The 72089-nt window shown below is 44.3% G+C and overlaps 3 protein-coding genes across 4 annotated transcripts; 2 read left to right on the top strand and 1 right to left on the bottom strand.

Moving 5' to 3' along the window:
* The first annotated feature begins 7746 nt into the window (after window positions 1-7746).
* Window positions 7747-12074, top strand: LOC124697733 (protein CHAPERONE-LIKE PROTEIN OF POR1, chloroplastic-like). Its single transcript, XM_047230280.1, has 5 exons — window positions 7747-7852; window positions 8200-8398; window positions 8505-8602; window positions 9012-9456; window positions 11639-12074. Exons 2-5 carry the CDS (start codon window positions 8247-8249, stop codon window positions 11787-11789), a joined length of 846 nt encoding a protein of 281 aa, XP_047086236.1. The 5' UTR covers window positions 7747-7852; window positions 8200-8246; the 3' UTR covers window positions 11790-12074.
* A 24566-nt stretch (window positions 12075-36640) lies between these two features.
* Window positions 36641-42328, top strand: LOC124701975 (beta-galactosidase 6-like). Of its 2 annotated transcripts, XM_047234076.1 has the most exons (17): window positions 36643-37102; window positions 37231-37326; window positions 37640-37752; window positions 37859-37925; window positions 38012-38248; window positions 38347-38541; window positions 38634-38721; window positions 38953-39071; window positions 39249-39410; window positions 39495-39712; window positions 39804-39910; window positions 40024-40133; window positions 40269-40376; window positions 40516-40623; window positions 40793-41004; window positions 41447-41783; window positions 41875-42328. In XM_047234076.1, the coding sequence occupies exons 1-17, from the start codon at window positions 36920-36922 to the stop codon at window positions 41980-41982; spliced, it is 2568 nt and encodes an 855-aa protein (XP_047090032.1). In that variant the 5' UTR covers window positions 36643-36919; the 3' UTR covers window positions 41983-42328. The 2 variants fall into 2 exon arrangements, 1 of the variants encoding a protein (XP_047090032.1); XR_007002289.1 differs by lacking the exons at window positions 41447-41783; window positions 41875-42328 and adding an exon at window positions 41127-41405 and having other exon boundaries at window positions 36641-37102; window positions 40793-41091.
* A 930-nt stretch (window positions 42329-43258) lies between these two features.
* LOC124701976 (protein FAR1-RELATED SEQUENCE 6-like) lies at window positions 43259-46004 on the bottom strand. Its single transcript, XM_047234077.1, has one exon. The coding sequence runs from the start codon at window positions 45928-45930 to the stop codon at window positions 43498-43500; it is 2433 nt and encodes an 810-aa protein (XP_047090033.1). The 5' UTR covers window positions 45931-46004; the 3' UTR covers window positions 43259-43497.
* Window positions 46005-72089: the final 26085 nt, after the last annotated feature.

Here is a 72089-nt window from a genome sequence, read left to right as displayed (position 1 = left end):
TCAACTCTTATGCTTGCTAATTAACCTTGCTAGCCAAAGACCTGTACTGAGAGGGAATACTTCTCGTGCATCCAAACCTTAACCCAAACCTATGCCATTTGTGTCCACCATATCTACCTACTACATGGTATTTTCTGCCATTCCAAGTAAATACTTCGTGTGCTACCTTTAAACAATTCAAAATTTACTATCTCTTATTTGTGTCAATGTTTTATGGCTCATGAGGAAGTATGTGGTGTTTTATCTTTCAATCTTGTTGGGCAACTTTCACCAATGGACTAGTGGCTTCATCCGCTTATCCAATAATTTTGCAAAAAGAGCTGGCAATGGGATTCCCAGTCCCGAATTAATTAAACTAAATAGACACTCCTCCATGGTATGTGATTGATGGACGGCACCCGAAGGATTCGGTTAGCCATGGCTTTTGTAAGCAAAGGTTGGGGGGAGTGTCATCATAATAAAACTAAAATAAAAAGGCACTCCTTCATGGTATGAGATTGTTGAGCGGGCACCCGAAGGATTCGGTTAGCCATGGTTTGTGAAAGAAAGGTTGGAAGGAGTGCCACACAAAATAAAAATAAAATGGGAGCCGCTCTTTGAAGGTTTGTCCGGCAAGGGGTTAGAGTACCCGCTACCGATCGTTGACAACAACAAACACCTCTCAAAATGTTACTTTTATTCTCTTTATATGATTTCAAAACTGAAAAAGCTCTAGCACATGATTTAATCCCTGCTTCCCTCAGCGAAGGGCCTGTCTTTTACTTTATGTTGAGTCAGTAAACCTATTTCCCTCCATCTCAAGCAAGCATTTGAGTAGTTGTGATCAAACCATTATATTGTGATTTGCTTCATCATGTCTTTTATTCTTCCTTTTTAGTACAAGTTTTATCTGAATGAATATAGCTTTGCAAGTTATCAATGATCATGAGGAGACTATTATGATTGAGTATGCAAGTTGTGCCATATAAACTTTAACATGAGAGCGCTGCTCGATAGATAAGTATAATCTGTTAATTGTTCTCTGACCAAGAACGAAGTTTGCCATCACCAAATATGATTTCTTATGCACCTTTATTTGTGATTACCTTATACTTGTTTCAAGTTGAGTCATATGAGGAAGTTGTTTACTAGAATGTCTTGTGTGAATGAATATGATGCTTCTTCTCCGTATTTTATTTATCGACTCCTCACTCCATAAACATGTGGTCCTGTTTACTGAGTTCGGTTTCGCTTGGGGACAAGCGAAGTCTAAGCTTGGGGGGAGTTGATACGTCCAATTTGCATCACTATTTTGTATCATAATTTGCTGTTATTCATTGATATATTTCATATTTGGACATAATACTTATGTTATTTCAACTATTTTGCATGTTTCATCATTATTGGAGGATCGAGCGCCGGAGCCAGGATTCTGCTGGAAAAAGCACCGTCAGAACGCAATATTTCGGAAGATCAACTGTGGAAGGAAATTATACCAAAAATCCTATTTTTCCAGATGACGAAGGAAGCCAGAAGGGGGAGCCGAGGGGACCCAAGGTGGGCCCACACCATGGGCCGGCACGGCCCAAGGCCTGGCCGCGCCGCCCAGTGAGGAGGGGGGCCCACAGCCCCTCTCGCCTCCTTTTCTTCGCGAAATCCTTCGTCCCGAAGACCTAAGCCACAGAGGGTACCTCGCGAAGAGTTACAGCCGCCTCTGCGGGGCGGAGAACACCAGAGAGAAAAGTGCTCTCCGGCGGGCTGAGATCCGCCGGGGAAATTCCCTCCCGAAGGGGGAAATCGACGCCATCGTCACCGTCATCGAGCTGGACATCATCTCCATCACCATCATCATCATCTCCACCATCATCACCGCCGTCTCCACCGCTGGACATCGTCACCGCCGTAGCAAGTTGGGTTTGATCTTGATTGTTTGATAGGGGAAACTCTCCCGGTATTGATTTCTACTTGTTATTGATGCTATTGAGTGAAACCGTTGAACCAAGGTTTATGTTCAGATTGTTATTCATCATCATATCACCTCTGATCATGTTCCATATGATGTCTCGTGAGTAGTTCGTTTAGTTCTTGAGGACATGGGTGAAGTCTAAATGTTAGTAGTGAAGTATGGTTGAGTAATATTCAATGTTATGATATTTAAGTTGTGGTGTTATTCTTCTAGTGGTGTCGTGTGAACGTCGACTACACGACACTTCACCTTTATGGGCCTAGGGGAATGCATCTTGTACTCGTTTGCCAATTGCGGGGTTGCCGGAGTGACAGAAACCTAAGCCCCCGTTGGTATATCGATGCAGGAGGGATAGCAGGATCTCAGAGTTTAAGGCTGTGGTTAGATCTATTCTTAATTACTTTCTTGTAGTTGCGGATGCTTGCAAGGGGTATAATCACAAGTATGTATTAGTCCTGGGAAGGGCGGTACATTAGCACAGGTTCACCCACACAACACTTATCAAAACAATGAAGATTAATTAGCCGTATGTAGCGAAAGCACTAGACTAAAATCCCGTGTGTCCTCGAGAACGTTTGGTCATTATAAGTAAACAAACCGGCTTGTCCTTTGTGCTAAAAAGGATTGGGCCACTCGCTGCAATTGTTACTCTCGCACTTTACTTACTCGTACTTTATTCATCTGTTACATCAAAACCCCCTGAATACTTGTCTGTGAGCATTTACAGTGAATCCTTCATCGAAACTGCTTGTCAACACCTTCTGCTCCTCGTTGGGATCGACATTCTTACTTATCGAAGTTACTACGATACACCCCCTATACTTGTGGGTCATCAGACCCCAATTCAAAACTTCCATATGGACGAAACCTAGGGGGACAGGGACTCCTCCCTTTCCCCCTTTGTTGGCCGGCCAAGGAGGTGGAGTCCACCATGGACTCCACCCCTCCCACTTGGTTGGCTGGTTAGGGTTGGTGGAGTCCAACCAGGACTCCACCTTCCATGGTAATTTCTTCCGGAAGGTTCTAGAACATTCTAGAGCCTTCCATAAATGCACCGGATCATTTCCAAACTTGGAAAGTGACTTCCTATATATGAATCTTATTCTCCGGACCATTCCGGACCTCCTCGTGATGTCCTGGATCCCATCCGAGACTCCGAACAAAATTCGAACTCCATTCCATATTCCATATCTACTTAAAACGACATAAAACCTTAAGTGTGTCACCCTACGGTTCGTGAACTATGTAGACATGGTCGAGACTCCTCTCCGACCAATAACCAATAGCGGGATCTGGAGATCCATAATGGCTCCCTGATACGTCTCAAACGTATCTATAATTTCTTATGTTTCATGCTAGTTTTATGACAATACTCACATGTTTTATATACACTTTATATCATTTTGATGCATTTTCCGGCACTAACCTATTAACAAGATGCCGAAGCGCCGGTTCTGTTTTCTGTTGTTTTTGGTTTCAGAAATCTTACACAGGAAATATTCTCGGAATTGGACGAAACAAAAGCCCACGGTCTTATTTTCCACGGAGCCTTCCAGAAGTCCGAAGAGGAGACAAAGAGGGGCGACGAGGCGGCCACACCCTAGGGGGGCGTGGCCCCACCCCTGGCCGCGCCGACCTATGGGGTGGGCCCCTCGAGCGTCCCCCGACTCTGCCCCTTCTCCTATATATTCTCTCCGTCGCGAAAACCCTAGTACCGAGAGCCACGATACGAGAAAAGTTACTGTGATGCCGCCGCCGCCAATCCCATCTCGGAGAGGGGAATCATCACCGGAGGGCTCTACATCACCATGCCCGCCTCCGGACTGATGCGTGAGTAGTTCATCCTTGGACTATGGGTCCATAGCAGTAGCTAGATGGTTGTCTTCTCCTCTTGTGTTATCATGTTTAGATCTTGTGAGCTGCCTATCATGATCAAGATCATCTATTTGTAATGCTACATGTTGCGTTTGTTGGGATCCGATGAATATTGAATACTATGTCAAGTTGATTATCAATCTATCATATATGTGTTGTTTATGTTCTTGCATGCTCTCCATTGCTAGTAGAGGCTCTGGCCAAGTTGATACTTGTAACTCCAAGCGGGAGTATTTATGCTCGATAGTGGGTTCATGCCTCCATTGAATCTGGGACGATGACAGAAAGTTCTAAGGTTGTGGATGTGCTGTTGCCACTAGGGATAAAACATCGATGCTTTGTCTAAGGATATTTGCGTTGATTACATTACGCGTAGTACTTAATGTAATTGTCTGTTGTTTGCAACTTAATACTGGAAGGGGTGCGGATGCTAACCCGAAGGTGGACTTTTTAGGCATAGATGCATGCTGGATAGCGGTCTATGTTCTTTGTCGTAATGCCCTAAGTAAATCCCATATTAGTCATCATGATATGTATGTGCATTGCTATGCTCTCTCTATTTGTCAATTGCCCAACTGTAATTTGTTCACCCAACATGCTATTTATCTTATTGGAGAGACACCACTAGTGAACTGTGGACCCCGGTCCATTCTTCTACATCTGAAATACAACCTACTGCAATCATTGTTCTCTGTTGTTCTTTGCAAACAAACATCATTCTCCACACCATTCGTTTAATTCTTTGTTTACAGCAAGCCGGTGAGATTGACAACCTCACTGTTAAGTTGGGGCAAAGTATTTTGATTGTGTTGTGCAGGTTCCACGTTGGCGCCGGAATCCCTGGTGTTGCGCCGCACTACACTCCTTCACCAACAACCTTCACGTGGCCTTCATCTCCTACTGGTTCGATAACCTTGGTTTCTTACTGAGGGAAAAACGTGCTGCTGTGTGCATCACACCTTCCTCTTGGGGTTCCCAACGGACGTGTGCATCACACGCCATCAAGACCTTTTTCTGGCGCCGTTGCCGGGGAACTGAATAAAAGTTACACCACAAAGATTTCTAACTCCCACGTCAACTGCACGCCAGCACTTCCACATATTCAACGATAACTTAGTGATCGATTGAACCATTTACATACGATACTGATTCCCTTTGTCACGCGATATTTTACTTGTCCGAGGTTTGATCATCGATATCTCCATACCTTGTTCAACCTCGTCACCGACAAGTACTCTTTACTCGTACCGTGGCATATCATCTCTTGTGAACTAGTCACATGCTTGCAAGCTAATCAGATGACATTCCAACGAGAGGGCCCAGAGTATATCTATCCGTCATCGGGATGGACAAATCCCACTCTTGATCCATATGCCTCAACTCATACTTTCCGAATACTTAATCCCATCTTTATAACCACCCATTTACGCAGTGGCGTTTGATGTAATCAAAGTACCCTTCCGGTATAAGTGATTTACATGATCTCATGGTCAAAGGACTAGGTAACTATGTATCGGAAGCTTATAGCAAACTGAACTTAATGACGTGATCTTATGCTACACTTATTTGGGTGTGTGTCCATTATATCATTCATCCCATGATATAACCTTGTTATTAATAACATCCAATGTTCATGATCGCGAAACCATGACCATCTATTAATCAACAAGCTAGTTATACAAGAGTCTTACTAGGGACTCCTTGTTGTTTACATAACACACATGTATCAATGTTCGGGTTAATACAATTATAACATGGTATGCAAACATTTATCATAAACACAAAGATATATAATAATCACTTTATTACTGCCTCTTGGGCATATCTCCAACACATGCATGATCTTGTAGAGCTTATTCCTAGCTTCAAAACAAGCTCAAGATCATCAAAATCGGAGTTCGGATGCTAAAGTTATGCTCATTTCAGTTTGATGTTTCTGCCAGTTTTCGAGGGAGGCGTATTATCCGGCCCAAACAAAATATCCGCCCTGGATGGGGGCCGGATATTTGCAAATATCCGGGCCCGGATAATCCGGCCTAAGCCTACCCAAACGGTCATATTTCGATGGGAGGGGGTATTTAAGCCCCCATCCTTCCTCCTTGGGCTGCTACCTCTTCCCTCATTTGCTCTCCACTATTGTTGACCTTGAGAGCTTGACATATCCCTCTACTCCTCCTATGCTTCTTGAATCTTTTTAAGAGAAAAGGAAGAGGATATCTAGATATACATTTCTACCAATCAAATCCCTCTCTTTGTGAGGGAAATCCACTAGATCTAGATCTTGGAGAAATTTGGTGTTCCTCCTCTTATTTGTTCTTCCTCTCTTATTCCCCCAATAGTTTTTGTAGCTTTGTTGGAATTTGAGAGAGAAGGACTTGAGAATCTTTGTGTTGTTCTTGCCATTGCATTATTTGGTGCATCGGTTTGAGTTCTCCACGGTGATTCGTGGAAGTGAAAGCAATAAGGTTGTTACTCTTAGGTTCTTGGAACCCTAGACGGATTCTAGTCTTTGTGGCGATTTCTTGGGAGCCTCCAATTAAGTTGTGGATGCGTGCCTCAAGCTTTGGGTAAGGCCCGGTGTACGCCTCGAAGGAAATCCCTTAGTGGAACCGTGACCTAGGCCTTTGTGGCGAGGGTCACCGGAGAATAAGGTGAGGCGCCTTCGTGGCGCTCGGTGTGTGGTGTGACTCCCGCATCTTTGGGTGAGGCCTTTGTGGCGTTGGTGTGCATCGAGCAACCACACCTCAAGGTGAGGCCATTTGTGGCGTTCGGGAGAGCTAAGCCACCGCAACTCTCCAACGGAGATTAGCACTTGCAAGAGTGTGAACTTCGGGTATCATCGCCTCCCGCATGCCTCGGTTATCTCTATACCTGAGCTCTTTACTTATGCAGTTTACTTTGTGATAGCCACCATGCTTGATGCTATATATCTTGCTATCACATAGTTTTCTTGTATTGCTTAGCATAAGTTATTGGTGCAGATAGGTGAACCATAGTATATAGGCTTTGGGCTTGACAAAGTAAACGCTAGTTTTATTCTGCATTTGTTAAGCCCATCTCGTAAAATTTTAAAACCGTTATTCACCCCCCTCTAGGCGACATTCGTGTCCTTTCACCCATCCCGACTCTCTATATCCCCCCTCTAAAAGTTTGAAGACTAGCAACTATGCTTTGTCATATGAACGATGGTCCCTTATTTTATACCAGCCTTCACAACATCACCATCAGAATGGTATTATCATGTTTAAGCCGCCACACTTGGTTAGCTGGCATGGCTAGGTTGAAAGAATGGAAATCGTGGAATCCTATTCATTCTAACATTTTTTTTGGTGTACACATCCTCCACCTCCACCTGTCAAATAAGTGCATCCTCTTTTGCTCATCTGGATCTCCTCTTTTGCTCATCTGCCACATGAGGGCTGCTCCGGTGCTCCCCCTAACGAAGTTGAAAGGTCATAGTTAGTTTTTTATTTCTGTGTTAACCCATATCCAGCCCATACATACTCATCTATATTGATACTGTATGTGTATGTCATGTAAGAAGAAAAAAAATCAAGTGAGCAAGATTTTTATAGGACCTTTCTATTTCGACACACGCACGTGACCGTAGATACGTACAAAATGAGGTACAACATAACGCGGATCATACGAGTCTATACATAGCTGTACAGACGGTAGACCTGTACTAAAATTACGATCGTATCCTGCTTATGAGAAGATCTCCACCGTTATCATGTTGACAGGTGTAAAAAAATTCTAGAGAGAAGCACCGGAGCAGAAGTGCTGCCACGGGCCGGGCCGGAGCGGAACCATGCCTGCACTGCTTGGACGACGGAAGCAAATCAATAGGTAGTCAGGTTTTGGCCCATCATCTCTCATCGCCTTCGTTTTCGGGCCTGCTGATCCGCCGAGGTCGACACCCGAGACTCGTCGTACCCTGGCTGCGCTCCCCCACCCTCACCGACCCCTCCGCCACCTTATCCAAGGCGAAGACGCCGCCCGCCCTCGCCGGACGCACGGATCGCCTCCTCGGTAAGCCATCCACCTCGCCTCCTTCCCCCCGCCCTCTGTTCCCCGTGCGGCGCCGCGCCCTGCCGCCCAATCATATCCTGCGCCGATGCTTAGGTTAGCCGCGCTCAAGTCGCCGTCCGCCGCCGCGCCCGCAAGTCGCCGTCCGGCGTCCGCCGCACAGGACTAACTGGGTTGCGGATTTCAACCCAACCACGCAGCATTTATGTCCCACCCCTAAAAAAAACCCATAGCGTAGCGTCTCTTCACTGCTCCTGGCATTGATGTGACTACTGAGGCATACTGTCATTCTACTTTTCCTGTATACCCTGCATTTTTTTTTTACCTATGGCCATTGTTGTTCTGCACAGGAGGGTGAAACATCCTCGGCTTAGGCTGTTCAGCTATTTTCCCTGAGATGTTGGCGCATGGTCTAGCAACCAACCCCCTGAGGGCCACCAGATGTCCAGTCACTTCGAGGGCGTCAAGTGCGCCGCTGGGGCTCGTCTCTTCGCTGGGCTTCGACAGGGGATGCAAGGACAAGGTTAAACTTTTCGTCAGTGCGGATAGGTACATAACTCCTTATGCTTCTTACATGACCTTAACCGTCATCAAAACATTTATCTAATTTACACTGCGAGATGAGAAGAAACCTTACCGTGATTTTGTAATGCAGGTACACGAAACATGGCGCTCTTCTCAGTACGCACAGGTGTTCCAGAATAACACCGTTCGCATCTGCGGCATTTGGTGACAGAGCCGACTCTTCGACTCGTAAGTAATCGACCTGCCTACTTCTGTGACAATAAAAGCATTACATAGTAGATTCTTCAGATGCATTGGCCTGGAATTATAGAAACTCTGAACTGGAATTAGCAAGGGACAACCAACTCGTATCCATATCAGACTCTGATAATCAATTTCTTTTCCGCACATGATTGATTTTAGATGGTATCGTGGTAAAATGTAAACACCCGATGGTACTTTTGCCAAGTATTACCTGTTACATGTATTATGCATGTTCAGAGAGCTACCTAGTTCTAAAATAAGTCATACCAGCCACTTACTCATTTTCTATTCTAATATGTGCATGTGCTTGCTATATTGTTTTGTTAGTTGCTTGGAGATTTTTTTTTAATAATTATAAGCTCTAGAATTATTTTTAACCTCTTTATTTCTTCAGCCATTTTTCCCAGAATCAATGTGAAGGATCCATATCAGCGACTTGGGGTCAGCAAGGAAGCTTCTGAAGAAGAAATTCGAGCTGCCAGGAACTATCTCATAAGCAATTATGCAGGCCATAAACCAAGCGTGGATGCAATTGAGTCTGCCCATGACAAAATCATCATGCAGAGTTTCTTTGATAGAAGAAAACCCAAAGTGGATATGAAGAAAAAGTTCAGGGAACTTACTCAGTCACGTCCGGTCAAGGCTGTTCAGGCCAGATTTCAGACACCAAATAGCAAAGTTATCTGGAAGACAGCGGTGACTTTCGTCTTGCTTGGAGTGCTTACCCTTCTTTTCCCTACTGAAGAAGGGCCAACTCTCCAGGTGCTGATCTCTTGTGCAGCAAATATCTATTTCCTTCACCAGAGGCTCAAAAGTGGATGGAAGTCATTCTTTTATGGGTAATACTTTCTTCCCTTCCGTCGTTTCTACCTTTGAGTTGTTAAGGATATGCTGAATTGGTCTTTAATTAGCTCTGTGCAGCGTTGCTTTGGACTGTTTCGCTTCAGTAGCTGTTCTGGTGCACATTTTGAACCCTAACATGCCAGACAACCAAAATCTCAAAGCCTAGCGGCCTTTCCACCACTAGTCAATTGCCATTGTCATCTCCAGCTGAATATCTCTCTCCTCGTAGTGGTAGCAACAAAGATCTGCTCTGACAGCACTGATTCCCTCCACTTCTGAGACATGCCTTTCCTTTGTGAGCCATTGCCACCACCATCTTCAAACCCTACAAGTCAGATCTGCATAGTTTCTCGCAGTGGGTACAACACACACAATCATTTTTATTTGTTCATCCTCATATCCAGAGAAGTGAAAACCAAGCACATCTGATGTCTTGCCACCATGCCTTGTGTTAGTTGTGACAGTCTAGCATCACAGTTGTCTTCGTGTATGCATCTTCCAAAATATTTTGCAGCTGTTATGTCCTGTGAAGTAAGTATTATAGTGGGTAATGGTTGACTAATGAGGTGTAGTAGTTGGATTGTGGTTCAATATGGGTTGCCTGGTAATCTGTAAACATGCACAAATGTAGTTTAACATCTGTGTCCTGTGGATCTGTTTTAATTTGATATTTGTAAGTAAAAAAGCTTGCCTATCAGCCTGTGAAATCCACTTCTTGCGTACTTGGGTGAAATCACGCCTCTCCGATTATGTTCTTTACTCACATGCTTCTCCCGCTATCTCTTTTATTCAATGTCTGTTCTGATGCTAAATGTACATGCAGTACATAACATTAGGGGGGCTTGTCTGTTTGCAAAGTCTTATGATCCCAGGCAGATACTTTGCTTGTTTACATTTTGGTATCCATTCATCAACCATCAAAACAACAAAACAACAAAAAATGTGTGTCTATGGGCTGGCTAGTGTTAGTTGTTCATCAAATGTTCTTGGAATGGGAGCATTTGAACTAAGTACCACATAACAGCACATATAAACACAAAATTGCGCTCCAGCGATTCTGGCATGTCAAGCTTATTTATTCTTGCAGGTTTTGGTTTTTATTTGAAGTAGGGATTTCGCTTCCATATATTCTTCTTTCTGTTTCGGGTTTTTTTCTGGGGACATGCTTGCAAAAGCAAGTCTGTGTACCTATGTGTATCTACCGAGATGGGGTCGAGGATGGCCATTCATGATTGCATGCTACTATGTTGTTTGAACCCAGTATTTGACTATTTTCCCAGCTCGCGTTTAGCATTCATTTGATTAGTACTGGATCACTTAAAGCTTATTAGTTATCATTACCGTTTTGCAGTACAACAGTGTTGATTCATAACTTGTTCTTAGCTTGTCAAATAAATGGAGTTTTGAATCTGTTGTTAGATTATCATTTTTGCTGTTCTCAGTACTATATGTGATCATTAACCTTGTATGTACATTCTGTTTTAAGATTTCTTACACAAGAATGTAGGCTCTGGGTTCCTGGAAACATCCTATCAATTAGCTCGTGTAAATATGAGTTTTGTCGAAAGCTTATTGTTGTTTTGTGATAATAAAGATTAAGAAGCAGAAATGCAGAATTCAACGACGTTGCTTGATGCATAGCATGTTCTAAGTAGACTGCACATTTTATTTCAAGTAGAATTGCGTGGTCCATGTTAGATTTTCATTGTTCTGTTATTGGTGCTTTATGTGATTATTAACATTTTAGATAGTAGATACATTATGTTGATTGTTTTATGAGCTTTAAAGTTGAGTCCTCTGCGGATTCAAAGACTAGTCGCTAGTTGTTAAATACGCATGCTGCATATACTACATTACTGCTCTAGAAACATGTTTGCAAATCAGATATGAGCTAGGAGTAGAACTGAACAATGTTTCCACATTCAAAATCAATTGACTAGGAGTAGGAATCCAGAATTCAGAACACGTTTTCCATCCATAATTACTGCTGCTAGCCCAACAAGTGGGTACAAGGTGCCAGTCAGGAGCCATGTATCAACTAGTATTTATAGACGCGGCTAGTTAAGTGATGCTTTTATCATTGATTCCGTTTTGAGATTTTAGGAAGTAGCCTCTGGCTTCCAGGAAATGCATCCCATAAGATCAATTTCTGATGCTGAATTTGCTCTGATCTTTCAGGTTCGGATCCTTCTTTGCTTCCTGGTTTCTTGCCACATTCTTGATGGTATCAGTAATTCCGCCTATACTGCCTGGTCCGAGAAACTTGGAAGTGAGCACTGCGTGCGTCGCTTATGTGTTCCTTTTTGTATCGTCAACCTTCCTGAAGTAGGAAATTTTGATATTGGAAATCCTGGTGTTCCCATTTTAGCCCTTAGTCTATATCAGGCTGTATAACGCAATGGCGTCTTTTATTTTTCAGAGGTGGGAAGTGGTAGTTCTTTGCAGATTTTCTAGTATATATCAGGTTGTAACGTGTGACATAGAGCTTTCTTGCCTTGCCCCTTGAAACAGGATGGAACCTCATGTAGGCACTTTCGATTGCTGTATTAAGTACAGTTCGTTTTTGGATAGATCATCATATAATAATTCCATAATGTTTCTTTTTGGATTGAAACTCTTATTTTGTGGTACATCAATTCCTTCCCATTCCATGGACAATTGCTTCTCAACAGTCCTGATAGCGTCTGCTGGATGGCAACCCGAGGAATATCTCAAGTTGTTATGCCTGCTCTGATCCGATGTGATCTGATCCTTTTTTTTTTTTTTTGAAACGGAGGCAAAAGCTTTACCTCATCTATTAATTAAGCAGAAGGTGCCCGATTTTTAGGAGAAAATTGGGCAAAAACCTACAAACAACAGGGCCAAGTCCAAACCCATGACTATCCCGAAGGGGCACACCCAGCCACCCTGGCTACCCACAAAAGCTACATAACAGCGAAGCTCAAGTTGGCCTATGCTAAACAGATGGCAGCTCTTGAGTTGCTGTGCCTGCACTGTCGTTTCGTAACGCTACAACAGCGAACGGATTTTGCATCTTTCTGATTTGATTGGCTGTCACGAGCTTTGAAACCCGTGACAGGCAGCCAGCACGATTTCAGTCAGAGGTTGGTCGATGCTATAGTGCTGGTGGGGCTTTTAGCTATTTTCCAGACTATTCAATTCACTTGATCTGTTCTGTATAAACAGGACGTGTCTCTGGCACACAGTTGCTAATGGACGATTACACATGGTCCGTGAAGAGAATAATAATGTGCTGTGTCAGACAAGCCTGTAACCCTGCTGCATGTGTAGAATGTCGTGGCGTATCATACTTAGAGGTGCTGATGTCCTCTTATCGTAGCCTTTTGTAGTAGATTGAAACAGGTGCTGTTCACAGATGAAGATATCCTTTTGTAGTAGATTGAACAGATGTTGGTCACAGAGAAGGATATCCATATCCTAATTGATAAAATCTTTTGGGCTCTCTACATGATAGGGGGTAGCTGGGTGCTCCATGATTATTTTGTCAGCTACTTTTATCGCCCACAAAACATCAAACTGAGGTATCTTGAAGGCTACATATTATTCTGATCCTTGTGAACCAGGGCAAACCACCTCACTATATTAATCGTCCGGGCACCAAAAAAAAAAAGGAGTGGTTGCTTTTCTCCCTTGATCCTGCTTTCCCGGTTGACTGCTAAACTGTTGCCACCGCGGTCCTCCCTGCTACAAATCATCCTGATCCTGTCGATGTAATGGTGCACTGATCAGCAGGTCACTGTTGGTCCCTTGTCGCAGAAAACAAGCATCATTTTCCTTGTTCAGATGAGCATCATCCGCATCCCATTTTACACACGCCAGAAACTGTAGCGGTACATCCCAAAAGTGTTTTGTACACTCCAGTATCTATGGCACTTGCACGTGGATGATTGATTGACGCCAGACCAAGGTAGCAAGTACGTGCACGTGCAGAAGACACGACGTCAGGGCATCTTCAACCGCGCGACCCAAACCCCGCCCGCGCGTCCGCTTGGATCGAGCCGGACAAAAACGCGGCCCAGCGCGGGGACGCACCGCAAAAGCGGACGGCCGCGGCGTCCGGAACGACGCAAACCCGGTCCAAATCTGGGCTAGGTTTGCGTGGCCGCGGATGGCACGCGCCGTCCGCTCGCGTCCGCCCGCTGGTCGCCTCGTCTCCCTTGGGCCCACTGTCGGTGACCGGGGAGACTATTAAATGGGGGCCCGGAGGGGATCCGTCCCTCCAGCTCCGGTCCCCGCTCCGCTCCCCGAGCAAAAACCGCCGCCATGGCCCCGAAGCGACGGTTCGCTCCCGGAGCGAACGACGACGAGGCCGGCAGCGATCGGCGTCGGCCGCCGGCGGCCGCGGGCCGGAGGGACCGCGGCGGCCTCCCACATCGGAGAGGCCGCCCGAGGCGGTGCGGCATTGCCGCAACCGCCACCTCTCCTCATCGAGCCCAAGCCGGAGTCCTCGGAGGAGGACCCGGACCTCCGCGCCGCCACGATCATCTCGGCGGCGGAGGAGAGGCGAAATGGCCGCAGCTCCATGCGGTCATTCGCACCTCCGAAATGGAGGAGGCGGCGCGGCGGGAGGTGGAGGAGGCGGAGGACTGGGAGCTCTACGCCCAGGCCCTCCAGGCGCGACGGGAGGAGGAGGAGGAGGCCACGCGCCGCGCCGACGAGGCCCGCCGCCGGGCAGGCGGCGGCGGGAGAGGACGAGCGGCGGCGCCGGGAGGCCGAGCGCCGCGCCGCGGGGAGAGACAGCGAGCGCCTCGGGGAGGAGGCGCTGCTCCGTGCGCGGTGATACGTCTCCGACGTATCGATAATTTCTTATGTTCTATGCCATATTATTGATGATACCTACATGTTTTATGCACACTTTATGTCATATTCGTGCATTTTCCGGAACTAACCTATTAACAAGATGCCGAAGTGCCGGTTCCTGTTTTCTGCTTGTTTTTGGTTTCGAAATCCTAGTAACGAAATATTCTCGGAATTGGACGAAACGAAGACCCGGGGGCCTATTTTGCCACGAACCTTCCGGAAGACCGAAGAGCATACGAAGTGGGGCCACGAGGTGGCGACACCACAAGGCGGCGCGGCCAAGGAGGGGCCCGCGCCGCCCTATGGTGTGGGCCCCTCGTTAGGCCCCGACTCTGCCCTTCCGCCTACTTAAAGCCTCCGTCGCGAAACCCACGAGGCGAAAAACCACGATACGGAAAACCTTACGAGACGCCGCCGCCGCCGATCCCATCTCGGGGGATTCTGGAGATCTCCTCCGGCACCCTGCGGGAGAGGGGATTCATCTCCCGGAGGACTCTACACCGCCATGGTCGCCTCGGAGTGATGAGTGAGTAGTTCACCCCTGGACTATGGGTCCATAGCGATAGCTAGATGGTTGTCTTCTCCTCATTGTGCTTCATTGTTGGATCTTGTGAGCTGCCTAACATGATCAAGATCATCTATCCGTAATACTCTATGTTGTGTTTGTCGGGATCCGATGGATAGAGAATACCATGTCATGTTAATTATCAAGTTATTACATATGTGTTGTTTATGATCTTGCATGCTCTCCGTTACTAGTAGAGGCTCGGCCAAGTTTTTGCTTTTAACTCCAAGAGGGAGTATTTATGCTCGATAGTGGGTTCATGCTCGCATTGACACCGGGACGAGTGACGGAAAGTTCTAAGGTTGTGTTGTCTTGTTGCCACTAGGGATAAAACATTGGCGCTATGTCCGAGGATGTAGTTGTTGATTACATTACGCACCATACTTAATGCAATTGTCTGTTGCTTTGCAACTTAATACTGGAAGGGGTTCGGACGATAACCTGAAGCTGGACTTTTTAGGCATAGATGCAGTTGGATGGCGGTCTATGTACTTTGTCGTAATGCCCAATTAAATCTCACTATACTTATCATGTCATGTATGTGCATTGTTATGCCCTCTCTATTTGTCAATTGCCCTACTGTAATTTGTTCACCCAACATGCTTTTATCTTATGGGAGAGACACCTCTAGTGAACTGTGGACCCCGGTCCATTCTTTAATACTGAAATACAAATCTGCTGCAATACTTGTTTTTACTTGTTTTCTCTGCAAACAATCATCTTCCACACAATACAGTTAATCCTTTGTTACAGCAAGCCGGTGAGATTGACAACCTCACTGTTTCGTTGGGGCAAAGTACTTTGGTTGTGTTGTGCAGGTTCCACGTTGGCGCCGGAATCTCTGGTGTTGCGCCGCACTACATCCCGCCGCCATCAACCTTCAATGTGCTTCTTGACTCCTACTGGTTCGATTAAACCTTGGTTTCTTACTGAGGGAAACTTGCCGCTGTGCGCATCACACCTTCCTCTTGGGGTTCCCAACGGACGTGTCAACTACACGCATCAAGCAAATTTACGGCGCCGTTGCCGGGGAGATCAAGACACGCTGCAAGGACTAAATTTTTCTTCGCGGAATTTATTGGATTCAGCTGCTGGAGGTACCTTTATGTCCATCACTCTTGGTGAAGCAACAAAGCTCCTTGATAATATGATGGTTAATTACTCTGAATGGCACACGGAAAGAGCTCCACAAGGTAAGAAGGTAAATTACGTTGAAGAAACCTCTTCCTTGAGTGATAAGATTGATGCTATTATGTCTATGCTTGTTAATGGTAGGACTAATGTTGATCCTAATAATGTTCCGTTAGCTTCATTGGTTGCTCAAAATTCTAGGCCGAATCCTAATAATAACTCTTATGGTAGATATGTTTCACCTAATGAGGAAAAGATGTTAGAAATTGAAAGATCCACCAAGAGCTTTATGCAATCACAATATGAGCAAAATAAATTGTTTACTAAAACTATGAATGAGCAATCTGCCTTGTTGAAGAATATAGGAAATCAACTTAAAAATTTGAATATGGAGATTTCTGGGTTGCAAACTAAACTTGCAAATGCTGAAACCCGAATCTCATACATGTCTGCGTCACAATCTTCTTTAATTAATAAAATGGCTGCTAAACCTGATGATATTGAAAATAAAATTGTTACTACAGCAAATGCCATCCAAGTTAGAATTAATGAGAATATAAGATTAATGGCTGAACTGCGTGCTAGGTGGGATAGAGAAGAAAATGAAAAACTAGCTAAAACGGAAAATGTAGCTAAAGTTTGGACTATTACCACCACTAGCAATGCTAATTCTTCACATATTGCTGCACCTCCTACTATCAATGGTAAAATAATTGGTGTTGGCAATGCTTCTACTCCTAGTGCAAAGCGCGCAAAATTACCTGAAACTGCTAAAACTGCTCAAACTGCTTGTGATAAAACTGCTGAAATTTTTTCCAACCTTGGGGATGATAATCCCATTGCTTTAGATTGTAATGATTTAGATTTTGATGATTGCCACATCTCTGAAGTTATAAAGTTCTTGCAAAAACTTGCTAAGAGTCCCAATGCTAGCTCTGTAAACTTGGCTTTCACAAAACATATTACAAATGCTCTCATAAAAGCTAGAGAAGAGAAACTAAAACTTGAAACTTCTATTCCTAGAAAGCTAGAGGATGGTTGGGAGCCCATCATTAAAATGAGAGTCAAAGATTTTGATTGTAATGCTTTATGTGATCTTGGTGCAAGTATTTCCGTTCCGCCTAAAAAGTCTATGATATGCTTGACTTGCCACCATTGAAAAATTGTTATCCGGATGTTAACCTCGCTGATAATGCTAAAAAGAAACCTTTGGGGAGAGTTGACAATGTTCATATTATGGTTAACAATAACCTTGTCCCCGTTGATTTTGTTGTCTTGGATATTGAATGCAATGCATCCTGCCCCATTATATTGGGAAGACCTTTTCTTCGAACCGTTGGTGCTACTATTGATATGAAGGAAGGTAATATTAAATATCAATTTCCTCTCAAGAAAGGTATGGAACACTTCCCTAGAAAGAGAATGAAGGTACCTTATGATTCTATTATTAGAACAAATTATGATGTTGATGCTTCATCTCTCGATGTCACTTGAGTTACACTTTCTGCGCCTAGGCTGAAAGGCGTTAAAGAAAAGCGCTTATGGGAGACAACCCATGTTTTTACTCCAGTATTTTTGTTTTATATTTGTGTCTTGGAAGTTGTTTACTACTGTAGCAACCTCTCCTTATCTTAGTTTTGAGTTTTGTTGTGCCAAGTAAAGTCTTTGATAGTAAAGTAAGTACTAGATTTGGATTACTGCGCAGTTACAGATTTCTTTGCTGTCACGAATCTGGGTCTACCTCCCTGTAGGAAGCTCAGAAAATTAAGCCAATTTACGTGCATGATCCTCAGATATGTACGCAACTTTCATTCAATTTGAGCATTTTCGTTTGAGCAAGTCTGGTGGCCTAATAAAATCCATCTTTACGGACTGTTCTGTTTTGACAGATTCTGTCTTTTATTTCGCATTGCCTCTTTTGCTATGTTGGATGAATTTCTTTGATCCATTAATGTCCAGTAGCTTTATGCAATGTCCAGAAGTGTTAAGAATGATTGTGTCACCTCTGAACATGTGAATTTTTATTATGCACTAACCCTCTAATGAGTTGTTTCGAGTTTGGTGTGGAGGAAGTTTTCAAGGATCAAGAGAGGAGTATGATGCAATATGATCAAGGAGAGTGAAAGCTCTAAGCTTGGGGATGCCCCGGTGGTTCACCCCTGCATATATTAAGAAGACTCAAGCGTCTAAGCTTGGGGATGCCCAAGGCATCCCCTTCTTCATCGACAACATTATCGAGTTCCTCCCCGAAACTATATTTTTATTCCGTCACATCTTATGTACTTTCCTTGGAGCGTCGGTTTGTTTTTGTTTTTGTTTTGTTTGAATAAAATGGATCCTAGCATTCACTTTATGGGAGAGAGACACGCTCCGCTGTAGCATATGGACAAATATGTCCTTAGGCTCTACTCATAGTATTCATGGCGAAGTTTCTTCTTCGTTAAATTGTTATATGGTTGGAATTGGAAAATGCTACATGTAGTAATTCTAAAATATCTTGAATAATTTGATACTTGGCAATTGTTGTGCTCATGTTTAAGCTCTTGCATCATATACTTTGCACCCATTAATGAAGAAATACTTAGAGCTTGCTAATTTGGTTTGCATATTTGGTTTCTCTAGAGTCTAGATAACATCTAGTATTGAGTTTTGAACAACAAGGAAGACGGTATGGAGTCTTATAATGTTTACAATATGTCTTTTATGTGAGTTTTGCTGTACCGTTCATCCTTGTGTTTGTTTCAAATAACCTTGCTAGCCTAAACCTTGTATCGAGAGGGAATACTTCTCATGCATCCAAAATCCTTGAGCCAACCACTATGCCATTCGTGTCCACCATACCTACCTACTACATGGTATTTATCCGCCATTCCAAAGTAAATTGCTTGAGTGCTACCTTTAAAATTCCATCATTCACCTTTGCAATATATAGCTCATGGGACAAATAGCTTAAAAACTATTGTGGTATTGAATATGTACTTATGTACTTTATCTCTTATTAAGTTGCTTGTTGTGCGATAACCATGCTTCGGGGACGCCATCAACTATTCTTTGTTGAATATCATGTGAGTTGCTATGCATGTCCGTCTTGTCTGAAGTAAGAGAGATCTACCACCTTTATGGTTGGAGCATGCATATTGTTAGAGAAGAGCATTGGGCCGCTAACTAAAGCCATGAATCATGGTGGAAGTTTCAGTTTGGACATATATCCTCAATCTCATATGAGAATAATAATTGTTGCCACATGCTTATGCATTAAAGAGGAGTCCATTATCTGTTGTCCATGTTGTCCCGGTATGGATGTCTAAGTCGAGAATAATCAAAAGCGAGAAATCCAAAATGCGAGCTTTCTCCTTAGACCTTTGTACAGGCGGCATGGAGGTACCCCATTGTGACACTTGGTCAAAACATGTGCATTGCAAAGATCCGGTAGTCCAAGTTAATTAGGACAAGGTGCGGGCACTATTAGTATACTATGCATGAGACTTGCAACTTGTAAGATATAATGTACATAACTCATATGCTTTATTACTACCGTTGACAAAATTGTTTCATGTTTTCAAAATAAAAGCTCTAGCACAAATATAGCAATCGATGCTTTCCTCTTTGAAGGACCATTCTCTTTACTTTTATGTTGAGTCAGTTCACCTATCTCTCTCCACCTCAAGAAGCAAACACTTGTGTGAACCGTGCATTGATTCCTACATACTAGCATATTGTACTTGTTATATTACTCTATGTTGACAATATCCATGAGATATACATGTTACAAGTTGAAAGCAACCGCTGAAACTTAATCTTCCTTTGTGTTGCTTCAATACCTTTACTTTGATTTATTGCTTTATGAGTTAACTCTTATGCAAGACTTATTAATACTTGTCTTGAAGTACTATTCATGAAAAGTCTTTGCTTTATGATTCACTTGTTTACTCATGTCATTACCATTGTTTTGATCGCTGCATCCACTACATATGTTTACAAATAGTATGATCAAGGTTATGATGGCATGTCACTTCAGAAATTATCTTTGTTATCGTTTTACCCGCTCGGGACGAGCGAGAACTAAGCTTGGGGATGCTTGATACGTCTCCGACGTATCGATAATTTCTTATGTTCTATGCCATATTATTGATGATACCTACATGTTTTATGCATACTTTATGTCATATTCGTGCATTTTCTGGAACTAACCTATTAACAAGATTCCGAAGTGCCAGTTCCTGTTTTCTGCTGTTTTTGGTTTCAGAAATCCTAGTAACGAAATATTCTCGGAATTGGACGAAACGAAGACCCAGGGGCCTATTTTGCCACGAACCTTCCAGAAGACCGAAGAGCATACGAAGTGGGGCCACGAGGTGGCGACACCACAAGGCGGCGCGGCCTAGGAGGGGGCCGCGCCGCCCTATGGTGTGGGTCCCTCGTCAGGCCCCCGACTCTGCCCTTCCGCCTACTTAAAGCCTCCGTCACGAAACCCCTGAGGCGAAAAACCACGATACGGAAAACCTTGCGAGACGCCGCCGCCGCCGATCCCATCTCGGGGGATTCGGAGATCTCCTCCGGCACCCTGCGGGAGAGGGGATTCATCTCCTGGAGGACTCTACACCGCCATGGTCGCCTCCGGAGTGATGAGTGAGTAGTTCACCCCTGGACTATGGGTCCATAGCAGTAGCTAGATGGTTGTCTTCTCCTCATTGTGCTTCATTGTTGGATCTTGTGAGCTGCCTAACATGATCAAGATCATCTATCTGTAATACTCTATGTTGTGTTTGTCGGGATCCGATGGATAGAGAATACCATGTCATGTTAATTATCAAGTTATTACATATGTGTTGTTTATGATCTTGCATGCTCTCCGTTACTAGTAGAGGCTCTGGCCAAGTTTTTGCTTTTAACTCCAAGAGGGAGTATTTATGCTCGATAGTGGGTTCATGCACGCATTGACACCGGGACGATGACGGAAAGTTCTAAGGTTGTGTTGTGCTTGTTGCCACTAGGGATAAAACATTGGCGCTATGTCCGAGGATGTAGTTGTTGATTACATTACGCACCATACTTAATGCAATTGTCTCGTTGCTTTGCAACTTAATACTGGAAGGGGTTCGGACGATAACTCCGAAGGTGGACTTTTTAGGCATAGATGCAGTTGGATGGCGGTCTATGTACTTTGTCGTAATGCCCAATTAAATCTCACTATACTTATCATGTTATGTATGTGCATTGTTATGCCCTCTCTATTTGTCAATTGCCCGACTGTAATTTGTTCACCCAACATGCTTTTATCTTATGGGAGAGACACCTCTAGTGAACTGTGGACCCCGGTCCATTCTTTAATACTGAAATACAAATCTGCTGCAATACTTGTTTTTTTACTGTTTTCTCTGCAAACAATCATCTTCCACACAATACGGTTAATCCTTTGTTACAGCAAGCCGGTGAGATTGACAACCTCACCTGTTTCGTTGGGGCAAAGTACTTTGGTTGTGTTGTGCAGGTTCCACGTTGGCGCCGGAATCTCCGGTGTTGCGCCGCACTACATCCCGCCGCCATCAACCTTCAACGTGCTTCTTGACTCCTACTGGTTCGATTAAACCTTGGTTTCTTACTGAGAGAAACTTGCCGCTATGCGCATCACACCTTCCTCTTGGGTTTCCCAACGGACGTGTCAACTACACGCATCAGCCGGCACAGCGCCGGGTGGCTCCGGACCCCCACTCGCCGTGGGAGGAGGCCCTGTGGTCTCCGTGGCCGGAGTCCCCGGCGCGCTCCAGCCACGACAGCGCGTCGCCGCCCTGGGTGGACGACGACGACGTCACCGACGACGCCCACGGGGGCTAGGCGGCGCACCGGCGGCCACCGCGCCGCCGACCAAACCCTAATAGAGGGTTTTTAGTATAGGTTTAAATTTAAAAGCCCATATAGGGGCTTCTTTTGTTAGTTATTTGCCCAAAATAGGGCTATGTACTAAATTTGCCCAAAATAGGGCATATGTTTTAATCAAATTTCGTTTAAATTTGCCTCTTTTTTTGTTTTCGTTTTTCTCCGATTTATGCGATGCGTCCGCGCGTTGAGCGCAGCGCGCGACCCAAACGGACACGCGGACGCGGATCGCTGTCCGCGTGTCACGGACGGCGACTCAAACGGCCCAAAACGGACGGCCCAGCGCGTCCGTTTGGGTCGCCCGGTTGGAGATGCCCTCAGATCCCATCTTTTGCTTCAGATGCCGCCGTTCCGATCTGACTACGTGGGTGGCGGTAGAGTAGGGCATGGCCGTGACTGACAGGTGACAAGACAAGGCTGCTGTCTCCTTGAACTAGATTTACATGTGCGCCTTGGCGCACGACCCCGTAGAATTCGCACAAATTTATAGTTCGTATGAAAATTATAAAAATCGGGCGGGTAATGATAATACATTTTTTAGGTTTCATAGAAGAAGGTCAATCGGATGAAATTAGGATAAAACACATGAATTCACGAATGAAGGGAAGGTAGTTAGCATATATTTTAAAACCTGGTTGCTGCATGATTGTTCTCTTTTCCTGGAACATGTATACTTCTTTGTTAGTTTTTTTTTTCTGACAATCCCTTCTTTGTTACAATTGCGCTGATTATTTTATTTAATGTTTGGTCTCTAATTATAAATATGGTGCAACTTAAAATGATGTATTATGTGGATTCTCATTTAACTGATTTGTAAAGTGCTTCGTTTTTTTAGAGTCTGAAGATCAAGGAGGCTATCATTGTGTTTGACATAGTGCAGCTTGCAATTAAGTTCTCATAAATATCTTCTGGATGCAAGCTGCTGATCGAAATATATTCTCCCTGAGAACATGGGAGGCAATGATGGCCTCTATCACCTGGTTGGCTTGGCGCACGCCCCTATCATTCGTACTGAACGGTTTGTAGAACACTTTATAATAAGCAATGGTTAAACGCCATGTTGAGCATTCATACAAATCATTCATTAGGCAACAAATACAATGGGCAAGATGTTATGTGCAACAATGTGCTGGGACATATGTGTGTGAAACAGAGAAACATATTAAGCAACCATGTAGGAAACAGAGAAATTTATTACAGTAGAAATAGCCTTGTTCTAAGACAAAGTAGTTTACACTAATTCACTTGTACGATTGTTTTGTAAAATGATGGGAAAAAATGGTGAACCGGTCTGTTTTAAATGTATAGACTCTCACCGACCGGTGGAAAAAAATTATAATTTCAGCAAGCATGTCATCTACACGAAATAAAAAATTCACCAGGGTCACTTCCCTTAGACCATGCAACAGCCATTTCCTCTATATGTTGTGAAGAGTATGCTCAGATTTTCCCTAGAAACAACATGACACTATAAAAAGAGCCTTCTTGCAGCAATCAGATAAGAAGCCAGTGACATTGCTAATATGGGGTTTCCAAAGAAGCACCATTGAACAGTCACAGAGTGAGTTCCGGTGTTCGTAGTGGCAAGCTAACTTGACAAAATTTGGGAAACTCCCTTGGACTAAGTACCTACATTAAATATGATGATAACAAAACACTACTACATTAAATATGATGATAAGAAAACACTACATTAAGCATACTAATAAGGAAACATCAAATGAAGCACAAACACTTGTCCGTTTCAGTTTACTGGATATACAGAAAAATTATCAGCTCATAAATGGATGGTAAAACACTTAAACATCATTAATATAACATGGAAAATAAGTAGAGTACTCAGAAAATAAGTAGACATATAGAATGTAGAGAAATATATTGCACATAGCATCAGCCGTACAAATTTAGAGCAAAGCACATTGCTCTTCCACGACACACTAATGTGTAGTTCACTGAGACACTAACCTAGAGCAGAAAGATAATTTCACAATCTTTTATCAGTTCATACAAACCGTATATGTTGCCAGTATTATGCAGCAAGGATTCACTAAAAAAATATGTAGGAAGATAGATCAATATACTTACTTAAGAACATAAAGGACCTATGGTTGTTCTTCTTCTGTAAACACATGAGCTGAAGACTGACAGTATATAATTCAAAATGATGGAGCATGACAAACTCTAGAGCTGCCTTACTAATTCCTTACGCTGTAAACCAAGAAGTACATGGTTGAATTGTTACATTGAATCAGAAAGGTCATTGCACAACTACAGACCATGAACAACCGCAGTCACCCAAACAAAATACACGCATCATTTATTAAATAAACATTTGGTTGCAAGGGCATCCCTGGAGTGGTAATTTTGACTCCGGAATAGGAGATCAACAAATGGAAGGTTAAAAAATGACATGGGCCATTGGACTGATGTGCACACTATCCCGTCCAGTGCATTACCCTCTGACTCAACTTATTCTGTAGATGCAAGATACCATCTTAAAAGGACGATGGAGTTTGATATATTGCTTATTTTAGTTACTCATCTGACTGGTATGTCTAACGATGACTTGGAATTGCTTCAGTTGTTATCAAAGGAACTTAATCAATTTAGCAAAGTGCCCACAAAAATCTAACTCTAGTTGGCTTCAAGTCTTGGTATGTGTTAAGTTGTGTAGGTCAAGGTTGCCACAGAAATCCTCTAAATCGTACATGTATAATTAAATCAAATGGAGCTTCCGGTTAGTTTATATGATTAAACTAAATGGAGCTTCTAGATAGTTATATGTCCTCGGCTATGAAAAATGTCAAGATGACACACCTTATGTCGATTGATTGATGAATGCCGGCCACCTGTACTCCAGCAGCAGCGGTTATCCAACGACATCGGAAACCTACGTCAGCATAATCAGCGACCCAGCGGGCAAGGTTGCAGATATGAATAATGGAAACATAGTTGTGTTGGGATTTATTCCAAATAGAAATACCCTTAATTAAGGGTGATACGTGTTCTGCAAGCATTTAACTAAGAAATATTTGTTAAGGCTACTTGTGAAGGGCGGCACACAGGAAATTATATTGGACAACAATCGCACGGCAACACAACAGACGAGGTAACACGCCTAGGGAGATTGAAACCAGCTGCAAAGAAAGTCGAGTATTAGCGGCAAGACAAAAATGCAAGCTCTTAACTTGTATGCACTCCAGGGATCTTAGTTCACACAATAAACTGCTGAAGATTACTATAAGAACATGGAAACATTATGGGCAAGCTGAGATGCCACCCCGAGCAAATGAAGAGCAACAAACTGGAGAAGTGGAATCATTCAACTGCTACATACATATTGTAATAGGGCACTTTGGAATAGGATAAGTAAACCAGAAAATACGTACGGCCAATCCTAGATTGTTCTAAACAAAGACAATCATCCCGAGCAAATGAAGAGCACCAATTGATATGCACACATGCAAAACAGAGCATGGATTCAAAATCCTGGAGGAGATATCAAAGTCACTGAAGCTTCTAACAAACAATATATGTGTCTTTGAACATAAGAGTTTACCCTTTTAACATCAGGAACAATATAAACATAAAGCACCTAGCTCTTTATGGTATTTTTACTTTTGGCTAAATGTTAATAGGTATAGGTACTCATGCAGTATTTCCTGCAGAAGCACCACTTTCAAATAAATTTAAATGGAAGATAGCATGCTTTGAAATGTTTATTACCTAGATATATAACGTCGCAAAGAGAGGAAGAAAGAAGAGGAAACATATAATTACATTCTTCATATTGTTTCTATTTCGTGGTAAAAAGAAATAACATCAAACCAAGTATTCAACACAAGCTACCAGACAAATAAAATGTTAACCATATTTATACTGAACAATAATAACCATGCTTATATGAACTCCATCAAGTGTGATACTGATCCACCTAAATATTGAAACACGCACGACCCAAAGAGAGCAAAGTTTTGAGCTGAAACCATTCGATGCAGTTCTTCAGACCCCACTAAAATGGTGTTGTACTTGCAAAGGGAGAAACAGAGTGTACCTAGAATTGGATAATGAACTCACCTCAGAGATCATTAGTACATCTGACGGTGTCATGCGGCCCATTACAGTGGAAGGAAAAAAACACATAGGCAATGCCTATTTAGTGAAACATATGTCATATAGCTTAAATTTATAATTAGTTAAATGAGTAGTTCTTAAATTACAGCTCAAGAAGATCCGAAAAATAGGCAGTAACACCTGCAGTATAGAAGATAACTAAATCGTGTTTTTTGCATCAACATAAATATTTCTTATTTAGTACCTGAAGAATTTGCAAAATAAAAATAATGAAATGACGGCATATAGCTGCAAGCAAACTTTTGTAGAGGAAAAGACACATCCCAAATTGCTCTATGGTTCAAACCAGAAAGGTCCAACCTTCAAGACAGTGAAGAGCAAGATTCTGGCTAGACCTTCCATTACTTATGCTAATTATATTCCACAAAGAAACTGAAATATTGAATATTTAGTATAATTAGCTACTGTTAAAAGTGCGAAAGTCAGCCGCCATGCTTCGCCGAGTACTGAAACCCAGCTATCTATTACCCTTCCTAGCCGCTTTGTGAAAAAAGGGTTAGCTCCCCAGTCTCCATTATGAGAAACTAAAGAGTATTTGGTAATATATTCCTACGAAGAACAAGGAAAGTAAAAATAGACACACCTAGCGAACTGCAAATGACAGTACATGGTTTTTATTTATACCGAAAACCAAAATAAGCTGCAATACTTGTAAGTTGTTTTGTACCTCTACTCAGACTGAAGATGTTTGCGGGAAACGTACATCTTCCCCTAGAACAAATAGCTACGCAGATAATCGCTGCCACCACAAAGCATCAGCCCCACGCCTGATCTCTACACGATAGGGCAGCTACTGACAATCTCCGACATCGGTGGTTGAACTCTGGGTCAGGCTGTTTTTGCATCTGCAAGTGAACAAATGATCAACACCAGCATAAAATAGAGATTCTGGAGGTGGAACAAAACATCATCTACCTGGATACAAGGTGATCATGTTGGTGAACCAAGAGACAAATTGGTTACAGTCCCTCCATTGTTGGAGAAACCATCTGGCCACAACTCCACTTCCACCGGAAGGTGAGTGGCCGTCGAGGAGATGCCAAGAGTAGAAAGGAGACAACATTCAACCTAGATGAGCACTGATCAGAAGCAAATAAAGCAGGTTGCATAGACAAAAGAAACAAACTCATGTTTAGGTTTAGCACAGACCATAACATGAAAAATTAGAATCAATTTTGACTATTCAAGCAATGGAGAGAGAGAGGGAGAGAGAGGCAATCACACAAACTTGAATTCTTCCTCTTATCATTTTCTCGAATCTGAAATATCATGTTCTGATAAATAATATTAGAAAATTGAAACCAGAGCCACAAAGAGGGTAAAGAGAGAGGAGCACCTAATATGGATTTGTTGTAGACTGCTTCTTGATCCACCTCAGCACTATTTGGCTTGGTCGCTAACTCCATACCTCCCTTCCTCGTTGATGTCACTCAACTTGTACAAAAAGCCGTCAAGTTACCCACTCTTGACATCGTGTGCAACCCATGCCCTTGCACCATGACAATTTTCACTGAATGCCAGAGATACCATGTAAGCTTCTAAAATAAAAACATAACACATGTGATAATGCAAAACTAAACAATAACAAATGACATGGTAGTTTACTACCAAAGCTAAAATTTAATCTATAGTTTGAGAGCTCCAGCAACATGCATGATTAAGCAACTGAATGAATGTAATTGAGTTCGACAGCAGCAACAACAAGCAAGAATAAGCAACGTATTTACATGTCCTAGCTACTACCTAATCAATTTCTCACAAAAAAGCTACTATCTATCATCTATTAATAAATGCAAGTGAGTTTGACATCTTTATACATGATCAAGCAGTATACTTTTAAAGGGTGGCAGCTGTTATTGAGATACAAAACAGAAGAAGCGAAAAAAGTAGGGGAAGCAAAGATGAACAAATAATAAAAATTAAAAGCTCAAAGAAATAAAAAGCAAGACCAACAATTAAGCAAACATAAGCATGCCAAAATCAAACAGAAGAATACCAAAGAGAGGAAGAACAGAATAGTGGCACCACAAAACACCACGGAAGGGTCTGTATCAAGACTGAAGTTTAACGATAGTATGTCTTTTCATGAGGGCACACCTATAACACAGACTTTCTACCAAGACCGTAGTTTAACAGTAGTGCAGACAGAAGAATTACCCATGTGAAACAGTGGCACCACAAAGCACCCCACGCTGAAAAAAAGAAGCATAACCAGTCGTTAAAAGTGGGAAAGATACACGCTGAAATAAGTAGGAAACCTATATGAATTAATATGGAAACCAATAATATACCAGATGTAGCTTATATGGAGATATAGGAACATCAGGACACACCAGAAATTCATATGATTGGTGAAGGCAATAGTCATTTCTGAAATATAATCCTCCAAAATACAGATCCGTCAATCATCATCCTCCAAAATACAGAGAATTGTAGTAAATCTAGTGTATTCAATAAAGACAACTTACAAGGTGCAGTCCAAAACACAGAAAACTGTATGTGTAAGTCTTAGTGATGATTAAACAACTAAGATACTGAAGGAAAATTGTGTCACCTCTTCCAACAAAGAAACACTCTTCTGACACTGTTGTGGCTCGTTAGACTCGGTGCCGAAATCCTCATAGTTTATCACTGTCCTGACAATAGATAGGTGTCATTTTTACATACAATTCGTCAACAAACATGTATTTAAAATATACTTGAGAAATAAACTTATGAAGCCTTGCTGATCTGGAATATTCTACTTAACAAATCTTGGTAGCAGAAGAAACAAACTCATTGTTGCTGGTGAGTTTCTCTTAATACATGCAAATGCTTTTTGCAAGTTTGCTATAAAAAGTAATAAAGTTCACCCACTCTAACTTAGAAGTTAAATTGACACATCTTTTTGCAGTGCTGCATGTCTCCCACTTTGTCGGTCGTGGCGCAGAGCTCCGGAGCACACTGTTGAGCAGGGACTCCACATAATACTACCAAAAATACCGATTAGGGTTTATAGACAATAGCCAGCAAATATAAGTTGGAAGAGAACCTGAGAAACATGAGAGGAATGCAAGAGTATTTTTCTTTGAACAATAATAAAGATATCTAGCTTGCACTACGGTTTAGGGGAAAAGTTCTACCACTACATGTAGAACATGAAGATTAGGCCTAATCTTCTATAGAACTTCATGTTCTTCTTCCATAACAGACCTGATCAAATAAATTAAAGAGGACTCAAAATCATGCACCAATAAATCAATAGGCATTAGAACATACCAAATTTCATAGCAATGTAGGTATTACCGTAGGTAAGTTTACACCTCTTCTTCTTTCATAACACACTAATATACAGAAGTTTCCGCTCCGGCTTTCCATTACATGAGGACGGCCGTCCAGCGACCCAGACGGCCAGAGAGAGAGGAACCTCAATATTGGGTGAATGCACTCACAACCATGTAGATGGGAGAACTCTGGAGATGGTGACAGAGCTCCTCATCAATCTACGCATTACCAGCTCGCACCACCTCGTCCCTCCAGTTTGTTACCCAGAAAATCATCTACATAATCTGTAATACAAAAGTCTAATACCCACAACTAAAGCATGTGTGCACAACAACTATCTATTATAGTATTATCATAATAATTCTCCAAAAATCACCCAAGTCTATTCCTTCCACAACATCCCTAATGGCATGATGCCATCATCATAGAACACGGAGAACTAAATCGCCAATTCCACACATATCGGACCAATGCTATATATCAGGAACAAGCCAACAAGAACCTAACCCAGACCCTCATGCTTTTTTTCTTTCTCTTAAGCATTTCATCATCCACGTCCCTCTGCTTTAAATCATAAACAAAGATTCCCAACAAGCAAGGAAGAACGCCCACTCAAATCCCCCGAAACGTACTGGATATGAACTATAGACCAGCCCAAACTTGGGGGTAGCAACAAGAACCAGCCGGTAGACATACATACGTACTTGCTACAATCCAAACATCGCTAAAGAAAAGGGGATCGAATCCGTACGGACGAGTTCACAGGTGGGTAAAATAACGGAGGCGAGGGTCACCTGCGTGCGTTAGGCCGATGATGAATCTGGTCGGCTGGTGCTTGAGATGGCCATAGATGGGCTTGCTCAGCGTCCGGAAGGCGAGCGAGCCGAGCTATTTTGCTCGCGTTGTGCTCTGCCCATGTTTCTTCCGCGCCGCAAACTCCTCCTCCTCCATCCCACAACGCCCCTCCCCTTCTTTCACATTCTCCTCCTCTCTCATCGCTGCCGGCTCAGTGCCACATGCCGCGCCATCTCCTCCTCCACGCTGCTCGTCCTCGTCGCCGGGAGGAGCATGTGCTGCCCCGTCGCCCGCACCATGGCAGCCTCCTGTCGTGTTGTCTCCTCTTCCGCTCGAGGTCAGGGGCGGGGAATAGAAGGGGCAGGGAGGAGGGAGGAGGCGAGAGGAGGGTTGGCGGTGGCTACGCGGAGCACAAGGGCGAGCTGCGGATGGGGGAGGGAGAGAGGAACGTGGGTGGCGGCTGCAACTGAGGAGGATGCGCTCGCGATTGGCCTAGGGTTTCACTGGTGCCGGTTTTGTCTCATTTTCCCTCAGCTGAGCCAATTCTATTGCGCCACGTGGTCCAACCGGTGGAGCCAAAACAAGGCAAACGCCCATCCCTCCCACGACGCGGGGCATGCGTGGATAGCCTCAGAGGCCCCCTATGGGGGGCATCATATATAACTTTAGATGAATGATCTTGCCCCGCCTGGCCGCCTCCTGAGCTCTCATCCTTGACCTCTCCTCGATCTTATCATATGAGGAAAAAATTAGAAGAAGAAGATCACTCGAAGTCCGGCCGACGGAAAATCGAGCACGCAAAGGATCTGGCATCTGGGTGGCCGAGTTCCTTTCGGCGCCGCGTTTCAGACCATGGGTTTCAGTGCACACTCGACGCACCTGTCCATGTCCCGGTCAGCGCAGCCACCATCGGAGGAACGTCGCCGGACGACCGAAACGTGCCGTGCCGTGTCGCCATGATCCGCCGGCTGCCATCTCCGTCACGGCAGCGGCGCTCATTGTTTCTACATCCATGATCCATCCATACATTACGTCAACTGCGTCGGTGTCTGCTTGGATGAGATGCCTGCTGTCAGTTTCAGTTGTACACGCACGCCGGCCTCATCTCCTCGATCGATCCTTGCTTGCCGCGCGCGGCGTTATCCTCCGCGAATTAACTCATGTGCCAAAAAGGAACAAGTGCGCGCGCTGGAGGCTTTGAGGAGACGACGAGCTGCTACTTCTGCTCTAGCTGAATCTTCCAAGCAAGCGAGACTCTCCTCGAGCAAGTCATTATGCCACCGCTTGCGCCAAGCTTCCACGCACAGAAACTCGTACTGGTAGTACCCAGCTAGCAGAGCTAAACAAAGCAAGCACGATGCATCTTCTGAAACAAATAAAGAATGCTGAAGATGAACAAGTAACCGGAAATAACTATGGAGGAAACGCCCAAAACAGGTCGAGATAGTGCTCCCGAGTCGCGATCACTTTGACAGATATACTCGCAGCTCTTATTCCTCTGATGAATTGCTGCACGCAAACAAACTTTTGCGTGCACATCCCCGTCGTCCTGGCCGTACCTGCACGTACGCCGCACCAAAACCCGGTTGCGACGGACGATGTGTCGTCCTTCGTTCACATACGCAGGTTGCAAAGAGACGGAGGATGGTACATCGGGGACGCGCACGTCAGAGGCCGACACCGCAACGAACCAAGTGATGGACGGCCGACGGCGAGAGGATGCAACAGTGACGCCGCGCCCGCAGCCGGCCGTGATAGCTCGGAAAACATTCTGATTCACCCGTTCGCCCTTCGTGCTCCGACGTTCTATCTAATCCATTTCCGACTGTGTGGATTGGGATTTGAGGTGCCAAATGGAGCGGAAATGTCTCGAGAATCTATCCATCTTCGCGACCGATTAGCACCAAGTGCATGCGATTGACTTGAGCTGCGACCCTGCGACGGCAGACGCACCTGCTCTCTCGGCGGGAAAGGAGATCGAGTAGAGTTGGAGTGCCGTCTGACTCTGGAGTCCGCGTACGTAGCACTAGTGGGTTAGGCTCAGGATTATGCGCTGCTAACCTCGGTTTCTCTTTTGGCAAATGACAATTTCACACGCTGGCTAAATGGCCTAATGGCTATATGATCAGGATAGATTGTCAATGTGACGGACAACAGTGTTGGATTATTAGGCAATTTCCGTGTGAGTTTAATTACCGAAAGCAACATTACAGATGTACAAGCATACTTAACCACACACATCAGACTAAGCACATGCATCGATCCGAACATGGAGCAGTAGTAGTGCAAGGTAGGAGAGGAAAACAGTACATCGCGACCGGGAAGGTCGCACCAGCAAGCAAGCACCACCACCACCATGGGTATTGTTGATGTCGCCCATGGTGTAGTCGGATCTGTCGATGAAGCAGCCGAACCGTCGAAGAAGAGCACGAACGAGACGGCAGCGAGTCGCGCCGAGACGCTCCCCAAAAACCTTATCGCCCGTCTCCCAGTGCAGGATATCAACGGACGGAGTTTCGGAGGCCTGCTCTCCCAGACGGCTGTGGACGCATTTGCCGGGATGGGGAAGACTAGAGAATAGCGCAGCAAAAGGAACTTCGTGAGAGAGATGAACTAGAGAGTTCTGAGAACTGTGTATTTCTCTAGATCTGATCTGTCTCCTTGTATAGCCTGGGAAGCCGACCCGACCCGACCGCGTTGCCACGCGTAGGAAGCCAGAGACACGCGGCGAACATGCACATGCAGGTCGACACGTACCCAACTCAGTTGGTGCACCAAGCAAAAATTTAGGCTTCCTTGAGTGTGTCTCGAACTCGAACTCGAGTCATGAAACGCGACGTGCGTGCGTGACGAGGCGAGGCAAGGCGAGGCGGGCGGAGGAGCAGGACTGCGCGAGGGCTCCTTCTATTCTCACTCACTTGGAATGACTAAAACAGCAGCCCTTATATACCACTCCAACTCTCTCACAACTAGCAATGTGGGACTAAACTTTGTCCCCAAGGCTGTCCCAAGCTGTCAACGTGATGAGCCTTGAGATTTCAGAAATTGTAGACTATATGGGCTGCCTAACTGGGTTGCAGCCCATCTACATTCAACAAACAATACGTAAAGATGATGATCTACTGAACAATAATTTGGTGAGGTTTGACGAGGTCGAACTGATGCCAGATTATTTTCTCTTCAGTTTGTTTGACATGCCAATTCGGTACCCAAGTTCATGTGGAGCCTGATGCTGATTTGGTAGAACTGGTGTGTGTGTGTGGGGGGGGGGGGGGGGGGGGGGGGCCTTTTTAACCAGTAAAATCGGAAAATAAAGAGTACCAAATAAAATTAAAAAATACGGAATAGACCAGAGGGTGGTCCCACATCGTGTTTCGGAGGCCTGGCTTGCCACCGGAGGGTGGTCCGAGATACCGAGAGTGGTGCCAAGGTCTTTCCGATGAAAGCTTTGCTCTTTGGCAACGATGCTTGCGGGTGTTGTAACCTTGTTGGGGCGCCGTTGTGTGTACCTTTCTTGCACTATGGCTTCGGATGAAAATCTTTGACCGTTTGGTCTCAATGACACCCGCGCGCTGCATTTCTCACCCATCGTCGTGGAGGTTTGGTTCCCTCGATCTTGTCTGGTGTCGGTGGCAAGCTCGGTTATTCTTGTATTTTTATCTTTGATATGCTTTCTAAGACGATCCTTTTGTCACTTTGTATCGGTTTGACCGTTGTATAACTTTATTTATAAAACGGGATGAAAACCTATTTCGGAGACGAGACATATGTTTTCTCCTTGCGGTAAAAAGAAATTTATACTCCGAGTATGATCTGCAATGTTAGGTAGCTCCATTTGCAGCGAACCGTTTCTTTAAAAACTTGAGTACACTCGTGGTCCAAATCTACCGTGCCAGCTCTTTCCTCCATCGTCAATAAAAGCTCATACTACTTGGAATCACAAAGTTCTTTTGGAACCCGATCACAAAGTTAGTCGCCCTGCAAAGTTAACTTCGTCTACAAGTCTCCACGTCCTCTCACAGCTTCACCGACTCCCAGGATCCGTTGCCACGAACCCCCACTTTCTCTCTGACCTAACGACACGACACGAAGCGATCACACGACCGCGGCAACGATCGTCAGCATCTTGCACTCACAAATTAAGCGCTAGCCACTTTCCACCTTTGCTATTTTCATTTTCCCTCTCCAACAAGCTAGGCAACAATAAGATACCGAGTAGGAAGACCGATCCAGCACCCTTTGCTATATACGTAGTCCTCGCCCACCCTTGCCATTTTCCCCAGGGAGATAAGATCCTTTGCTATATACGTCGTCCACGACGCCGGTAGTGCGGCATATGATATGTATCATCACTAGCTAAGATCAACTCTAGCTGATCCCTTGTCTCTTTTCTTTTTTGCATCCTCATTCAGAAATACATCAGCCCGATCTGTAAAAGTCAGGCCGATATAAGGTTTTATGTTCTTTTTTGGGTCACCCCAGACCTCGTATACGTTGTTCGGCCAGAGGGCACTGTTCACCCACCCGACGGATGATATATCAACCATTTCGAGGGGTGGTATGGAGGCTGAAACCCTTCACTCCCCCCTCCGAATCCTTTTCCCCGCCGATTGCGTACACATCCGCGTGCACAAGCGACAGATCCGGCACTGGAGACGCGCCATGTCGTCGGGAACAACTCAATCAGACGTGGGGGCTGGCCAGATATGCCGTTGGGTTGCCTCACACGGTTTGCGGAACCCCCGCCGCCCCGTGACGAGGAGGAGGAGGAGGAACGGGAGAGGCGCTCCGACGCCAAGCGCATTCGCGAATCCTGGCGGTACACCAAGTACGGGTTGCGCCACCGCCCGCGTTCAACCGTCGGGAGGCGAATAACGCCTTCGTGTCTAGATCGCACAGCCCCGCGAGGCGTGCGCCCCTACCGCTCTCGGTGCATATGGAGCCCAACGACGTGGACCCGCGCGACAGCGACAAGGAGTCCGGGAGCTCACTGTGCTACGAGGACTATGCCGCGCCGGAGAAGATGGAGGAGGTGACGTTCCGCCTCCTCGTGCACTCGCTCCGTACCGTGGCCGCCTAGGACAAGCGGAAGTGCAACGCCGAGATGGTAAACACGGTCTTCCTTAGCGAGGCGTTCGCCGCAGAGCAGCGGGAAGGCAAGAAGGAGCGGCTGATGAACTTCGTCGACCTCGCATCCGACGAGGAGTAACCCTCAAACCCTAAACTCTGCCACGCCCGTAGTCTCTGGTGAGCATCCTGGAGCCGCATTTTCGTAGAATCAGGGTTCTGCGGCGACGATTTTCCGTAGAATTAGGGTTTAATTTCGTGCAATGTTGCAATGTTTATGTACTTAACTGCTACATGTATGTTGAATATGTATGAACTTCTATGAATGTGACCGATCTTCTCCCGCGGATGCCTTTCTTTTCAAAATACCGTTCGAGGTATCTGATCTGCGCGACACAATTTCAATCCGTAAAATCGACTAGCTTTAAACGTATTTTTATGTTTTCAAAGTTAAGAGGTGCCTGGTAGAGTTGCTCTAAGCTGACGCGTTGGGAATCCCATCTTCCACCGCTCCATGCAAATTAAGCGCCGCCACTTTCATTTCCCCCTCCCCAACAAGGCCAACAAGATAAGAAGGTCGATGCAGCACCCTTTGCTAAATACGCAGTCCACGACGCCGGTAGCTAGTGCGGCATATCATCATACGTATGCATCAGTAGCTAAGCTACGCGCGCCGGCGGAGGCGGTGGGAAGCGACAACGCCGGTGTCGACCCGGCAGCAGACGTGGTGGTACTAGTGGTATAGGCTAGTAACACTAGATGGAGAAGCGACAACGCCGGCCGGTCACGGCACACGACCCCTGTCTGTCGGTGTGGCTGGTGCCAAGTAGTAGTAGCAACCCGGCTTCTTTTTTATCCATTTTCTCTTTACTAGTTTCCGCGAGGGCAATGCCAAGATCACTTGGAAGTGGATGTACGGCCAGTAAATTAACTAATTAAGCAATCAAGATACTATAGTAGATGTACTCCGTAATTATTTTTCAGAAGAATGAAACAAAGAAGCAGAGCAAAGGAAGGAAGATGTGTGTGCGGGGGCATTACTCCTCCCACGGCCCACCCCCATTCATCCATGCCGTGTGTACCACCGAACCATCACGCCACCACCATTAACTACTGTTAGCAGCAGGAGTAAGTTCTTCCTCTTCCTCCCGTACGTCGATCTCTCCAATTATTCTCCCTCCGATCCCGATCCAGTTCATCGTATCGTTTCCATCGCGATCGCAACCCGCACGCACGGCACGGATGCGGGTCGCCGCCATTGTTGGCGTTGCTTGCAAGTAGCAGCAGAGCAAACCGTACGCCGGGACAGGGGGAGAAGAAGGCCAGGAGAAAAATCCACAACCACCCACCCCATTGCCGCGCGCGCAAAAACCTTTTTAATCGCCGTGGCAGAGGAGGAGGAGGGGCACGGCACCACCAGACACCAGTCCACCACTACCACCGCAAGAAACCAAAGGGAGATAGCGAGGTGTTTTATTTCCGTCTGTGTGATCGCGCGCGAGGTAGCGGGGTATAAACTAGCGTGCCTTCTCTGCTCCATTCAGCCCCGTTCCGCCCGGGAAGCCACGGAGCCACACACCGAGGCACCGAGCTAGCTAGCTACCTCAATTTTCTCTCTTCTTTTTCCTCACCGCCCCCCACCGAGCAACTCCAACTCCTGCTCGTCGTCCTCACTCCACTACCGCTAGTGCGGTGGCCGCGCCAGCTTCACTAGAACAGCCCATAATCCCGGAAGGAAGCTACGCTGCCGTCGTAGCTGCTAGCTCCTGTTCGTGATCCTTCCGGGGGGCGGCAACAAAGAAGCAATGGCGGCAGTCGGCGCGCAGCTGGCTGCGGCGGCCTTGCTCCTCGCCGCGGCGCTCTGCCTGTTGCTGGCGGGGCCGTCGGCGGCGACCAACGTGACGTACGACCACCGCGCGATCGTCATCGACGGCGTGCGCCGCGTGCTCGTCTCCGGCTCCATCCACTACCCGCGGAGCACCCCCGACGTACGTGCTCTCCTCCTTTGCACTCTGCTTTTGCTATCGGTCGAGCCCAGCCTCTCCCTCTGTTGTGTTCCTCTTGGCGTCCGGCCGAGCTGACACTGACGTCGCCATGACTGGCTGTTTGCTTGCAGATGTGGCCGGGGCTGATGCAGAAGGCCAAGGACGGCGGCCTGGACATCGTCGAGACCTACGTCTTCTGGGACGTCCACGAGCCCGTCCGGGGACAGGCACGTTCTCCGCTCCATACCGGCCATAACCCTGATACTATTCTCTAGTTTCTTTTCTTTTTCTCATCATCTCGTCCAGCTGGTCTTCATGTGTGAAAGGGCGGTGCTTGCTTCCCCTGCACTCTGCGCTTTATTCTTCTCACTCACTCACTCACCACCAAGCTACCTCTTTGCTTCTCACCTAGTACTAGCCATCATGAACTTCAAACTCGCAACAATTTATCTTAAAAAATGTGCAGCAATCCTTATTTCAACGATTGCATTATGTCCAAAATCAGTAAGTCATAACTCTGACGGGTAAGAACTGCAACAGTACGACTTCGAGGGCAGGAATGACCTGGTGAGGTTCATCAAGGCCGCCGCCGACGCCGGCCTCTACGTGCACCTCAGGATCGGCCCCTACGTCTGCGCCGAGTGGAACTACGGGTAAAACCTCCTGACCTGATAGCCCTCTCACTCTGTATTTCCTTTTCAGTTTCGTCAGTATGAACCCGGCCGAACTGATGCTGCGTTGTGATGTTGGAACCTGCAGAGGCTTCCCGCTATGGCTGCACTTCATCCCGGGGATCAAGTTCCGCACCGACAACGAGCCTTTCAAGGTACGGGACCCACCAGAAGAGCAATGCAGCTTGATCGATCAACGAGTGAGCGAATGATTCAGTGCCTGGGTGGTGTGTTTCTGCAGACGGAGATGCAGCGGTTCACGGAGAAGGTGGTGGCCACAATGAAGGGGGCGGGGCTGTACGCGTCGCAGGGCGGGCCGATCATCCTGTCACAGATCGAGAACGAGTACGGAAACGTCGCCGTCAACTACGGCGCAGCAGCGAAGCCCTACATCCGGTGGGCGGCCGGGATGGCCGTCGCGCTCGACACCGGCGTGCCGTGGGTCATGTGCCAGCAGACCGACGCGCCGGACCCAATCGTAGCCACACTTCACCATTCCTTTTCCTTCAGATATAATCGACGATTCTGAGATCATCACTCATTCGTGAGCTGAAGTGTGAAACGTAACGCTTGCAGATCGACACATGCAACGGGTTCTACTGCGACGCGTACAAGCCCAACTCCAACAGCAAGCCCACGCTGTGGACCGAGAACTGGAGCGGATGGTTCCTCTCCTTCGGCGGCGGCGTGCCGTACCGCCCCACCGAGGACCTCGCCTTCGCCGTCGCGAGATTCTACCAGCGCGGCGGCACAATGCAGAACTACTACATGGTACTGCTACAATGATGATGCGCATGACGCGAGCTGACTCTGCACTTCCTATCTCTTGCCTGCTTAACTCTGGGTCTTGTATCTGTCGGCAGTACCACGGAGGGACCAACTTCGGCCGGAGCTCCGGAGGGCCATTCATCGCCACGAGCTACGACTATGACGCTCCGATCGACGAGTACGGTGAGAACCCTTTCTTCTTGAGCAGCTAAGTCTCTGCTACTAAAACTGACCACATCCACGCACACCCGAGGCACGCCCTAGTTCTGCACCGCAGTATTGCACTTGCAAATGTTCAGGACATCATGGAGCGAGCGCACGCACTTTCCCACTGAAAAACTGAACAAACCTGGGGATCATTGGCGTTGGTCATGTTTGAGTAATTTTGTTTCCTTTTGGCAATGTGTGATTCAGGTCTAGTAAGACAGCCGAAGTGGGGTCACCTCAGGGATGTGCACAAGGCAATAAAGATGTGTGAACCTGCACTCATAGCAACTGATCCATCATACATGTCCCTTGGTCAAAATGCTGAGGTATGTGATCTGCTTTTCCAAAAGCAACTTTTACCTAAAGAAGAAAAAAAAGATGAATCAATCAAAGTTGCAAAGCGTAAATGTAGCAAATCTTGTCCAGGAGTAATATGCACCTTTGTGATCTGTTTGGTTAGGCTTAATGATGAATTGATTATATCTGCATTCCTCTGTCTTCAGGCGCATGTATACAAGACTGGTTCGGTATGTGCGGCATTCCTCGCCAATATCGACGACCAATCTGACAAAACTGTCACCTTCAACGGCAAGGCATATAAACTCCCTGCGTGGTCTGTCAGCATCCTTCCTGACTGCAAGAATGTGGTGCTTAACACTGCTCAGGTATGTGCATTCCTTGCTTAAGACAAAGGTGCAAAGAACATTAACACTGGATCTGATCCTCATACACGTTGTTACTGTTCTCAGATCAATTCTCAAGTGACATCTACACAAATGATAAACATGGCTTCCAGCACTCAAGCGTCTGACGATTCGTCAATCGAAGCGGAACTCGCTTCGTCTGGCTGGAGCTACGCCATAGAACCCGTTGGTATCACAAAGGAAAATGTCGTGACAAAACCTGGACTGATGGACCAGATAAATACCACGGCAGATGCCAGCGACTTCCTGTGGTACTCAACAAGGTACAGGGTTTTACATTTAGCTGTAATTGTGCACATGGTAACCAGCAAACTGGCAGTGACAAATTTACTCACAAATTTCTACTTTGTGCAGCGTCATCGTTAATGGTGGTGAGCCCTATCTGAATGGTAGTCAGTCCAATCTTCTTGTCAACTCACTTGGGCATGTTGTTCAGGTCTACATCAATGGCAAATTGGCAGGTAATGCATAAGATAACAATGCATACTCATTTGTACGACATTTGGATCGTCATGTTAATTATCAATATCGCTCTTTCATGCGTACTGAAATGCGAGTCTTCAAATATTACCAGGCAGCGGCAAGGGTAGTGCTAGCAGCTCCTTGATCTCATTGACAACACCAGTTACACTTGTACCTGGGAAAAATAAAATAGATCTTCTCAGCACAACAGTTGGCCTCACGGTAAGTCAGTCTCCACTCTACTTCATTTTGCTGTCCAATTTTACTTTGAAATTTTGATGTGGGTATTAAAAAAAAGTAAAACCACATCTAATACCAAGTTACTAACATTCTTCCTCAACTCCCATGTTACTTCAGAACTATGGTGCATTCTTTGACCTGGTTGGTGCTGGAATTACTGGTCCAGTAAAGCTGAGTGGACCAAAAGGTGCGCTGGATCTATCTTCTACAGATTGGACATACCAGGTGTGTACACATTAATCTGCTAATTTTAACCAGTACTAGAAAAATAATGTTTTGAAATTCCTTAATAATTAGTATGGGTCAACCATAGCATAGTAACAGTATTGTCATTTTTTCCTTATCCAAATATTTGTGACTCCAGATTGGACTCAAAGGGGAGGACTTGCATCTGTATAATCCTTCAGAGGCCTCTCCAGAATGGGCTTCCGATAACGCTTACCCAACTAATCAACCATTGATCTGGTACAAGGTCAGTATGATCCTGACCCAGGAACTGTGCTAGCTTTGTCATTTGAGTACATGTAGTATGATTATGAAGTCAGTAGCCTAGAGATGAACATTCTATTTATGTGGCTCGTCTGTTTACTTGAATTTTTACCCTGCGAATCAACTCACTAACTGCAATGCCCAAAATGCAGACCAAATTTACAGCTCCTGCAGGCGATGATCCTGTTGCCATAGACTTCACGGGAATGGGAAAAGGTGAGGCTTGGGTGAACGGGCAGAGCATTGGTCGCTACTGGCCAACAAATCTCGCGCCGCAAAGCGGCTGCGTCAATTCATGCAACTACAGAGGACCTTATACTTCAAGCAAATGCTTGAAGAAATGTGGGCAACCATCACAAACTTTGTAAGAATCCTCTCCAACAAAATCCACAACGTATTTTGTTACCTTCAGGAAGAGCCTATTCTAATGTTCTATATGTTGACATAAGACTCATCACACAAAAAAACATATTGACGTAGACTCATCTTAAAAAGGTTTAAGCACTCTTCCAAATAAATGTACTCCCTCCGATTCATATTATTTGTCGCTAGTATGGATGTATCTAGAACTAAAATGTGTCTAGATACATATATATTATAGACAATTAATACAGATCAGAGGGAGTACCATTTAGGTGTTCACAACAGCTATCGTACTTAAAATTAAGGTCAGACAATTTTAGCATTGAATTTGTGACCACCATAACACTGAAAATCTACTAGGCTTTCCTCTTGGTGCAAGAAAGAAGGAACATATGAATTGTTAGAATTGAATGACTAATTGAATTTCGTACCTTGTTAAACAGGTATCATGTACCCCGCTCGTTTCTCCAACCAGGCAGCAATGATCTAGTCCTTTTCGAGCAGTTTGGTGGTGACCCAAGCAAGATATCCTTCACGACTAAGCAGACAGCAAGCGTATGTGCACACGTGTCCGAGGATCATCCTGACCAAATCGATAGCTGGATCTCTCCCCAGCAGAAGCTGCAGAGGTCTGGGCCAGCACTTCGTCTGGAGTGCCCCAAAGCAGGCCAGGTCATCAGCAGTATCAAGTTCGCAAGCTTCGGGACACCAAGTGGCACCTGTGGGAATTACAACCATGGTGAATGCAGCAGCTCTCAAGCTCTAGCGGTTGCTCGGGAGGTAACTCCAATCTGTCCCACTTTCACAATTACCATGTCATTTGTAGTGTTTTTCTTGCAAGATACTGACAATGTTGCGGGAAACTCCGCAGGCATGCGTTGGGGTGAGCAGTTGCAGTGTGCCAGTGTCAGCTAAATACTTTGGAGATCCATGTACAGGAGTCACAAAAAGCCTTGCGGTCGAAGCTGCATGCTCTTGACCTTAAGAAAAAAAAATTGTTAGTAGGAGGTAAAAGCAGATTGAGGGGGTGAAACCAAAATCCTCCTCTGTGTAGACAAGCAGGCAAGAAAGAATAATTGTTCCAGAAATGCTGGTCAAATGGAATAAAATAATCCCAAATCTATTGGAGCAGAGCAAGCCATTAAATTGTATGCTTGGAGTGAGTTGTACTTGTTAGCATGACAATTCTATATATTTTTACAATGTATTCTTTTACAATTTTAGAGATAATTCAATCAACACAAGCATATCTCTGTCTGTTGAATGTAAAGGTTCGTCAAACCGACTCTCCTGCTAAATACAGAGCTCATGTGCGACCAGAGTCACCTGAAACTGTGCAGACAACATTTAGTTTGAAACTCTTCAGACCAACATGATGTTTGCTGGCATCATGGTTTTTCTTGCAGCATTTCTCTTCAACACTCAAAAGCGACTCTGTAGTCCCGGTCTTCCTGATCTGTCAGATGTGTACAGACTATTTCATGGATTGACGGAGATCCACCTACATCATGTTTCAAATTGCAATGATGCAAGAACAGAGAAGAGGCAGCAAGTTTGACCATAGAAGTTACAAAAGAATTATAACTTATAAGAGCTCCCAGGGAGCCAATATATATGCATATACTCAAGAAATATGCAATGCACACTGATCTAACTAATCATCAGAGTTACAGAGTTTGAATCAAGCAAAGCAAATACCACAGGCTTTGATCTTTCTATCCAACCAGCTTACCTTTCCCCTTTTTTCTACTCATTTGTTTGTTTGTAAGAACATGACATTTCCGTTAAGCAATTTAATGGAAAGGGGTAGCCCAGTTGGAAAAAAATGTCTTACCAATGAAACATAAAGATCAAAGTTAACATGCCAAACACTGGATGTGGGGATGTGAAGCTTCTGCCATTAAAAGATAGCTCTAGCTTAACCAAGATGAATAACAAGCTTACACTTCAAGCAACAAATCTACAAGAAATATTTTGATTTCCTCACTATCAACAACGAATTGTGTCCCAGGAGATGCACACTACAATGAATAAGAGCCAAATCAGTTAGCCTGCACCAAAGCTTGTGGAATAGTTTAGCAACTTGCAGTCAGAACAATTAGACTTGATTCATGCATTGTATGTCTGGGTAAGGTGTCAGCACAAATAGATGATACATGTGAGATTACACAAGGCACACAATGCAATGCATCTCAAGCCAGAACATGTATCTAAGCGGCACAGCTAGAGAAATCACGCTTCCAAAAAATACATGGCAAAGATTATTACTATCTATCAACAATATGCACAGAACAATGCCATCCAAGTAGCTAGCTACAACTCCAAACAGAAAGAACGGTACAAGAGAGCTACCAGCCCAGCAGTCAATGATTGATCTGCAATTAGTACAAACTAGGTGATTAGTTGCACTGCCTGCTCTAAGAACGTACGTATCAACATACAATAAGGTCATCTCCTCTCCGTACATAAAATGTTACAGCTGTAGACAATCAAACTACCCCACATGCATTCCACCTCCCATAAAATAAGTATTGGTTTCCACATTGGGTCTCTTATTTGAGTCCATCACCTGATCTCTCATATTGAGAAGTTGTTTGGGATTGTAAACTGCTGGGTGCTGATGCATTTGCATGAAATCTGTTGCAGTCATTGGCAAAGAGCCACTCTCGAGGTTTACGTTCATCAAATCGAAAGTGTGCATCCCGTCATCCTGAGCAGTGGATACCATGTTCATATCCACTCTGGTGTCACCCTGTATCAGGTGAGGTGATGCCATGTTCATATCGACTCTTCTGTCGCCGTGTATCAGGTGTGGCGATGCCATGTTCATATCAACTCTCACGTCCCTGTGTATCAGGTGTGGCGATGCCATGTTCATATCAACTCTTCTGTCACTTTGTATAAAGTGTGGTGACCCCAGGTTCCTGTCGACTCTTCTGTCCCCCTGTATCAGGTGAGGCACCGCCATGTTTATGTCAACTCTTCTATCCCTCTGCATCAAGTGAGGAGATGCCATGTTCATGTCAAGTCTTCCCTCTCTGTGGATAAGGTGGGGTGTTTGCATTTCCATATCGACTCTTCTGTCCCCGTGAATCAGGGATGTAGTGTTTGATGTCAGATTATCCTCATGAACCAGGGCTCTTGTGTTTAAGGTCATATTTGCATCAACCCTTCTGTCCCCATGAATGACAGATGTGGTGTTTGATGTCATGTTCTCATCAACTATTCTATCAGCAGGCTGACCAGTTACCGACATATTTACATCAACCCGCTGATCACCTTGCTGGGTCTGGACAGGCCTAACTAGTTTGTCCTTTGCTTCTCTCATGACTGACAACACAAACTCCTTTAACTCAGGCTCTCTAGCCCCAATGTCGATAACATCTTCTAAACATTCATGGCCACGCACATAGAGATCATCAAAAATGCTCAAATCTCTTGCAGAATCAGAGTTTGCAGGCATGGGAAGTATTCTGAAATCCTTCCTCCAGCGGTCGAGGATGTACTTTGATGGCAGCATCAACACATTCTCTTGCTTCAGAACAGACAGAGCATGGCTGCAAAGAATGCCCCGTGATGGAAAGGAGCGACAAATGCACCAAACATCCTTGTCAGAATTGTTGTAGACAACCGTAAAGTCAATCTTCTTGCCCTGTATTAACTCACTGGCCATGTAGGTGACTGAATTCCCACTCCTGTCCACCTCTTTACAGATCACATGCATCAATTGCTTGATCTCATCTTGGAATGCCTGAAACATGGGTACTGTGTAGAGTTCCACCAGCTGCTCCTCAAATGGCAATCCTGAGAGCAAAGTGAGCCTAGAATAATATGAGCGCAGATCATCATATGCTTCCCTCTCCAGCTTGCCTTTGAGCGTGGCCTCATATTGCTCGAGGAAAACTGGCAAGGTAGTTTTAGCTGTCACGACACCATCAAAGTATGGATCTGGCTTTTCGACCTTCCTGATAGCAGATGTGCCAGCCCAGAACGAATGATTGACAAAACCAGGAGCCCACTGCTTCCGGCAGCTGTACAGTGTGGAGAACCATTCATTATCCTTGAGCTTGTAATGCTCAACCATGGTATCCCACTCTTTCTCGAAGTCGGTAAGAGTGACCGTGTCATAAACAACCTCCTTGAATCTCAAAGACAATGTCTCTTTCTCTTGCGTACGTCCCACATTTTCTTGGAGCTTCCTCAAGATATGCCAAAAGCAGAAACGGTGCCTCGTACCTGGCAACACCTCAGCCACAGCCTCCGCCACGGCATCCGAATAGCTGGTCGTAATCGCCTCTGGCGGCTTGCCATTCATGCAGCTCAGCCACCTCTTCAGCAACCAAACATAGTTCTCTTTACTGTCCTTGGAGAGCAGACCGCAGCCAAGCAGCACGAGATGGCCATGGTTGTTCACCCCAAGGAGTGTGACCAGAGGGAGGCTGCCACGGGAGTGCTGCAAGTACATCACATCAAGCGTCACGACATCGCCAAAGTAGCGGTACTGCGCCTGAGACCTCGTGTCTGCCCAGAAGAAGTTCCTCAGGCGGCTGTCCTGATCAAGATCCCAGCTGTGAATGAAGTTCGGCTTCTTCTCCTGCATGGTCTCAACGAACCTCTTCACCGCAACAAGGTCATCCTCCCCGAACCGCTGCGCGATATTGTCAGGTTTGCTGGACCTCAGCCCGCCGGCACTGACGCTCCGCTTGGGGCGAGTGGGGAACTTCCTGGTCTCGGCGATCTCGCTCAGCGACTTCTCCACCATCTCGTCCATCTCATCGGTGATCCTGGCCTTCCTCTTGGCCGACTCCGGCAACTCCCGGTAGGCCTTGAGGAACCTGACCATGTCAGGCGCGCAGGGGTGGTTGTGCTCCAGGTCAACGAACTCCACCTTCCACTTGTCGTCCACCCGCTTGTCGCGCATGATCATCGTCGCCTTGCATCCGGTCTTCTCGGCTGCGGCGCGCCGGGGCCGCTTGTCACTGCCGCGCTTGCTGCAGAGCGGGTAGCGGGGTTCCGAGGGGGAAGCGGCGTCGCGGGGCCTGCCGGCCTGGGTGCAGGCGAAGGTGGAGCGGTAGCGGACGCCCTCGTAGTTGTGGCAGGTGCGGCGCACGGCGTGGAAGCCCGCCCGGAAGGCGTAGGCCTTGTAGAGCGCGAAGGCCTCGTCGACGGAGTCGAACACCGTGCCCACCCGCGGCACCAGCGCCTCCTCCAGCGTGCGCGGCGCGAAGCCCTCGTCCGCTCCGGCGTCGCCGCCGCCGTCGGAGTTGGAGTTGAGGGGGGCCTCGTCGGAGCCCTCCTCTTCGTCGTCGTCCTCCGCGGGGTCGGCGTTGAGATCGTCGGCGATCTCGTCCTTGACCCGGCGGGCGGCCGCGGCGGCTGCCTCGTCCTCGTGGCTAGGGTTTTGCGACCGGGTGGTGGCGCGGGATGGGCCAGCCCGCCCGGAACCCTCCCCCATGGCCGGGGCTGACCCGCGCATTTACACAGGTTGCCACCCCGAAACGAAAAGTGTTAACACTAGAGGTACAGGGAGCGGATACCTCGCGGTGCGGAATGGCTAGGGTTTGGGGCGGGCGGCGGTGCGGGGCGGCTGGGGAGGGAGGCGGGGTGCGGCGGGGCTGCGCGAGCTCGGGAGGGCCGCCGATCTGGCCGGAGTTGGCGAGGTTGGGGACGTCGGCGGGGGAGAGAAGGGAAATTTGGGGGGAGTTCCGGGGTCGGCTGGGGCTGGAGTTGCTTCTGGGGGCGGAGAAAGTGGAGAGAGATGAGGAGGATATTTTTGCTGGGTGAGCTTACGGATTTGCATCTGGAGAGGAGGGCTGGGGACGTGGCAGAGGCAGAGGTCGCGGATCGACGGGTGGAGGAGGCTGACACATGGTCCGCCTTGTGTATGACTATCATGAAGGACGAAATTTGTGTGGATTTTGGCGGTGGATCCAGTTCTTTTTAGGTGCTGGCAAAGGTTTTTTTGGCTGTTCATGAAGAATATTAACAAGCTTTTTTGTTTCTTTTTTTGTGTGACAGAAAACGGCACTTTATTGATCAAACAACATCAAGATAAAGAGTTTCCCGGATGCACTCCAGAACAGAATTAAAAACACAACTAGAGTTTACACTGGCACACGATTTAGCTAAGATATGCGCCGCTTCATTTAGAACCCGCTTCACATGGTAGAAGGAGACCGAAGAGAAATCCCGCGCCAGCAACTTGATGCCAGAGATCATATGTTGTGCACAAAAAATAAGTTCATTGTTGCATTGGACACCAAAGTAATATTTTTTATATGATATTTCTGCATATGAGTTTTATGTTTATGATAGCTCTGTTAATCTAAATTAAGGGAAAATGGGTTTTTTCTTGGAAAATTCTTTTTTTTGCGAAAGAACTTGGTAGATTCTTGAACTAATGTTAGTTTGATAACTTCTTTTGCCAGCATGCAAATTAGTAGATGAACACTTATAATCACAGAGTTGAACCTCATTCCTAAATCAACACACATGCGATAATCATATCTTCATTATGTTATCACGAGCTCCTAAATAGGACATGTCAATATCCATTCCAAAATATACTACGGAGTACTCCCTCTGATCCGTAATAAGTGTCGTTGTTAATTGAACTAAAACAACTACATTTATTATAGATTGGAGGGAATAGTATACTTTAATTTATCAAAGGCTATAATAGGTTCCATACTTTAAAATTGACATATTTGTTTGGCATGGATATCACCTGATCGTTGTCTGTCATGCATATGCTTCATATATAAGCTGGTAGTTTTTAAAATTATCTAATAACACATTTGAATTGTAAAAATTATCTGATAAAGGTCTTTTTTACCATGGGCGAGTTTAATGGTAATCTTGTACCTAAGGCATATTGTAACGCTCCACCAGGTTTTCACACGATTGCGGGGTAGATTTATAAAATGGATGTGCATTGCATCGCAAAACTGGAAAAATTTCCGCGCTTAATTGCATAAAACCTAAGGGGGATCGAAGTTTCTCTCTTGTTGCCATTAGGATCTAGGGTTTCGAGAGTGCGATAAATTTTGACATGACCTCTGTTGAAATTAGGGTTTTGAAAGGGAGGTGAATTTGAATTTATATTCAAATTTGAAATTTGAAGTTGAATGAACTCAAAAATGAATGTTCAAATTATTACGGAAATAGAAATACAATTTGAATTCAAATAATAATAGAACATAAGTGAATATTTGACTTCAAATTACAAAGAGACAATTGGTTATTTACCGTGTCGCACAAGTACAAGTTATCGGGCCGCACTGGGCCTTTTCCTATATTGATTACAATTTTCCTACAATAACTCTACTTTCCTAATCCGAACAGCTTCATCCTTCCGGGCTTCCGAAACTTCGAGTCCATGGGCCTTTTGCTCCTTAGGCATACCTATGTCAGTAGCTCCCGAGATTTTACTCGAGTCGTAGAGTCGGGAAAATCTCCATCTTTCATTTGTTTGATAATACTTTCGAGTTATGTTCAATTCTTACTTAATGTCTATATTGTACAGGGATAATGGTAAACGAGGCTGGTTCATCTGACGGATCAGGTACCGGTTAATTTCTCTTGTGGCAAATCCACATAAACCTACTTCAAGTTCAAGTCCCTGGACTCGAACCTGGGATACTGGTGTAACTCAGTACGTGCCGCTTGAGGAGTTACCGACAACTGAATTCCAGCTATTTTATCGAGTACCCAACGCGTCCACCTGGATTTTTCTTCACATCTGTTGATGTGGATAAAGTGGGAGAGCGCATTCAGGTGCGATGTCATGCCACACAGGATGGATCCTAGGGTCTTACATTCGTGACTCTTTCACGAGTCACGACATTGAGAGTTTTTATCGCAACGAACGCGCTCTGAGAATATATTATCAAGTGTCTTTGTTCGGCTGATGGAATACTCCATTTATTCGAGTTGATGTATTCACCAAATAATATCTTGGCTCTCGATGGGAGTACATGAAGAGTTTCATGAAACTCGAAGATGTATGCCCACAACCGAAATTCTTCGGTTCCATTCTGTATTGCTTTGCTATCTTGCTTTCTATTATTATCAAGTTTCATCGGGTGCGCGACCAGCGCTCCCGATGGTAGTAGCCCCCGAGATTACAGTCGAGTGTTTGCACTTGGTTGTAGGCTCAACTTTACTATTAACCAACTCTATATTTTTTCATCATTTACCTTGTCTTATCAGCAGTATAATCTATACTGCTGATAAGAGTAGCCCCCGAGCATATGGTCGGGTGCTTGCAGCTGGACATAGGCTCCAGATTTTATATTTCTTGCCATATATTGTTCTGGTAACTCGAATATTTTCGCAAACGTGACGTCGATGCTGATGAAGACCATGTGTTGTCGCCCGCAAAGCCACTTATGCAATACAAGTTGCATGTCGAACGTGGAGCAAGTGTCATGAACGCGGTCATGTAAAGTTAGCCCAGGCCGCTTCATCCCACCATGCCGCAAGATGCAAAGTACACGAACTAAAGACAACAAAGCATCAACGCCCACAAAACAATTGTGTTCTACTCGTGCAACCAATCTATGCATAGACACGGCTCTGATACCACTGATGGGATTCGTAGCATAGAAAATAAAAAAATTCCTACCGCAAGAACGAAAACACAAGCCAAGATCTAATCTAGTAGACGGTAGCAACGAGAAGAACATGAGACTAACCCTCGAAGATTTCCAAAGCCTACGAGATTAGATCTCGTTGTTGCTGTAGTCGATCACTTGCCGCTTGCAAAAGCGCGTAGAAGATCTTGACCGCTTGCAAAAGCGCGTAGAAGATCTTGACGGTGCCACAATCGGGCAGCACCTCCGTACTCGGTCACACGTACGGTGTTGATGAAGACGACGTCATCCTCCCCGTTCCAGCGGGCAGCGGAAGTAGTAGATCCTCCTCGGAATCCCGGCAGCACGACGGCGTGGTGGCGGTGGTGGTGGAGAACTTCGGCAGGGCTTCGCCTATGCGCTGCGGGAGTAGTATGTGGAGGAGGGGCGCTAGGGTTTGGGGAGAGAGAGAGGGTAGGGCGCCGGCCATGGGGGGCCCTAGGTGGTGCGGCCAAGAGTGGGCAGCCCCCTCCCTCTCCTCCTCATTATATAGGTGGAAATCCCCAAGTGTTTGTATCCAAGTCTTCGAATAAGACCCGAAACCAAAACCTTCCATTGGGACAAAACCTACCCAAGGGGGGAATCCTACTCAAGGTGGGACTCCCACCCCTTCCTTGGGGGGGGTTGGCCGGCCACCATTGGGGAGTCCACCTGGGACTCCTCCCCCTTAGGGTTGGCCGGCCATGCAAGGTGGAGTCCCTCCGGGACTCCACTTTCCATGGTGATTTCTTCCGGACTTTTCTAGAACCTTCTAGAACCTTCCATAAATGCACTGGATCATTTCCAAACTTGGAAAGTGACTTCCTAAATATGAATCTTATTCTTCGGACCATTCCGGAACTCCTCGTGATGTCCTGGATCCAATCCGAGACTCCGAACAAAACTTCGAACTCCATTCCATATTCCATATCTACTTAAACGACATCAAACCTTAAGTGTGTCACCCTACGGTTCGCGAACTATGCAGACATGGTTGAGACTTCTCTCCGACCAATAACCAATAGCGGGATCCGGAGATCCATAATGGCTCCCACATATTCAACGATGACTTAGTGATCGAATGAACCATTTACATACGATACCGATTCCCTCTGTCACGCGATATTTTACTTGTCCGAGGTTTGATCATCGGTATCTCTATACCTCGTTCAACCTCGTCTCCTGACAAGTACTCTTTACTCGTACCGTGGTATGTGGTCTCTTATGAACCATTGATAACGCGTGAAGCACACGTCCGTTGGGAACCCCAAGAGGAAGGTGTGATGCGTACAGCAGTGATACGTCTCCGATGTATCGATAATTTCTTATGTTCCATGCCACATTATTGATGATATCTACATGTTTTATGCATACTTTATGTCATATTTATGCATTTTCCGGCACTAACCTATTAACGAGATGCCGAAGAGCCGCTTGTCGTTTTCGCTGTTTTTGGTTTCGTAAATCCTACAAAGGAAATATTCTCGGAATTGGACGAAATCAACGCCCGTGGTCCTATTTTTGCACGAAGCTTCCGGAAGTCCGAGGGAGAGACGAAGTGGGGCCACGAGGCGCCGCCACAACAGGGCGGCGCGGCCCGAGCCTTGGCCGCGCGGCCCTGGTGTGTGGGGCCCTCGTGTGGCCCCCCGACCTGCCCTTCCGCCTACTTAAAGCCTCCGTCGCGAAACCCCCAGTACCGAGAGCCACAATACGGAAAACCTTACTGAGACGCCGCCGCCGCCAATCCCATCTCGGGGGATTCAGGTGATCGCCTCCGGCACCCTGCCGGAGAGGGGAATCATCTCCCGGAGGACTCTTCACCGCCATGGTCGCCTCCGGAGTGATGAGTGAGTAGTTCACCCCTGGACTATGGGTCCATAGCAGTAGCTAGATGGTCGTCTTCTCCTTATGTGCTTCATTGTTGGATCTTGTGAGCTGCCTAACATGATCAAGATCATCTATCCGTAATGCTATATGTTGTGTTTGTCGGGATCCGATGGATAGAGAATACTATGTTATGTTGATTATCAATCTATTACCTATGTGTTGTTTATGATCTTGCATGCTCTCCGTTATTAGTAGAGGCTCTGACCAAGTTTTTACTCTTAACTCCAAGAGGGAGTATTTATGCTCGATAGTGGTTTCATGCCTCCATTAAATCTGGGACAGTGACAGAAAGTTCTAAGGTTGTGGATGTGCTGTTGCTTCTAGGGATAAAACATTGATGCTATGTCTGAGGATGTAGTTATTGATTACATTACACACCATACTTAATGCAATTGTCTGTTGTTTACAACTTAATACTGGAAGGGGTTCGGATGATAACCTAAAGGTGGACTTTTTAGGCATAGATGCATGCTGGATAGCGGTCTATGTACTTTGTCGTAATGCCCAAATTAAATTTCACTATACTTATCATATCATGTATGTGCATTGTCATGCCCTCTCTATTTGTCAATTGCCCGACTGTAATTTGTTCACCCAACATGCTATTTATCTTATGGGAGAGACACCTCTAGTGAACTGTGGACCCCGGTCCTATTCTTTACATCGAATACAATCTACTGCAATATTTGTTCTTTACTATTTTCTGCAAACAATCATCATCCACACTATACATCTAATCATTTGTTACAGCAAGCCGGTGAGATTGAAAACCTCACTGTTTCGTTGGGGCAAAGTACTTTGGTTGTGTTGTGCAGGTTCCACGTTGGCGCCGGAATCCCTGGTGTTGCGCCGCACTGTACTTCGCCGCCATCAACCTTTAACGTGCTTCTTGGCTCCTCCTGGTTCGATAAACCTTGGTTTCTTTCTGAGGGAAACTTGCTACTGTCTGCATCACACCTTCCTCTTGGGGTTCCCAACGGACGTGTGTTAATTGCACGCATCAAGCACATTTTCTGGCGCCGTTGCCGGGGAGATCAAGACACGCTGCAAGGGGAGTCTCCACAATCCAATCTCTTTACTTTGTTTTTGTCTTGTTTTACTTTATTTACTACTTTGTTTGCTGCATTATATCAAAACACAAAAAAATTAGTTGCTAGCTTTACTTTATTCACTGTCTTGTTCTCCATATCAAAAACACAAAAAAAAAAATTAGTTACTTGCATTTACTTTATCTAGTTTGCTTTATTTACTACTGCTAAAATGAGTAATCCTGAAGTTGAAGTTCGTTCGTTTAAACAACAAGGTGGAGAAAGTTTTAAAGATGCTTGGTATAGAATTAGTGATGCTCATCATAGGTGCACTAAGAAACACTCCACTATTATCCTACTTAGGAACTTTTATGTTGGTATATCTAGTTGGAATAGGTATGTTTTTGATACTCTTTCGGGGGGTAATTTCCTAGGTACTCCTGCTTTAGAAGCTAGTTGCATCATTGAGAGTCTAGTTGGGATACCACCTGTTAATGAAACTAAAATTGAAATCTCTCTTGAGAATGTTATGAAAAAATTGGAAACAATAGAGAAGAACTTTCCAAGTGTTGAAACTAAATTGGAAATGTTACTTGATAAAATTGATGAACTTGATAAATCCTTAGGAGGAATTGATGAAAGAATTAGTGTCCTAGGAACTTGTGTTGTCCATGATAATCAAATCAATAGGATTGGCGAACTTGAAAAAGCTATGGGAACCTTGGGTTCAACTTTTTCTTCTCTTAAATATAAGGAGAAAGCTTATGTGGGTAAAGAGCAAAAATTCATGTATGTCTCTAAGGTGCCTAAACCAAAGAATTATTATAGGCCTAAAATTGATAAAACTCCCAACACCCCTGGTAAGAGTGTCGATGCTTCATCTCTTGATAACACTTGATACACACTTTCTGCGCCTCGCTGAAAGGCGTTAAAGAAAAGCGCTTATGGGAGACAACCCATGTTTTTACTACAGTACCTTTATTTTATATTTGAGTCTTGGAAGTTGTTTACTACTGTAGCAACCTCTCCTTATCTTAGTTTTGTGCATTGTTGTGCCAAGTAAAGTCGTTGATAGTAAGGTTCATACTAGATTTGGATTATCGCGCAGTAAACGCATTTCTTTGCTGTCACGAATCTGGGCCTAATTCTCTGTAGGTAACTCAGAAAATTATGCCAATTTACGTGAGTGATCCTCAGATACGTACGCAACTTTCATTCAATTTGGGCATTTTCATTTGAGCAAGTCTGGTGCCACTTTAAAATTCGTCTTTACGAACTGTTCGTTTTTGACAGATTCTGCCTTTTATTTCGCATTGCCTCTTTTGCTATGTTCGATGAATTTCTTTGATCCATTAATGTCCAAGTAGCTTTGTGCAATGTCCGAAGTGTTAAGAATGATTATGTCACCTCTGAACATGTAAATTTTTATTGTGCACTAACCCTCTAATGAGTTGTTTTGAGTTTGGTGTGGAGGAAGTTTTCAAGGATCAAGAGAGGGAAATGATGCAATATGATCAAGGAGAGTGAAAGCTCTAAGCTTGGGGATGCCCCGGTGGTTCACCCTCGCATATTTTAAGAAGACTCAAGCGTCTAAGCTTGGGGATGCCCAAGGCATCCCCTTCTTCATCGACAACATTATCGAGTTCCCCCCTGAAACTATATTTTTATTCCATCACATCTTATGTGTTTTGCTTGGAGCGTCGGTTTGTTTTTGTTTTTGTTTTTGTTTGAATAAAATGGATCCTAGCATTCATTGTGTGGGAGAGAGACACGCTCCATTGTTGCATATGGACAAATATGTCCTTAGGCTTTACTCATAGTATTCATGGCGAAGGTTGAATCTTCTTCGTTAAATTGTTATATGGTTGGAATCGGGAAATGCTACATGTAGTAATTCTAAAATGTCTTGAATAATTTGATACTTGGCAATTGTTGTGCTCATGTTTAAGCTCTTGCATCATATAATTTGCACCCATTAATGAAGAAATACATAGAGCTTGCTAAAATTTGGTTTGCATATTTGGTCTCTCTAAAGTCTAGATAATTTCTAGTATTGAGTTTTGAACAACAAGGAAGACGGTGTAGAGTCTTATAATGTTTACAATATGTCTTTTATGTGAGTTTTGCTGCACCGGTTCATCCTTGTATTTGTTTCAAATAACCTTGCTAGCCTAAACCTTGTATCGAGAGGGAATACTTCTCATGCATCCAAAATCCTTGAGCCAACCACTATGCCATTTGTGTCAACCATACCTACCTACTACATGGTATTTCTCCGCCATTCCAAAGTAAATTGCTTGAGTGCTACCTTTAAATTTCCATCATTCGCCTTTGCAATATATAGCTCATGGGACAAAATAGCCTTAAAAACTATTGTGGTATTGAATATGTACTTATGCACTTTATCTCTTATTAAGTTGCTTGTTGTGCGATAACCATGCTCCTGGGGACGCCATTGATAACCCACAAGTATAGGGGATCGCAGCAGTCTTCGCGGGTAGTAAAACCCAATTTATTGATTCGACACAAGGGGAGACAAAGAATACTTGAAAGCCTTAACAACGGAGTTGTCAATTCAGCTGCACTGGAAACAGACTTGCTCGCAAGAGTTTATCGAGTAGTAACGGCTTTATAGCGATAGCGAGTAGTGAAATAACAGCAGCGAGTAACAGAGACGAGCGGTAGTGATTATAGTAAACAGCAGGATTAAAATACCGTAGGCACGGGGACGGATAACGGGCGTTGCATGGATGAGAGAAACTCATGTAACAATCAAGCGGGGCATTTGCGAGATAATAATAAAACGATGTCTAAGTACAAAGCAATCAATAGGCATGTGTTCCAATTATAGTCGTACGTGCTCGCAATGAGAAACTTGCACAACATCTTTTGTCCTACCAGCCGGTGGCAGCCGGGCCTCAAGGGAATCTCATCGGATATTAAGGTACTCCTTTTAATAGAGTACCGGAGCAAAGCATTAACACTCCGTGAACACATGTAATCCTCACATCACTACCATCCCCTCCGGTTGTCCCGATTTCGTCACTTCGGGGCCATTGGTTCCGGACAGCGACATGTGTATACAACTTGCGGGTAAGACCATAAACAATGAATATCATGATGAAGTAATAACATGTTCAGATCTGAGATCATGGCACTCGGGCCCTAGTGACAAGCATTAAGCATAACAAGTTGCAACAATATCATCAAAGTACCAATTACGGACACTAGGCACTATGCCCTAACAATCTTATACTATTACATGACCAATCTCATCCAATCCCTACCATCCCCTTCAGCCTACAGCGGGGGAATTACTCACACATGGATGGGGGAAACATGGCTGGTCGATGGAGAGGCGTCGGTGGTGATGGTGGCGATGATCTCCTCCAATTCCCCGTCCCGGCGGAGTGCCAGAACGGAGACTTCTGGCTCCCGAGACGGAGTTTCGCGATGTGGCGGCATTCTGGAGGGTTTCTGGTGACTTCGACTTCTCCCCGTGCGTTTTTAGGTCGAAGGCAATAAGTAGTCCGAAAGAGGGCGTCGGGGGCCAGCCGAGGCCGCCACACACTAGGGCCGCGCGGGCCCCTCCTGGGCCGCGCCGGCCTAGTGTGTGGGGCCCTCGGGCCCCCACCTGGCTTGCCCTTCTGGCTCCGTCAGTATTCTGGGAAAATAGGACCTTTCGCATAAATTCCGAGGATTTTCCTGAAAGTTGGATTTACGCACAAAAACGAGACACCGGAACGGTTCTGCTGAAAACGGCGTTAGTCCGTGTTAGTTGCATCCAAAATACACAAATTAGAGGCAAAACAATAGCAAAAGTGTTCGGGAAAGTAGATACGTTTTGGATGTATCAACTCCCCCAAGCTTAGCTTATTGCTTGTCCTCAAGCAATTCAGTTAACAACTGAGCGATAAAAGAACTTTCACGAACACATTTGTTCATATGATGTAAATATTCTCATGCTATGGCTAACACTTAGGCAGTTCATAATAAGATACATGCAAATAAGATCATCTAATAGCTATGTCAATCATGGAAAAGTATCAACAATTAATAATAAGCATCATGAATCATGTATATAAGCAGGATTGCAATGTTCATAAAAGAGTATGATAGAGTGGTATCTCGCTTGCCCATATTTGATCAGCAAAACATAAATGCTCAGGCACCACTGAAGTTCATAGAAAGACTAGAAATAGTGATTGTCAAAGATAAAAGCATCAAAGTTATACCACAATTAATCATATTTTGGGACAAGCATATTATACTAAGAATGACAGTTGTGCTCTCAAGAAAGTGCTCAAAGAAAGGATGGAGACTCAATGTAAAAGTAAAAGATTGACCCTTCGCAGAGGGAAGCAGGGATTAACATGCGCTAGAGTTTTTCATTTTTAAAACAGGAGTAAGATTATTTTGAGAGGTGTTTGTTGTTGTCAACGAATGGTAATGGGTACACTAACTACCTCGTCAACCAGACTTTGAAGAGCGGCTCCCATGAAACTTTATTTTTGGGTGGCACTCCTTCCAACCTTGCTTTCACAAACCATGGCTAACCGAATCTTCGGGTGCCTGCCAACAATCTCATACCATGAAGGAGTGCCTTTTTATTTTAGTTTTATTTAGATGACACTCCTCCCCACCTTTGCTTTCTCAAGCCATGGCTAACCGAATCCTCGGGTGCCAACCAACAATCACATACCATGGAGGAGTGTCTATTTATAAATTTATGAAGGTTAATTAATTTGGGGCTGGGAACCCCGTTGCCGGCTCCTTTTGCAAAATTATTGGATAAGCGGATGTGCCACTAGTCCATATGAAAGTCCGTCAAGAGTAAATGACAAGGTTGAAAGATAAACACCACATACTTCCTCATGAGCTATGAAACATTAACACAAATTGAGAAGCATTTTGAAGGTTTAAAGGTAGCGCATGGGAATTTACTTGGAATGGTTTGAAATGCCATGCATAGGTATTTATTGGTGGACACTTTGGAACAACTTGGTTTTCATGTGTTTGGAGGCACGAGCAGCGTTCCCGCTCAGTACAAGTGAAGGCTAGCAATAGACTAGGAAGCGGCAATCAAGAGAGCAGTAACTGTCATAATCACATGAACCAACCAAGCATGCTCACATGGATGAGTATATGTACAAAAATGAAAACAAATAGAGTTCATACCAGCCTCTCACCACAATCGGATTGTCGTAGATCGTCATTATTGCCTTTTCACTTGTGTAGCTTGAATAATATGGAATGAAAACCACGCTCCAGCCACCGAAGACCATTTAACTCATAAAGAACTTTACAAAACCAAAGAAGAACAGCAAATATTTTTGGTGTTTTCGAATTTGGAAGCAAGAACAAAAGGAAACAAGCAAACAAAGCAAAATCTTTTTGGATTTTCTTATAGCAAACCAAGGATAGCAAATAAAGCAGGATAAAAGCAAGAAACTAAAATAAACAAGTGGTGAAGAGAAACAACAGAAATATTTTTGGTCTTTTGGTGTTTTAGGAAAGAAACAAAGTACGAATAAGAAAACGAAAACTAAAAGAAACACAGAAAAGCAAGATTGCAGAAATCTGCCAAAACTTGACAGCAGTACAGAAATCGATTTTTACAAAAATCTTACGTTACTCAGCTCGAAAAGTGTTCAACTAATGAAAGTTAGATAACAACCTGGGGAACATGCACAAAAATTGTCAGCTCAAAATAACGTTCTGGCTGTGCGCACGAATTTTTCTAGTGACAGTCCAGAATCTGTTTTCAGGCAGCACCTCCCCAAATATCATCTTCCTCTCATTAGAAAACCACTCAAAAAAACTAAACAAGTATGTACAAGTATCCAGCAACCATAATATGCAAAGAATGAGTGATGCCGGTATACCTCCCCCCAAGCTTAGGTTTTTGGCCTAAGTGGAGATCAATCCCATGGTGCCCATGAACATTTTTGGGTATTAAATTTATTATTACTGGGCAGAAAAAGATTTGCAAACCTCTAAACAACTAAAGCATCTTGCAAAATAAGTAGTGCTACAGCAAGTAAAGTAAGTGGAGAAGGAAAGAAATGTTGTTTAGTTCCTCTATGCATATAAAATGAATTTGTTAACAAGGTTGATCAAGTCTTGCCACCAAATAAATTTTACATAGCATAAGAAGAAATAAATCTCAAATCAATCATGTTACCTTGAATTGTATTGATATGGATCCAATCACAAGAGTTTGATATTCTTCTTTAGGCTCATATATAGGACAATCGATAGTTCCAACTTTGATAGTTCTCACATTAGAAATAGTATTAACTCCACATACTTTATCAATCCTCTTGGGGAAATAGATGGTATGCTCCTTGTCATCAACATTGAAAGTAACTTTTCCTTTATTGCAATCAATAACAGCCCCTGCGGTGTTAAGAAAAGGTCTCCCAAGAATAATAGACATATTATCATCTTCGAGCATTTCCAACACAACAAAATCGGTTAATATCAAGCGAGTTATTAGTAACTTGAACAGGAACATCCTCACATATACCAACGGGAATAGCGAGTAGATTTATCAGCCATTTGCAAAGATATATCAGTCGGTATCAACTTATCTAAATAAAGTCTCTTATAAAGAGAGAAAGGCATAACACTAACACCCGCTCCCAAATCACATAGAGCGAGTTCTAACATAATTATTCTTAATAGAACAAGGAATAGTAGGTATACCGGGTCGCCCAACTTCTTTGGAACTTTGCCATTGAAAGAGTAATTAGCAAGCATAGTGGAAATCTCCTCATTAGGAATTTTCCTTTTGTTAGTAACAATATCTTTCATATACTTTGAATAAGGAGGCAATTTAATAGCATCGATCAAAGGGATTTGCAAGAATAAAGGTTTCATCCAATCACAGAATTTATTATAGTGTTCTTCTTCCTTTGATTTTAATTTCTTAGCAGGAAAAGGCATTTGCTTTTGCACCCAAGGTTCCCTTTCATTACCATGTTTCTTAGCAATAAAATCTTCTTTAGTATACTTCTTATTTTTAGCATGCTTTTCGGGTTCTTCTTCAACCTCTTCTTTATCGAAGCATCATTCTTATCATTATCTTTATCATGTTCATTACCACTTTCGGTTTCGAGCATAGAAATAGAAATACTATTAGGATCATTAACAGGCTCAGAGGATTCCACAACAGTTTTATGTTTCTTTTTCTTTTTCTTAGATGGAGCACTAGTTTCAGTTCGTTGATAATCTTGTTCAATTCTTTTGGGATGCCCTTCAGGATATAGAGGATCCTGGGTAGAGACACCACCTCTAGTTGTTACTTCATAAGCATGTTTCTCTTTAGAATTATTTTTTAATAAGTCATTTTGCACTTTAGTAAGCTGATCAATTTGAGTTTGAACCATTTGAAAATGTTTAACAAGCATCTTAACATCATTGGAGGTTCTCTCTACAATACCATGCAATTCACCAATAGCTCGAGAATTTTCCATTAAGTGATTCTCTATTCTCATATTAAAATTTTCTTGCTTAACAATATAATTATCAAACTCATCTAAGCATTGCGCAGGAGGTTTTGAATACGGAATATCTTCCCTAGTAAAGCGATGAAGGGAGTTTACCTCAATCATGGATGTAGGGGGAATTATCTCACATATATCTTCTATGGGAGGTAGATTCTTCACATCTTCAGATTTAATACCTTTCTCCTTGAGAGACTTCTTGGCTTCCCTCATATCTTCATCATTCAATTTAATTAAACCCCTCTTCTTCAATATTGGCGTTGGAATTGGTTCGGGCGTAGTCCAATCATCATGATTCCGGCCTATTTTAGCCAATAATTCTTCGACTTCGTCCGGAGTTCTTTTCCTGAAAACACAACCAGCACAACTATCCAAATATGCCCTAGACTCAATGGTTAGTCCACTATAAAATATATCAAGTAGATCATTCTTTTCTAAATCATGTCCAGGTCGAGCTCGATAAGAGAACAAAATCTTGCCCAAGCCTCGGGCAATTTCTCTTCATCTCCCTGGTCAAATCTATAAATTTTCACGTAAGCGACATGTTGAGCACTAGCAGGAAAGTATTTTCGAAAGAAAACATCACGCAAATCAGTTGGACTTTTAATAGAACCAGGAGGCAAATTATTATACCAAGTTTTAGCATCATCCTTTAATGAGAAAGGAAAAAATTTAGCGACAAAATAAGTACGCATCTTGACATCATCAGAAAACAAGCTACTCATAGAAGAAAGTTCAATCATGTGTTCTACAACACTTTCTTTTTCAGTACCACAAAAGGGTGCTTTCTCTACAATAGCTATATGAGATAGATCAAGAAAAAAATCATAATCTTTATCCTTAATGCATATAGGAGATGTGGCAAATTTAGGATCAGGAGATAACTTATGTCTAACAAGTATATTGTGTGAGAAACTTTTTAATTTTGCTTGCATCAGCAGTAGCATTGCATCTATTAATAAAATCATCATTAAGCTCCACATAATCTTCATAAGGATCATCACTAGAATAATCAAGTTCGAGTGAATTAACGAGTGTAGTAGCATTAGGAGTTTCAAGTATTTTCAATTTGTCTAGACCTAGCAATTGTAGCATCTAGAAAAGATCCCAATGAACCACTATCATCAAGCACAGCGAAGCATCATCAATATTATAAGAATTTTCAGATTCAGCGAAGTACCGAGCATGTGAAGCATGTGGCGGTGAAACAAGTTTATCAATCACGGATGGTGAATCAAGAGCAGCAGAGGTACTCAGAGTTGTACCTTTTCTTGTAGTGGATGGTAATATGGCGACTTTAGGATCGCGAGGTTTACCCATGATGGAGAATTTGCAGCGAACAATATCAATCCAAGTGAACTTCCAAATAAAGCTATGCTCCCCAGCAACGGCGCCAGAAAACGATCTTGATAACCCACAAGTATAGGGGATCGCAGCGAGTCTTTGCGGGTAGTAAAACCCAATTTATTGATTCGACACAAGGGGAGACAAAGAATACTTGAAAGCCTTAACAACGGAGTTGTCAATTCAGCTGCACTCGGAAACGAGACTTGCTCGCAAGAGTTTATCGGTAGTAACAGCTTTATAGCGATAGCGATAGTGAAATAACGACAGCAGAGTAACAGAGGCAGCGGTAGTGATTATAGTAAACGAGCAGGATTAAAATACCGTAGGCACGGGGACGGATAACGGGCGTTGCATGGATGAGAGAAACTCATGTAACAATCAAGCAGGGCATTTGCAGATAATAATAAAACGGTGTCTAAGTACAAAGCAATCAATAGGCATGTGTTCCAATTATAGTCGTACGTGCTCGCAATGATAAACTTGCACAACATCTTTTGTCCTACCAGCCGGTGGCAGCCGGGCCTCAAGGGAATCTACTGGATATTAAGGTACTCCTTTTAATAGAGTACCGGAGCAAAGCATTAACACTCCGTGAACACATGTAATCCTCACATCACTACCATCCCCTCCGGTTGTCCCGATTTCTGTCACTTCGGGACCATTGGTTCCGGACAGCGACATGTGTATACAACTTGCAGGTAAGACCATAAACAATGAATATCATGATGAAGTAATAACATGTTCAGATCAAAGATCATGGCACTCGGGCCCTAGTGACAAGCATTAAGCATAACAAGTTGCAACAATATCATCAAAGTACCAATTACGGACACTAGGCACTATGCCCTAACAATCTTATACTATTACATGACCAATCTCATCCAATCCCTACCATCCCCTTCAGCCTACAGCGGGGGAATTACTCACACATGGATGGGGGAAACATGGCTGGTCGATGGAGAGGCGTCGGTGGTGATGGTGGCGATGATCTCCTCCAATTCCCCGTCCCGGCGGAGTGCCGAACGGAGACTTCGGCTCCCGAGACGGAGTTTCGCGATGTGGCGGCATTCGGAGGGTTTACGGCGACTTCGACTTCTCCCCGTGCGTTTTTAGGTCGAAGGCAATAAGTAGTCCGAAAGAGGGCGTCGGGGGCCAGCCGAGGCCGCCACACACTAGGGCCGCGCGGGCCCCTCCTGGGCCGCGCCGGCCTAGTGTGTGGGGCCCTCGGGCCCCCACCTGGCTTGCCCTTCGGCTCCGTCGCATTCCGGGAAAATAGGACCTTTCGCATAAATTCCGAGGATTTTCCCGAAAGTTGGATTTCTGCACAAAAACGAGACACCAGAACAGTTCTGCTGAAAACAGCGTTAGTCCGTGTTAGTTGCATCCAAAATACACAAATTAGAGGCAAAACAATAGCAAAAGTGTTCGGGAAAGTAGATACGTTTTGGACGTATCAGCCATCAACTCTTTGTTGAATATCATGTGAGTTGCTATGCATGTTCGTCTTGTCTGAAGTAAGGGCGGTTTTCACAATCAAATGGTTTGAGTATGCATACTGTTAGAGAAGAACATTGGGCCGCTAACTAAAGCCATGAATCATGGTGGAAGTTTCAGTTTGGACATAAAACCTCAACCTCTTATGAGAATATTATCTGTTGTTGAATGCTTAAGCATTAAAAGAGGAGTCCATTATCTGTTGTCTATGTTGTCCTGGTATGGGTGTCTAAGTTGAAGAATGATCAAAAGCGAGAAATCCAATGCGAACTTTCTCCTTAGACCCTTGTACAGGCGGCATAAAGGTACCCCTTTGTGACACTTGGTTGAAACATATGTTATGCAATGATAATCCGTGTTAATCCGAGCTAATTAGGACAAGGTGCGGGCACTACTAGTATACTATGCATGAGGCTTGCAACTTGTAAGATATAATTTACATGATACATATGCTTTATTACTACCGTTGACAAAATTGTTCCATGTTTTCAAAATAAAAGCTCTATCACAAATATAGCAATCGATGCTTTTCTCTTTGAAGGACCTTTCTTTTACTTTTATGTTGAGTCAGTTCACCTATTTCTCTCCACCTCAAGAAGCAAACACTTGTGTGAACTGTGCATTGATTCCTACATACTTGCATATTGCACTTGTTATATTACTTTACATTGACACTATCCATGAGATATACATGTTATAAGTTGAAAGCAACCGCTGAAACTTAATCTTCCTTTGTGTTGCTTCAGTACCTTTACTTTGATTTATTGCTTTATGAGTTAACTCTTATGCAAGACTTATTGATGCTTGTCTTGAAGTACTATTCATGAAAAGTCTTTGCTTTATGATTCATTTGTTTACTCATGTCATTACCATTGTTTTGATCGCTGCATTCATTACATATGCTTACAATAGTATGATCAAGGTTATGATGGCATTGTTGGAGATATGCCCAAGAGGCAATAATAAAAGTGGTTATTATATATCTTTATGTTTATGATAAATGTTTATATACCATGCTATAATTGTATTAACCGAAACATTGATACATGTGTGTTATGTAAACAACAATGAGTCCCTAGTAAAGCCTCTTAACTAGCTTGTTGATTAATAGATGATTAGTTTCATAATCATGAACATTGGATGTTATTAATAACAAGGTTATATCATTATTTGAATGATGTAATGGATACACCCAATTAAGCGTAGCATAAGATCACGTCATTAAGTTATTTGCTATAAGCTTTCGATACATAGTTACCTAGTCCTTATGACTATGAGATCATGTAAATCACTTATGCTGGAAAGGTACTTTGATTACATCAAACGCCACTGCGTAAATGGGTGGTTATAAAGGTGGGATTAAGTATCCGGAAAGTATGAGTTGAGGCATATGGATCAACAGTGGGATTTGTCCATCCCGATGACGGATAGATATACTCTGGGCCCTCTCGGTGGAATGTCATCTAAATAGCTTGCAAGCATATGAATGGTTCATAAGAGACAACATACCACGGTACGAGTAAAGAGTACTTGTCAGGAGACGAGGTTGAACAAGGTATAGAGATACCGATGATCAAACCTCGGACAAGTAAAATATCGAGTGACAAAGGGAATTGGTATCGTATGTGAATGGTTCATTCGATCACTAAGTCATCGTTGAATATGTGGGAGCCATTATGGATCTCCAGATCCCGCTATTGGTTATTGGTCGGAGAGAGATCTCGACCATGTCTACATAGTTCGCGAACCGTAGGGTGACACACTTAAGGTTTGATGTCGTTTAAGTAGATATGGAATAAGGAATGGAGTTCGAAGTTTTGTTCGGAGTCTCGGATGGGATCCAGGACATCACGAGGAGGTCCGGAATGGTCCGGAGAATAAGATTCATATATAGGAAGTCATATTCCAAGTTTGGAAATGATCCGGTGCATTTATGGCAGGTTCTAGAAGGTTCTAGAAAAGTCCGGAAGAAATCACCATGGAAAGTGGAGTCCCGAAGGGAATCCACCTTGCATGGCCAGCCAAACCCTAAAGGGTGGAGTCCCGGTGGACTCCACCATAGGTGGCCGGCCACCCCACCTAAGGGAAAGGTGGGAGTCCCACCTTGGGTAGGACTCCCCCTTGAGTAGGTTTCCCACCTATGGGAGGTTTTGTTGTTGGGGTCTTATTCGAAGACTTGGACTACAACTCTTGGGGATTTCCACCTATATAATGAGGAGGAGAGGGAGGGGGCAGCCACTCTTGGCCGCACCACCTAGGGCTGCCCATGGCCGGCGCCCTAGTCACCCCCTCTCCCCAAACCCTAGCCTCTCCTCCTCCACCACTTCTCCCGCATACGCTTAGGCGAAGCCCTGCCGGAGTTCTCCATCGACACCGCCACCACGCCGTCGTGCTGTCGGGATTCCGAGGAGGATCTACTACTTCCGTTGCCCGCTGGAACGGGGAGAAGGACATCATCATCAACACCGAACGTGTGACCGAGTACGGAGGTGTGATACGTCTCCGACGTATCGATAATTTCTTATGTTCCATGCCACATTATTGATGATATCTACATGTTTTATACACATTATATGTCGTATTTATGCATTTTCCGGCACTAACCTATTAACAAGATGCCGAAGAGCCGATTCTGTTTTCTCGCTGTTTTTGGTTTCAGAAATCCTACAAAGGAAATATTCTCGGAATTGGACGAAATCAACGCCCGGGGTCCTATTTTTGCACGAAGCTTCCGAAGACCGAGGGGAAAGGAAGTGGGGCCACGAGGCGCCGCCACACTAGGGCGGCGCGGCCCAGGTCTTGGCCGCGCGGCCCTAGCGTGTGGGGCCCTCGTGTGGCCCCCCGCGTTGCCCTTCCGCCTACTTAAAGGCTCCGTCGCGAAACCCCCAGTACCGAGAGCCACGATACGGAAAACCTTACAGAGACGCCGCCGCCGCCAATCCCATCTCGGGGATTCGGAGATCACCTCCGGCACCCTGCGCGAGAGGGGAATCATCTCCCGGAGGACTCTTCACCGCCATGGTCGCCTCCGGAGTGATGAGTGAGTAGTTCACCCCTAGACTATGGGTCCATAGCAGTAGCTAGATGGTCGTCTTCTCCTTATGTGCTTCATTGTTGGATCTTGTGAGCTGCCTAACATGATCAAGATCATCTATCTGTAATTCTATATGTTGTGTTTGTCGGGATCCGATGGATAGAGAATACTATGTTATGGTGATTATCAATCTATTACCTATGTGTTGTTTATGATCTTGCATGCTCTCCGTTATTAGTAGAGGCTCTGGCCAAGTTTTTACTCTTAACTCCAAGAGGGAGTATTTATGCTCGATAGTGGGTTCATGCCTCCATTAAATCCGGGACAGAGTGACGGAAAGTTCTAAGGTTGTGGATGTGCTTGTTGCCACTAGGGATAAAACATTGATGCTATGTCCGAGGATGTAGTTATTGATTACATTACGCACCATACTTAATGCAATTGTCCGTTGTTTTGCAACTTAATACTGGAAGGGGTTCGGATGATAACTCTGAAGGTGGACTTTTTAGGCATAGATGCATGCTGGATAGCGGTCTATGTACTTTGTCGTAATGCCCAATTAAATCTCACAATACTTATCATATCATGTATGTGCATTGTTATGCCCTCTCTATTTGTCAATGGCCCGACTGTAATTTGTTCACCCAACAAGCTATTTATCTTATGGGAGAGACACCTCTAGTGAACTGTGGACCCCGGTCCTATTCTTTACATCGCATACAATCTACTGCAATACTTGTTCTTTACTGTTTTCTGCAAACAATCATCTTCCACACAATACGGTTAATCCTTTGTTACAGCAAGCCGGTGAGATTGACAACCTCACTGTTTCGTTGGGGCAAAGTACTTTGGTTGTGTTGTGCGGGTTCCACGTTGGCGCCGGAATCCCCGGTGTTGCGCCGCACTACATCCCGCCGCCATCAACCTTCAACGTGCTTCTTGGCTCCTCCTGGTTCGATAAACCTTGGTTTCTTTCTGAGGGAAAACTTGCTACTGTCTGCATCACACCTTCCTCTTGGGGTTCCCAACGGACGTGTGTTAATTGCACGCATCAAGCTCTTTTTCTGGCGCCGTTGCCGGGGAACTGAAGAAAAGCTACACCACAGAGAATTGCCTCCCACGGCAACAGCTCTTTTTCTGGCGCCGTTGCCGGGGAGATCAAGACACGCTGCAAGGGGAGTCGCCACAATCCAATCTCTTTACTTTGTTTTTGTCTTGCTTTATTTTATTTACTTTCTTATTTGCTGCATTATATCAAAACACAAAAAAATTAGTTGCTAGCTTTACTTTATTTACTGTCTTGCACTCTATATCAAAAACACAAAAAAATTAGTTACTTATATTTGCTTACTTATTTCAACATGTTTCCTTTTAATTTTACCGTAAAAGACATACCGGTAGGACGTGGGTCTATAGTTGGGAGAAATAATATAGAAGAATTTTTCAATCATGTTAGTACCGTTGAAAATTTTGAAGATAGACACTTGGTAGAACTTGCTCCTACTTATGAAATTGTTGCTCGTTGCTTTAGTTCGCATGTTGGAAACTAAATTTGTTAATCTCAATCCTATAATCCAACACATGTTTCTTACTCTCGGTGATATGGAAGAAGGGGAAAAGAAAGATTTTGTTTTAGAAACCCTTCTTAGAGAATTTGGTAGTATAGCAAGAGAGGCTAGAAAGATCTTTATTAAATATAAGATGCTTGGTTCTTGCACCAATTTTGTTAGTATCCTTGAAAAGATGGACATGGAGAGAGTAAGGTACACTAATAATATTAATGATGGTGGGGAGATCAAAGCACCAATACCATGTAAGCTCCTAGCGATGAATGAAGCGCTAGAAAATAACTATGCTTGGCTTGTTCCTGAAAATTTGTTTGATGAGAGTAGCAAGCCCAAGACTAATGAAAAGGGAGCCGCTGAAACTTATGTATCCAATATACTATGCATGGTTGAGAAAACTCCAAACCCCGCTGAAGATGCATCATCTTTCGATAATACTTGATATACACTTTCTGCGCCTAGCTGAAAGGCGTTAAAGAAAAGCGCTTGTGGGAGACAACCCATGTTTTTACTACAGTATTTTTGTTTTATATTTGAGTATTGGAAGTTGTTTACTACTGTAGCAACCTCTCCTTATCTTAGTTTTGTGTTTTGTTGTGCCAAGTAAAGTCTTTGATAGTAAGGTTCATACTAGATTTGGATTACTGCGCAGCGATTACTGATTTCTTTGCTGTCACGAATTTCGACCTGCCTCTCTGTAGGTAGCTCAGAAAAATATGCCAATTTACGTGCGTGATCCTCAGATATGTACGCAACTTTCATTCAATTTGGGCATTTTCATTTGAGCAAGTCTGGTGCCATTTTAAAATTCATCTTTACGAACTGTTCTGTTTTGACAGATTCTGCCTTTTATTTCGCATTGCCTCTTTTACTATGTTGGATGAATTTCTTTGATCCATTAATGTCCAGTAGCTTTATGCAATGTCCAGAAGTCTTAAGAATGATTATGTCACCTCTGAACATGTTAATTTTTATTGTGCACTAACCCTCTAATGAGTTGTTTCGAGTTTGGTGTGGAGGAAGTTTTCATGGGTCAAGAGAGGAGTATGATATACTAAGATCAAGAGGAGTGAAAGCTCTAAGCTTGGGGATGCCCCGGTGGTTCACCCCTGCATATTTTAAGAAGACTCAAGCGTCTAAGCTTGGGGATGCCCAAGGCATCCCCTTCTTCATCGACAACATCATCGGGTTCCTCCCCCGAAACTATATTTTTATTCAGTCACATCTTATGTGCTTTGCTTGGAGCGTCGGTTTGTTTTTGTTTTTGTTTTGTTTGAATAAAATGGATCCTAGCATTCATTGTGTGGGAGAGAGACACGCTCTGTTGTTGCATATGGACAAATATGTCCTTAGGCTTTACTCATAGTATTCATGGCGAAGGTTGAATCTTCTTCGTTAAATTGTTATATGGTTGGAATCGGGAAATGCTACATGTATTAATTCTAAAATGTCTTGAATAATTTGATACTTGGCAATTGTTGTGCTCATGTTTAAGCTCTTGCATCATATACTTTGCACCCATTAATGAAGAAATACCTAGAGCTTGCTAAATTTGGTTTGCATATTTGGTCTCTCTAAAGTCTAGATAATTTCTAGTATTGAGTTTTGAACAACAAGGAAGACGGTGTAGAGTCTTATAATGTTTACAATATGTCTCTTATGTAAGTTTTGCTGCACCGGTTCATCCTTGTGTTTGTTTCAAACAACTTTGCTAGCCTAAACCTTGTATCGAGAGGGAATACTTCTCATGCATCCAAAATCCTTGAGCCAACCACTAAGCCATTTTTTTCCACCATACTGATGTCTATGTTCCCCCTCCTTTCCTGTAGACAGTGTTGGGCCTCCAAGAGCAGAGGTTTGTAGGACAGCAGCAAGTTTTCCCTTAAGTGGATCACCCAAGGTTTATCGAACTCAGGGAGGAAGAGGTCAAAGATATCCCTCTCATGCAACCCCGCAACCACAAAGCAAGAAGTCTCTTGTGTCCCCAACACACCTAATAGGTGCACTAGTTCAGCGAAGAGATAGTGAAATACGGAGTGGTATAAATAAGTATGAGCAGTAGCAACGGTGCCGTGAAAATAGCTTGTCGGCGTGTAGTTGATGGTGGTAGTATTGCAGCAGATAGTAACGCAATAAAACAGTAAACAAGCAACGATAGCAGTATTTAGGAACAAGGCCTAGGGATTACACTTTCACTAGTGGACACTCTCAACATTGATCACATAACAGAATAGATAAATGCATACTCTACACTCTTGTTGGATGATGAACACATTGCGTAGGATTACATGAACCCTCAATGCCGGAGTTAACAAGCTCCACAATTCGATGTTCATATTTAAGTAACCTTTGAGTGTAAGATAGATCAAAAGACTAAACCAAGTACTAACATAGCATGCACACTATCACCTTCATGCATATGTAGGAGGAATAGATCACATCAATACTATCATAGCAATAGTTAACTTCATAATCTACAAGAGATCATAATCATAGCATAAACCAAGTACTAACACGGATGCACACACTGTCACCATTACATCGTGCAGGAGGAATAAAACTACTTTAATAACATTGCTAGAGTAGCACATAGGATAGTAGTGATACAAAACACATTGCAATCATAAAGAGATATAAATAAGCACCTCACTATGCCATTCAACAGTGAATAAGTATTCTGTGAAATATAGCCTAAGAGACCCACACGGTGCACACACTGTCACCTTTACACACGTGGGACAAGGAGTCTCCGGAGATCACATAAGTAAAACTCACTTGACTAGCATAATGACATCTAGATTACAAGCATCATCATATGAACCTCAATCATGTAAGGCAGCTCATGAGATTATTGTATTGAAGTACATAGGAGAGAGATGAACCATATAGCTACCGGTACAGCCCCGAGCCTCGATGGAGAACTACTCCCTCCTCATGGGAGCAGCAGCGGTGATGAAGATGGCGGTGGAGATAGCAGCGGTGTCGATGGAGAAGCCTTCCAGGGGCACTTCCCCGTTCCGGCGGCGTGCCGGAACAGAGACTCCTGTCCCCCAGATCTTGGCTTCGCGATGGCGGCGGCTCTGGAAGGTTTCTGTGGGTTTCGTCGAACGCCCCAGGGTTTTCGCGACGGAGGCTTTAAATAGGCGAAGAGGCGGCGCAGGAGGGCTTCTGGGGTGGCCACACCATAGGGGGGTGCGACCCCCCCTAGGCCGCGCCAGGGTGTGGTTTGGTGGGCCTGTGGCCCCCGTCTGGCCTCTCTGGTGTGTTCTGGATGCTTCCGGGGATTCTAAGATCTTTGGCGTTGATTTCGTCCAATTCCGAGAATATTTCGTTAGTAGGATTTCTGAAACCAAAAACAGCAGAAAACAGGGACTGGCACTTCGGCATCTTGTTAATAGGTTAGTTCCAGAAAATGCACGAATATGACATAAAGTGTGCATAAAACATGTAGATAACATCAATAATGTGGCATGGAACATAAGAAATTATCGATACGTTGGAGACGTATCAGCATCCCCAAGCTTAGTTCTCGCTCGTCCCGAGCAGGTAAAACGATAACAAAGATAATTTCTGGAGTGACATGCCATCATAACTTTGATCATACTATTTGTAAAGCATATGTAGTGAATGCAGCGATCAAAACAATGTGTATGACATGAGTAAACAAGTGAATCATATAGCAAAGACTTTTCATGAATAGCACTTCAAGACAAGCATCAATAAGTCTTGCATAAGAGTTAACTCATAAAGCAATAATTCAGAGTAAAGGTATTGAAGCAACACAAAAGAAGATTAAGTTTCAGCGGTTGCTTTCAACTTGTAACATGTATATCTCATGGATATTGTCAACATAGAGTAATATAATAAGTGCAATATGCAAATATGTAGGAATCAATGCACAGTTCACACAAGTGTTTGCTTCTTGAGGTGGAGAGAAATAGGTGAACTGACTCAACATTGAAAGTAAAAGAATGGTCCTCCATAGAGGAAAAGCATCGATTGCTATATTTGTGCTAGAGCTTTGATTTTGAAAACATGAAACAATTTTGTCAACGGTAGTAATAAAGCATATGTATCATGTAAATTATATCTTACAAGTTGCAAGCCTCATGCATAGTATACTAATAGTGTCCGCACCTTGTCCTAATTAGCTTGGACTACCGGATCATCACAATGCACATGTTTTAACCAAGTGTCACAAAGGGGTACCTCTATGCCGCCTCGTACAAAGGTCTAAGGAGAAAGCTCGCATTGGATTTCTCGCTATTGATTATTCTCAACTTAGACATCCATACCGGGACAACATAGACAACAGATAATGGACTCCTCTTTTATGCATAAGCATGTAACAACAATTAATAATTTTCTCATTTGAGATTGAGGATATATGTCCAAAACTGAAACTTCCACCATGGATCATGGCTTTAGTTAGCGGCCCAATGTTCTTCTCTAACAATATGCATGCTTAACCATAAGGTGGTAGATCGCTCTTACTTCAGACAAGACAAACATGCATAGCAACTCACATGAAGTTCAACAAGGAGTAGTTGATGGCGTCCCCAGTGAACATGGTTATCGCACAACAAGCAACTTAATAAGAGATAAAGTGCA

The sequence above is a fragment of the Lolium rigidum genome, chromosome 3 (assembly GCF_022539505.1).
Source record: "Lolium rigidum isolate FL_2022 chromosome 3, APGP_CSIRO_Lrig_0.1, whole genome shotgun sequence".
Taxonomy (NCBI): domain Eukaryota; kingdom Viridiplantae; phylum Streptophyta; class Magnoliopsida; order Poales; family Poaceae; genus Lolium; species Lolium rigidum.
This window is presented reverse-complemented; position numbering and strand designations above follow the sequence as displayed.

Excerpts from the sequence above, each read along its gene's own strand:
- LOC124697733 (XM_047230280.1), top strand. The coding sequence starts at position 8,247 with ATGTTGGCGCATGGTCTAGCAACCAACCCCCTGAGGGCCACCAGATGT. Across the intron at positions 8,603-9,011 it reads CAGAGCCGACTCTTCGACTC|CCATTTTTCCCAGAATCAAT; the intron begins GTAAGTAATCGA and ends TTATTTCTTCAG. Across the intron at positions 9,457-11,638 it reads TGGAAGTCATTCTTTTATGG|GTTCGGATCCTTCTTTGCTT; the intron begins GTAATACTTTCT and ends CTGATCTTTCAG.
- LOC124701975 (XM_047234076.1), top strand. The coding sequence starts at position 36,920 with ATGGCGGCAGTCGGCGCGCAGCTGGCTGCGGCGGCCTTGCTCCTCGCC. Across the intron at positions 38,542-38,633 it reads CAATGCAGAACTACTACATG|TACCACGGAGGGACCAACTT; the intron begins GTACTGCTACAA and ends ATCTGTCGGCAG. Across the intron at positions 39,411-39,494 it reads TGGTGCTTAACACTGCTCAG|ATCAATTCTCAAGTGACATC; the intron begins GTATGTGCATTC and ends TACTGTTCTCAG.
- LOC124701976 (XM_047234077.1), bottom strand. The coding sequence starts at position 45,930 with ATGATCATGCGCGACAAGCGGGTGGACGACAAGTGGAAGGTGGAGTTC.